Raw genomic sequence first — 72,089 nt, forward strand, 5'->3', positions numbered from 1 at the left:
CTATTCCATAAGTCTTCCTACGAAGAAGTTGTGTGTTCAGATGCCGAACAATCGAAGTGCAGTGTTACAGCGTGCACTGAGCCTTCAGCGCAAACTGAGAAGGAATCCTGTACTCCATGTCGAATACACTGCCTTCATGAGTGACATGTTGAGCAAGGGATATGCCGTTGAGGTTCCAACAACACAGTTAAACCGCAAGGATGGAAAACAGTGGTATATTCCCCACCATGGGGTATACCATCCACAAAAAAAGAAGCTGAGGGTGGTCTTTGACTGCGCTGCCAGCTACCAAGGAATTTCACTGAATAGTGAACTTCTACAAGGGCCAGATTTAACAAACTCGTTGGTCGGAGTGCTGACACGGTTCAGGCAAGAGCCTATTGCCTTTACAGCAGATATCGAAGCAATGTACCATCAGGTGCGCGTGCCGGATGACGATGCTGACCTGCAGCGCTTTCTGTGGTGGCCAGCAGGGGACCTCAATCGAGACACTGCTGAGTACAGGATGATGGTGCATATCTTCGGTGCGACTTCTTCTCCCAGTTGTGCCAACTATGCACTGCGAAGAACAGCAGAGGAGAACCGCAGCAAATCATCACCTGAAGCTGTAAGCACAGTTCTGGAAAATTTTTATGTCGACGACTGCGAAGAGAGCGAAGAGAGCTGTGGCATGGATGATCAAACTCAAAGACTTACTGCTACGACGATGTGAAAAAAGGAAAGAGACATACGTCAAACAGAAAGAACAAGACAACGAATCAATGCAGACAACACTTACCCTGAAGGATCTGGTGCAAGCTGAGACAGAGATCATTAAGTTCTGTCAAACTCAACAATTCCCAGAAGAAATCACCATGTTAAAGAAAGGCAAGTGTGTGACGAAGACTAGTCACTTGAGGAAGCTTGATCCAGTGATGCAGGACGGAGTTTTGAGAGTTGGTGGTCGCCTCGCAGCAGCTGGGATGCCAGAACATGTGAAGCACCCAGTCATTATCCCAAAGGGCTCACATATCACCACACTGATCTTGCAGGACATACATGAGAAGATTGGGCACTGTGGAAGACTGTATATGCTTTCACGGCTGAGACAGAAGTATTGGATTCCATCCGCTAACTCAGAGGTGAGGAAGTTTCTGTCAAGGTGCGTAATCTGCAGGAAAACTAGAGGCAAACCACTGGAACAGAAGATGGCAGATTTGCCAGAGGATAGGCTTCTACCTGATGAACCCCCCTTTTCTAATGTTGGGGTGGATTACTTTGGACCGTTTAATGTGAAGCATGGCCGCAGCACAGTAAAAAGGTATGGTGTGTTGTTTACCTGCCTTACAACAAGAGCAGTGCACATTGAAATTGCGCATACTTTGGACACTGATTCATGTCTGAACGCCATCAGACGCGTTGTGTGCAGAAGAGGTCAGGTATCTGTCATGCGTTCAGATAATGGCACCAACCTAGTCGCTTGAATGGCTTCGCGTAACGGGAGTTACGCGAAGCCATTCAAGAGTGGAATCAGTCAAAGATTCTAGATTGTCTCATGCAAAAGGGAATCCAGTGGGTATTTAACCCACCCGCTGGTTCTCACTTTGGAGGGATATGGGAAAGGCAGATCAGAACCGTGAGGAAGGTCCTGAGGTCTATACTGAAGGAACAGTTGATCACTGATGAAAGTTTACTGACACTAATGTGTGAAGTGGAGTCAGTACTAAATGACAGACCGCTCACTACAGTAACAGATGATCCAACAGACCTGGAACCACTGACTCCTAACCACTTGCTACTGATGAAGAAAAAGCCGGTTTTGCCTCCTGGACTTTTCAGAAAGGAAGACTCATACTCCCGCCGCCGTTGGAAGCAAGTGCAATATCTTGCCGACTTGTTTTGGAAGAGGTGGGTGCGCGAGTACTTGCCTATGCTTCAAGAGCGTCAAAGGTGGACTCAGGTCAGAAAAAACTTAGCTGTGGGGGACGTTGTAATGGTGGTCGATGAGTCAGCGCCAAGAAGCTCGTGGGTGTTGGGGAGAGTTCTTCGTGTCATTCCAGATGCTAGGGGTCTGGTGCGGCGTGACATCATCTGTTTGTATGTACGCGTATTTTTTCAAAGCTTGGGACAGAAATTCGCCACTACATATATATATATATATATATATATATATATATATATATATATATATATATATATATATATATAAATTTTTTTTTTTTTTTTTTTCACCTTAATAAATTTAATTTTACTCAAAAAACAAAGTGGGACATAATTTTATGTCATATGTAATACTGCTAATAATAATATTTCTGCTGTTGTACAAAAATCATGGATACTGGATTACCTCACCAACTAACCACAGTATGTGAGAGCTAAGGGCTGTGTGTCAGACAGGGTTGTATGCAGTACGGGGGCCCCACGGGGAACGGTTCTGACTGTGTTCCTCTTCACCATCTACACTGCAGACTTCTTGCAATATTGCTCCTGAGCACTCATTTCCAGTTTGGGATTACGTTCCCTTAAAAAAAGTAATTGAAAAAAGATTTATATATCCATCAACAGTGTCATCAGTAAATGTATTCCTTAATGTACCATATAACATCTGTAAGCTTGTCATTTGAAATTAAATGTTATGATGGTGCCTATACTACTTGAAATTATAATTTAGTTACTAATAACGCCTTTTTGAAATGTTATTTAAAAAAATTAAAATGCTATGTATTATTTGTGACAGTATTGCATTGTTTTATTTACTCCTTATTAAAATAAATTCATTACCTGTTCTCTGTTACTCTGCAAGATGTTCTGAGAGCCATAGGCCCGCATGATTACCAGTTAACAGTATAAACCTTTGGCACACTGATACAAATCCTTACCCTAATGAGGATGCACAAAAGACACATTAATTATTTCAATTTCAATCTATGTTCAGTTAAAACACAAACATGTTTCAATTGAGGCTATCTCTGAAAAAACAAAATTACAGTAAATAAAATGAAAAGTAACCACAAAAAAGTAACACTTGTCCTATTAGAAGAAATGCAAGGTTATCTGAGATTAAGTGCTTAACCTCCTAGGGCCTGCCGTCCACATATGTGGACATCACATTTTTGGTTATTTTGACCAAAATACTCAATTTTGCTCTACATGGGCTGATATCCACTTACGAGGACATTATACTGCTACTGTTCTATCAAAATTTTAAATGAATATCCTCATTTGTGTCTCATATTTGTCTTAAAAACAAAAATAAGGTAAAAAAAAAAATCTGGAAATTCTTTGTTTTTACATTCATCGGGCCCCAATATGCCCAAATATCAAAGAGAAATTAGAAATGCATGTCGTGGAAGAGTTCGGGCCTTAGGAGGTTAAAGTAAAGTTGTTGAAAAGTTGAAAAACAATTATTCTTCAGCTAATCAAATAGTTTAAGTTCCCTAAACATAACTTGACATTGGCAACAGACTTGTAAGTCCATTGTGATGTCTTGAGAAATGTTTTAAATGTTAGAAATGTTTTAAAATGTATCAATATCATGTTTTGTTGTATGGGTATTACCCTGTTGGGTAATTGGTTTTTATAATAATTATCAAATCAAAAACATTGATTGAGAAAACTGCTAAAACAGTTAGACTTGATGAATAGAAAGAGCACAAGAGTCACCAGAGGCCTAAAGGGCCTTTCATATTGGACGAGGCATGCTAGCTAGAGCGAAGAACCCAAATTTCGTTTTGCGCTGGCTGCTCCACTCTCCTTTATGTCATTGTTTTGAGGCCGCTCTACGTGTACTAGATGTGCCTGCTCTTTGTCTTTTCAAAACATGTATCTCTTAGACTTTATATCCTCTATGAGAGTTTGTGTTGTATTATGTTCAAATGCTTATTAAAAAAATGTACCACTAATTCATAAAGAAGAAAGTTTTGTAACTATCTCGACTAGTGAAGAGTGTGTCTTTTCCACAACACTTCTTCTTTCTAATAACTATAATAATTTATACTTTATTAATCCCATAGGAAATTACTTAGTCTTCTGGGACGATTGTGGCTCAAGAGTTGGCATTTCGTCTTGTAATCGGAAGGTTGCCGGTTCGAGCCCGAGCTTGGATGGTCTCAGTCGTTGTGTCCTTGGGCAAGACACTTCACCCGTTGCCTACTGGTGGTTGTCAGAGGGCCCAGTGACACCAGTGTCCAGCAGCCTCGCCTCTGTCAGTGCGCTCCAGGGCAGCTGTGGCTACAATGTAGCTTGCCATCACCAATGGGTGAATGACTGAATGTAGTGTAAAGCGCTTTGGGGTCCTTAGGGACTAAGTAAAGCGCTATACAAATACAGGCCATTTACCGTTCTGTATTTAACCCATTCACTCGGTACACTGTACCTTATTCAAGGTACCTCAAGGTAACCATTCAGTTGATTTGAACTTCCAATCATGGGGCAGACACTCTACCTACTGAGCTATCCCTGCTCCTACTGAGCTAGCCCTGCCCCTGGTTCTGGTTTTACTCTTATTAATTCTCCCTTTTAGTAAATTTGTTCCTTCAACACCTCAAGATGGCTTAGTTTGGCATTTGCATAGATAAAAAGTAGACACGCACACATATTTATTATATATGTGTGTCTCCTGGGTATCTTCTAGCAGACAGATAAGAGGCGGCTGAAGAAGCCCCAGGTGGGCTCTCGGCTATGTGATTGTCAGCCCCAGTAATTCAAACCAGATTTATGTCAGTGTGCTGTAAACTAGGATGTTGTTTACTTTAATATTTCATTGTGCAATCTGGACTATATTCATCTGAGGAAGGTTACTCTATTGATGCAACTTGGTGACTTTCCTACTTGCAATATATTAATGGACATTAGTATGCAGATGTACTATGTATATGAACTACGCATTAGTATTGCAATACCGAGTCATATTTACAGGTTTAGATTTTTTTTAAAAAGACACCAGCTGTAACTACATAGGTCCAATAAAACAATGGCCATGCATCATACTGATGTCTGTGAAGGTTTATTTTTAGCTCAGTCACTCTACAATATTAAAAGAAAATAAAAGACAAAATCCCTTTATGTTGGTGTAAATGGTAAATGGTCTGGTTCTTATATAGCACTCATCCACTCTTTCGTTTAGACAAGCATCATTTTTCTACAGCTAAACGCTTTCTATCTCATATTCACCTTCTGATGGGAAGAACTTGGGGTTTAGTATCTTGCCCGAAGGACACTTTACATCCTTTGACATGCCAGTCTCCGGTAAGTCAGAGCAGTTTGGGATTAAACCACCAACCTTGAGTTGGTAAAACTATACAAGATTTGTGTGAATTAAATTATACCTGTGAGGAAGTGATATTTTGCTATTTTTGCCTGATTTACTCACTGCTGTATTACCATGCACTATATTATCTACCAAATTGTCTTGTCCTGCCAGTGGCAGGTTGCATCATCATGTGCAGCCTTTTAAGGCAAAAACCAGGTCATGTTAAAAGCTACAGGCTGTTCCTGTCCACTGCAGAGGGGTCAGGAAAAATCAATTTGCATTTTAACACGGGGAACAGTGTGAGTGTGTCACTGGTGCTTGAGCTTTCTGAAGATTAGAGTCTCTTCATAGAGTCATGGCTATGAAGCTTTTGATTTATTACACTTCACTGAATGTTTGCATATTTGTTTGTGTATACACAGAGTGTAGGCAAGGAGGCCAGGGTCTATAGCCAAGGATCTACAGTTTCAGACATTTAAAAAAGTGATTAAACTTTTAGCTTAAATTTAACCAAATCATACAATCTTATACTAGATATTCATCATCTGATCACATTGAGCAGTACAGCTCTCAGTTTGTTCTGTATCAGGCATTTGTCTACATCACAACTGAGATTGCAAATGGAGAACACAAAGGTTTTAATAATACAGTCATCATCAGTGGCGTTTTTTATTCAAAAATAACATTCTCCAAATATTTTTCACTTTTGGTATGTACAATATTTTGTGTAGTTGTTGTTTGATAAACGTACATAAAATAAGATATGGTTTGATGTGTGCCTCTGCATGTAACTATAGCAGCTGTACTCACTATAGTGACTTGTGAATATGGATGATTTACAGGGTTTTCATCTTTCCATTATCTCGTTCTCTTTCTTCTTCAGTGTCTTTTATATCCTATTTAACAAGACTAACTGTAGGCTTGAAATAAGCCAAGAATGACACAGACAGCAAATCATTAACCCAATATTTCCAGTGTTTATCTTACCTTCAATGTCTGTAAATGTATCTAAAAACCATGCTTGAAATTGGAGTTTATTATAAAAAAATAAAAAAATATTTTGTCCTAAATCCTTGTTCAGCAAAACCTCAGCTTGACAGAAAAACCCTTGTTCAGCACAGCCATACATGGCTAGTGAGAGGCTTTGAGATAAGTGTTGCCGTCTTGGTTGCAAAAAAACAGATGTGAAAAGTCTGACTGTGTAACCCCATATTCATTGGCTAATGACTTGTGATTTATTAAACTAATTGAATTCAATTTACTTTTATTTATATAGTGCCACATCACACCAACAGTTGCCTCAAGGTGCCTTAAAGTGTATAGTTATATGAAAGTAAATATATAAGAATATCTAAATAAAAAAAACAACAAAAGAAGACTAGTTGAGTTTTAATAAGGTAGTTAAACAATTTTATTAACATATAGTCTTATGTTAAGCACCTTATAAAAACGTGTAAGAAGCTGACTACCTATTTGCTAAGCCTTACTAAAAGAACCTACTATAACACATTACATTGTCTTATCTATTCAACTAATCTGTTTCTTGTAACATAGTCTCACACATTTTCAAGCATTGCTACATGTTCCCATGTTTTTTGTCCTTTGGTGACTTGTGAAGGACATCATAATGTAACATATTTCCTGAGCAGGTATCCCAAGCAGAAGGCATTTATAAAAATGTTAAATGACACTGCCATCAGAACTAAAGTAGGCACTGGTGATGGATGACTCAGAGCACAGCAGGAGTGCTGGGGATCCTGTACGTGATGATTTGATCAATGTGTCTCTCCACGCAGCCGGTCAGGAGATGTAGTGCCTGCCATGTTCAGACCCCATTGTTTAATCCAAGACATCATTAGCACGCAGGCAAAGGTTAACGAGACAGAGATAACCCATTAAATAATCAATTGATCATTCTTCAATTTACTTAAACTCTTGTCCTTTTCTCACCAACACGGATCACATAAAGCTACTCTAAGAAAAACACAGAGGCACAGTTATTCACAAGACATCTAGAAACACTTAGAAACTTCAGATAAACCCTTCAGGACTTGTTCTGCTTTATTTATTTCTTGTACTTTCCTCTTTGTGGATTTGTCTGCTTTATCTCAGCTCAGGAATTGAGCTGGTTTTTGGGTGCATTTTCAGTTAGCCTGGACATCCATTATCAGTCTGAGGCAAAGCTGATTTAGAACCTCAGAATTATTTGGTGGAGAAGAGGACATAGTCATTCTGTCACCTTCTTCTCTACTCTCAGTCCCATTGCTGCTCTTTAATAAGGCTGCTAATCAATTAAGGCATGTGTGCAAAAGGGTCATCCCAGCCAAGTATCCAAATGAGGCCAACGGTCAGATCAGCGAGACACTGCAGGGTTACTGAACAGAACACATACCTGTCTTTCACATTGTCCAGCTCAACTTAAATTAAGCTGTACACTGACCATGCACATAAAACATTCTTTTCTGAACGTCTGCAGAAAGTTTCTGTTTATCTTGAACTTAGTTAAGGATCTTATGATCACTTGCATGTTTGCCTAACAAACAAAGATGCCTGGTTTGACTCTTGGAGGAGCCACAAATTGCTTGGGGGTTGCGTCAGGAAAGGCATGTAGCATGAAAATGTAGAAAATCAAATATGCAGAGCTGCATGCTGCGGTGACTGCTCAAATTAAAGTAATGCCAACAGTCATTATGGCATTTAAAACTTTATCTGTCAAAAATTAGTTTCTTCAGTAGAAACAGTGTACTCAAACCAAAATTTAAACCAAACAGCAAATCAAGCAATTAAATTAAATGCAGCCTGCATGGCATATGCATGGCTGTTGTGAGTCAGCTGCCGCTTGCAGAGTCAGTTTTTTTATTTGTTCTTAATTTTAGCATCTATGCCCAAAATATTCCCAAAGCTTCTTAGATTGTGTCGCCTCTGCTTTTACTGATGTGCTCATCACTTTTAGATTAATAGGTCAGATGTTGTCTTTGCATTTTAGTCAAATGTTTATATGTTGTTGGGGGGGGGGGGGTTTGTTTTTTATTAACACCAGTGTTTTAAAAGATTGTAACACAACTCTTGGTTGCTTCTAACAGGCTGTGCTCTTACTTTTTTTTCTAAAGGTGTGCTGTTAACATTTGTGAGCAGCACAAAAGCTCAGAATGAGAAGACACAATTTCATAGCTCTCAGTTTGGTGTGGATGCCTCTCTACTCATGGCAGCAAACCTTTTACAGCTGCTTTGTTGCTGCTTGCTCGATCATACAGATCCGGACATTGTGTTTGACTTTCACACTTCAGCTGTAGCAGGACGTTTAAAAGGGTCTGTGATATGTAGAAACTGACAATGTCATGAAGAATAAGCAGCCATTTTCACACTTATTAAGACCATTTAATAAATTAATTCCTGCAAATCAAACAGAGAGACACTGATCTCCTGTGGCTGTACCTGGCAGTGTGCCTGGCTTAGACTCAGTATGTACAGTGGTCCACCTCCTCCTTATTCTACGAAAAGATTAGAGGGTTGCAGGACTTATTGACTCCTCCAGGTATTGGAGTAATTAATGTAATTAGGCACTGTATCTCTGCTTAGGCCTTTTATCAAAGCTGTTTCTTTATCACTTCTGGAAATTTAATTAGAAAAATTGTTCTAATTAGAGATTTTGTAAAAATAAAATTAACTTCAGTCAGATGATTCCCTTGTTAACTGTTGGCCAGAAGTATATAAAACGAATAGTTGGGAGTTTTGTATTAACCACTTAAGTCCCACACTATTTTCTTTAAAATTTCCATCTGAGAAAATGTAATAATATTATTCAAGTGGCAAAAACAAAAAACTGTGGGTTTTTGATTTCAGGGCATTTTGAATTTTTTTAAAAATAAAAAAAATTCCCAGTTCTAACATAATCAAAACTTTCTTTTGGTCTCGGGAAAGAAAAGACAAAAGCAGCCAAGGACAAAATAACTGAGTTTTATGAAAGAAGTAAAACTCAGTTTAATGACACCCAGTAGTGATGTATAAATGTGTATATATATATATATATATAGATAGATAGATAGATAGATATATAGATATATTATACATCACTAAAGTTTTACTGAATTGAATTGAACTGAATCCTGGTTATAACTTTTTCAAAAGGAAACCTTGAAGGCTAATTTTAAAAATGGAGAGAGTGTCGTTTTTTCTGAATTCAAACTGGGAACTGGTTCCATAGGAGAGGAGCCTGATAGCCAAAGGCTGTCCTTCCCATTCTACTTTTAGAAACGCTGCAAACAAGTAAACCTGCAGTCTAAAACGAAATGCTCTGCTGGAATAATTTGATACTACTGTAGTCTCTGTGACGGGGGCTGATTATTTAAGACCTTATATGTGAGGAGAGGGGTTTTAGGTTCAATTTTGGATTTAACAGGGAAAAGCTAATATGGGACAAATCTTTTTCTAGTCTCTGATACTACTCATGTTGCAGAATTTTGGATTAATTAGCAACTTTTCGGGGAGCTTTTAGCTTTTACAGCCTGATGCCATTGAATTAGAATAGTCTAGCCTGGAAGTAACAATTGCACAGGCCAGCTTATAAGCTTCACCTATTTCAAAGAGATTTAAATAAATTATTAAACTAAATGTTAAATTAATAATTTCAGTTTGTGGCCTTCTTTGTCATATTTTGTTTTTGTTTGTTTATTTTGTGCCAGAGTGAGTGTATTTTTAGTGAGCAACACACTTTCACACCTAACCCACTTATAGTGGCCACAGTTTCCAAAGTGAACATTATGTTGTGTTCAAGAACACTTGGAGGATCTTGTCAGAAATGATGACTAGCTGATCACTAGAAGGAGTGTGTCTTTTATGTGCAGTAAATGGATGCAACAGAAATTCAAATGCCAAATTTTTAACTTGGGGTGAGATGAACTACCGGTTGAACTTACCTCCAAGGCTCCAGTGCAGTTTGGAAAAAAATGTGCATAGTGTGTGTATGGCATGTAATCAGGTCGAGCTTCTCCTTAGCCACCGGCTCACTGGATAAAGTTACTCCCTAAATGTCATTGAACTTATATAACACGAGAAATGATCCTCTCTTGCAGTACCTGCTGCAGTTATGTTATACGTGCTTTGTAATTTAGCATATGTTGAATCATATTATCTACATTTGTGCTCTTTGACTGACCTATTTTCAGAATTATCAATAGAAAATAACAAAATAAAACAGTACATAAAACTGAGGAAGAACTGAGCGATGAAGGTGGTACTATTCTCAAAGAAATGGACAAAGTAAAAGATGGACTTTTTAATATCAGTGAAACTCTGAAACTCTACCTGTGTTAATCCAATTCAAAGAAGAGCACAAAATCTGCTCTGTGCAGATGTAGGCACACTTTATTTAAGGTTTCATTTGGTGTGCCACAGAAAGAAAAGATCACATGGGCATCATTTGAGTTTAAGTACAGTTAATAAACTGTCTGAAATGATTTTGTTAGGCAAATGGGGATTATGAAAATTTATTTGTTTACTATGATATTTCAGAAGGTATAGTCAACATCTAACATGCCGAGTAGATGGTGGTGTGCAAATAACATTTTTTTCCATGAAATGTAGTAGAATAAATGCATAAAGTAGTATCATATTTTTGAGAAACTCAAGGACAACATGAGTCTCTTATAACAGTGCTCTCCTCTTTTTTCAGGACTGGGTAAGCTTGATTTCATCTGTCAAAAGTTTCACTAGTTTTTCAAAGACATCCGCTCTCTTATGGTAAGCTCTCAGCAGAAGTACAATTCATATAGTGCTGATGGAGGCCAGGCCACACAGGCAGAAACCAAATGGACTTAGGACTTTATGAGTGAGGGTTTAGCTTTTAAACACAAAGAGAAAAAAGCAATTAAAAGGGAACTATTCATCAAATTAGACAAAATCTGCCAAGAGAATAGGAGCATTTCACTTGCAGAGATTTTTAAAACAAATATCCTGTTTCAAAGCACTCACTGATATCTTAAAGTTTGGCCAGCCTAACAAGACAGTTAAATCAATAACATATATATATATATATATATATATATATATATATATATATATATATATATATGAATATATATATTCTTTGTCCCCTGATCTTTTGTTCAGAGCCTTTGTGCACTTAAAAGCCTGATTTCAATAATTCTGACTTTGAAGTCATCAGTATTATAACTAATTCTACTTTTAAGTACAAAGTTACTCAGAAACACTAATTAGTCCTCACTAACACTAACCTTTCAACCAGCTTTGGCTGTTGCATTATATCTGGCAAAGTTGAGACTTTTTCAGTGTGTAAGTGATTCACTATTATGAGGCTGCTTGGCGGAGGACAGCATGGCTGGTGTTGTTTTCGCATTGAAAATGCTGTGTGTTTTTGTGTTATCAGGGCCAAGTCTGGATCAGGCCACCTGCGAGTACTCACTTAAGACTGCTGGAAGCAGAACTCAGAAATATTCAAGACACAGACAGAAACTTTACACATGTGTAGTTGAGATCTAAATGAAGGCAAAGTGCAAATACAGCATAGTCACAGTTGGTGTGATCCCTTCAAAATGTACTCTTAAATGCTCAGTTTTACTTCAGACCAGCAAATTAAGCTATTTATTCAAGAATTTCTCCAAATTCAGCCACTCAGGAGCCACTTGTAGCTTTAGCCTTTGAATATTTTGTGATTCATCTTAAATAAGTATTCAGTTTAAGGTCACAACAAGTCATATTTAGTTTGTCACATCCCTTTTTTCTGCCCGAGAAAAGAAAGTCTCAGGCAGAAAACCAAGGATCTGAAAACCATTACCTTTACTATCATAAAATTAAATGCATAAAAAGTAAATGTCTTGTATGTCAAAAAGTATGTCTTTCTGCAATCCAGAGGAACAAAAGCCTAGCTAACCAAGGCAGAAATACAACTAATCAAGACCTCTACACTTAAACAGAATTTCTGAATATATTGACTCGTTCAACCATGCTGGTATTTTAGTAATGTGTATGCGCTAAAAGCAGACACAGTGGATACACTGAGGCTTGGCTTCACTAACAGTGACCGTCTCCATGTTTCCAACAGGCTGTGTGTGATGGCGCCCTCTGGTGATCGCTCACTGCATCCAGAACAGTTGAAGTGGATATAACAGAGCAGGTTCGACTGTAAAACACAGAATTTAAATGTTTTATTGTCCTCTGGTGGATGTGGATAAAGTCAAATTCCAAAAGTGCTATTTCATTGTTGCATTGTCTGTGCTCCACACAATGGATTCATACTGCCAAACTGGACTGTTGCTAGATGATTAGATTTAAACTCACTGATTTTTCTTGTCTGAAAGTATCACATTTCAGTCCAGTAAAATTTTCTTCACCGGGTGTGTGGTTGAGTGTGGAAACCCAATTGGAAATGTGAACGTGTTGGTGGTGTACCGGAGCTTCTGTTTTTTTGATACACTCCTGATTTCCCAGGAGCTTAAGACAATCTGCCATGAGAAAGCCTTCTTCTTTTCCTCCAACACTGTTATATGTTGAGAGTCAAGTGTCTGAATATGAGAACTTGCTGCAGTTACCCCCAAACAGCTGATCATGGAGGCAGTTTTCTACCCAGGGATGCTAAACTATCAAGAATTTTTAGTAATGCACAATTTAACAATAAGTTTGTGCTGAAATGTTGTTGCTTTGGTGTGGAATTACACAGATGTAGTCTCCACTGATGGTCACCTTGGTGTTTCTAATGATTAGGAAAGTGTTACCAAACTTCAGCTTTTATGGGAAATATAAGATCCATCATTTGAACAGCTCGTCTTGTCTCATAAGCCTGAAAAGTTATTGTTCAAATTTATTCACTGTTTTTTTTTTTATATACTTTGTCAAATAACCAAGAGACTCAGTATGAACAACTGGTGGTTTCCCTCTTTAAAGTATTATAATAATTAATATTAATACTGTATAAAAGAGCTTTCTATACATTTCTCACTAAACATTAGACGCCAGATAGACGTGCAGATCATGTCTATATTGTGTCCATCGGTCCGTCACCACTTATAGACATACGATGTCCAAACTACGTCCACAATTTGGATGTACAACAATGACCCAACTCGGACACCAATATGATGTTCAACATCACAGAAATTTAGATGATTAATAAATGTAATATTTTTTATTTACAAATATCAACATTGTTGTTATCAACATGATATATATGAATACAGATTATTTATGAACAAATACAATTTGTGTTAGCCTATTGATTTATTCAGTACATGTGGGTTTTTCTTTATTTCAGTTAATCACCTTATTTGTTTGTAACCAAATTAGAACTGTTATTTATTAAAATGTGTTGAAATATTAAAAATGTTGAAATACATGTTAAAATGCAAAATGTTATAAGTATTAAAATATTTAGAAAATGTTTTGAATTCCTTTCTAATGAAGTGCATTGTGTTTAGATTGCTTTGTAAGAGCTTTGCAGCTTTATAAGAGGAAGTGGATGTTGTGGTGAACTGTAGAAGGACTGATAGAAGTTGTGACGGAAAGTACAAGTGTGTATGTATGAATAAAAGTCTTTGTCGATATATGTACATTTTGCTGTCAGTCTGTGAGAAGCTCAGGACATTTCTGCTCCAAATCCACCATGCAGCTGGGGGACTCTGCAAATGTGGCAAAAAAAAAAAAAAAACTTGATTAAAGCCTTGGTAATGCTTGTCGTAGTATTTCTCCGTAATGGAATCGCTTCGGGGAACCGAGTGGACACACACATTATGGTGAACAAAAACTGATTACATGCCCCCATTTTTGGTAAGGGACCAACACAGTCTACCAGGACATGTTCAAATGGTTCTCCAATGGCAGAGATATGACATAGTGGGGCAGGGGGCACCACCTGGTTCGGTTTGCCCACAAGCTGGCAAATGTGACAGTGTTACAAAACCACACCACATCTGCTTTCATTGCTGGTCAAAAGTAATGTTGCAACATGCGATCATATGTCTTGGTGACACCCAAATGACCTAAGCATCAATGTTTGTGTTCGAGCTGTAGCACATGCTGGCGAAAATTGGCCAGAACCACTACTTGGTGGACTGTACTCCATTTCTCTCCTACCCTTGAAGTCCATCTGCGCATCAACAAACCGTCAGCAACGAAAAATGCTTCTTGCTCCCCTTTGTACCATCATCCTCAGCTGCAGCGGTAAAACATTTGGCTAATGATGGGTCCTTTTTTTGAGCGTCCAATAAGTGCATCCCAAGTAACTAAGGGGGAAGTTTCAGACTCAGGAGCTGGCTCAACCATACTTTGAGCCTTCTCTAAGGCACCATTATCCACTTCATTAGCACAGGGTATTGTTAGAGTGGATTCTTAAATGTTTGTCATTTTTATGCTTACCATCCATTTCTACATTGTTTAACTGTGAGGCTGAAGTGTTTTATCACAGGGAACATCCTTGTGGAGGTCTGTTTGATGTTTGGTAGAGCTTCCTGCCCTTTGTATGGTTTCACTGTGTTACCTATGGTAAACCATACATTGGGTGTGGGGGAGACTACCCTCTTTATGACCAAGGATGTTCCCCCTGCTTTTAGGTTTTATGACCCTTTGATCAGCAGGAACACACACACACACACACACACACACACACACACACACACTCTTGTGTATACATTTACATACAGTGCCTTGTCTTTGTAACCAAATGGGGTTGCAAGGGGAGGTGTTTTGTAAACTATTGTTTGAAGTTTGTCAATAAAAGGCAGCGAGAGGAGGCCATCATGGGGTTTTCATTGTCTTGCTGGACACAGATGAGAGGCCTCCCTTGCGCAAGTAATCGATCGAACACTGTTGCCTTGTTTTTCTTTCATGGGAATAAGTCCTGGATACAGCGGGGTCTGAGTTAAGACCCAACAGGTATCACATCCATTTCTTAGAATCAGTGATTGGCTCTGTCAAATTAACCCCCTCCCCTTGTTTATGGATGCGTGATTGAGTCAGAATGCTCACAGGAAGCACATTAAATTGCTGCTGGCCCAGAACATCCAACACAGGCTCTAAAACAGGAGTTTTGGCAGCATCAGCAGTGGGATACACTTTTCCACCTGCTATGTTGTTTCCCATTATAAAGTCCACACCACTGATAGGGAAGCATGGACAGCCACAGGAAAGGCACCACTTACCAGATCACTCTGCACCCAAATGTGATGGAGGGGAGCAGGCACAAAGCTCAACCCAACACCTCTCACAATAGTACTAATGTCACTCTGAGATGCAGTTCTTCAGTGAGCAGACACTGCCTCTAAAGACATGTGCCAACTTGGGAGAGCGTCCCAAATTCACCAGAATTAAACAACCAACCTGAAAACAACACACAGACACCAAACCCTTACACAGCTGTCTCAGTTCCTTTCATTCAAATCCCGGACGAGCCCCCACATTGTTACGTCCCCACAAATAAGGTCTAGGGGTAGGTGTGAGGGAGCAGTAACAAATAGGACCAAGATGCAGAAAAGGAAACCAAACACAGCAGCATGGTAAATAATACGTGTTTATTATAAACAGTTTTAACACAAAAAGACTGCAATGTCTCTCCATCAATGAGTACTAACAAAAGAAACCCAGCCTTATGTATCTGAACAGGTGGAAGGAAGAACAAACGACAAGAAAAGAAAAACACTTCCACAGCCTACAGGCCCACCCTATTCACTAGCAGCAGCACACAGCTCACTGCTGATGAAGCCAACAAGCCCACACTGCTCACTAGTACTACTACATTACTCACTTGAAGCAGCAAACTCAACCTCCTTCCAAAACTCCGAACTGCAGCAAGGAGAGTCACACCACAGGACCTCGCCACTCCCTGGACGGCAGTGCAAAGACAAAGAGAAAATCACACAGTTCTCCCCTAACCTATATAATGTTTGAGGACTAATTGCTGAATGGGTCCAGATGCAGAATGGGGAAAATGAGCAGCAGCTGAGACCTGGAGGGAAGCAAGAGAGAAAGAGAGGAAGAGAGGGGTGGAGCAAGAGAAGAGGAGGCGGGAGAGAGAGAGAAAGCAACACCACACCTACACACTCCCACAGCCTAACAGGATGTAACAGTTTCGTCTCTGGCTGAGCTGGTGAAGCTGGATAATAATCTTAACCCCTACATCTACAGAAAAAACACAGCACTCGTGGCAAATCTCTCAGATGTGTCCAGTTCATAAGGAAACCTGGCTTATGGTTTATTTTTGGGAAGTGTAATTTGGCGGTTATTTTGTTCATTGGTAGTTTCCAGAACATTTGCACCAGATTGGGAATTACAGAGTACAATCACATATTGTTTAATTGCCAAGACCAATGATTATAATGGACGACTGTATAGATAAGTGTTAATAAGGCTGTTAAATGTGAAATGGGGCAAAGATGGACTACTACTGTACGTGTTTTTGGAAATAAATAAAAAGTTTTTTAAAAAGACAAATCATCTTTTTTCTCTCCTAATTCATAGGATCAGTACAATAATGCAATGAAAATAAGTTATAGAAGATTCATGAAACAAAAACTGCATGACAATTAATTATTTTATACCCTCTCATCCTGCTGGCCAAATTGACAAAAGCCTCTTTTGTTTATTTTTGATTTATTTACAAAAATGTTAAAAGTTTTTTAACTTTGAATTTGACCAAAATCCACAGTAGAGAGGTCTTTTTGGGAGCAGGAGGGCTGGTGGCTCTGGCTGCAAACGGCAGGGCTTCAAGGTCATCAAGCAGTAACAGCACATTTTTTTCAAGAGGAGAGCAGATCAGGCTGTGGATTGACAGGGAGGTCTTTTTGGATGTTAGTGAAACAGATGGTCTCTGTTTGGTGTTGAAATACTACAACTGGGTAATGCAACTGCAAATGATGTGGATGGAGCAGAATCTACAAGAAAAGCAGGGCTGGTCTGATTTTGCTGAGGACCAGTGCAGGGGTCTGCACAAGGGGAGGAGGGCTGCTGAAATTGCGCAGTGATGGGGAGGGGTTTTTATTTCCAGAAATCAGATGAACATGGGCAGGTGCATGATGGTCAGCTCTATGTCTAGTAGTTCTGCAAAAATGCACAAATTGTGGTTTATGTTTTGTTGTGTTTTTTCAAGAGAGAAGACAAATATGCTCAAATTTTAAAATTTTCACAAATTTTTTATCAAACAGTATTTCAAATTAGTTTTACATGGTGCCATTGACCTCCTCTTTGGCTCAGAGATGGTGTCTCTGAGCCAGGCAGTAAACACTTTTATTGCATATCACAGAAACATAATGTTAACATGATTGGTCAAAACAGTTGACCAGTCTTCTGCACCGCTCTGGACATGGCAACCACCTCTTGCCCTCTGGTCAGGCCTGCATGAAGAGATAGTGAGGAGGAAAGGATAGGCGGGGAAAAAGCTTCTCTAACCCCAGAAATTTATGGACCTGTTTCCTCCAGCAGAGTCAGGCTTGTCCTCATAGAAGGGGCTTCTGTCTGTGCCTTGTAGTGACAATGTATATCAGTCCAAATCCAAAACTATAACCAATACATGACTATGTGCAGTAAAAGATAAAACAAATGTGTGATGCTAATTATGAGGTATATAGCCTTAAAGATAACAGTGGGCTAACAGTTTCTTTATTATTCTATAGACAAATTAGGGTAGCAAGTACACAATACTCCACACTCTGGTAGTAGTAAAAAGTTATGTGCAATCCAGTGCAGACCAACAATTTGGATGAAAGGCACAATTTCAGCTTTCACACTCTCATTCATATCTACAGGAATTCAGCCCCTCGCAATCCTGAATTGTTTAAGTAGAAGAGTTGATGATGGATGGAAGTATATTTTCCAATGCCAATTCCCAATAAAGTCACCCAACACCCAAGAACACCCCAACAATCAAGTGACCCCCTACAAGCAAGCATTTTGCTACACTAGGAAGGAAAAACTCCCTTTCAACAGGGAGAGGCGGCTGAGGAGGAGGAGGCTGCTGCAACCAGTTGCAGGGGGATAAGGAGAGTATAGGACGTGGACAAAACACAAACTTCTGGAAAGAGAAGACAAAAATTACTGACATGCAGTGGTGGTATCACTGAAGGACAATATACATGTCATCACTGGTAAGACTGAGGAAAACCTACAGAGCAGGGATTGGCAACCCTGGGCACGCGTGCCACCGCTGGCACGCGAAGGGTTAACTGATGGCAGGACCATAGCTGGACTGGTAGTGCCATCGGGCATGGGACCATGGTGATTTTTCATTTTTATGGGCTGATGGTTTTTTTGTTGTTTTGTTGTAATGGCATAAACAATGAAAAGTTGTGGATTGGCCAGATGCTGGCCGATGTGTAAAAATAACTCAGTTGTTTGGTGGTGGCTATGGCGAAGCTTCCACAGACTCAGTAATATTAGCAAGTGGTGGAGGCCAGCAGGTGGATGAAGGAAAGGGGAGGCAGGAGGAGAGACCCGAGGCGGCCGCCGGTCTGAGTGTCAGGTGAACTGAACTTCAGGTAAAAAAGTTATGACCTGCAGTCTATCTGGGTCAGATATAAACCAAGTTTAGGTGTAGTTTATTTTCGTTGTGCTGACTTGTTACAGTCGGTTACATAACTCGTACTGCGTACTAGCTAGCATGACGGAGTTAATACAGCTGGGTGCAGGGCTGGACTGGGACAAAAAAATCGGCCTGGGCTGGTCTCACACTAGAAACCAGCCCACCAGGTATTATGGGAAAAGCCATAAAGCCTTTGAATGAAAACAGACACTGTTGTGACAGTGATGTACACTGTCTTGTTAGTATATGTATGATTTCTATACATTTTACGTCAGATAAAAACTCTTTAAATGAGAATAAGAAAGAAAAGTATTTCTTTGTGCCCCCCTTTCCCTGTTAATGCCCTACCTGGCCCCCCACTGGGAAAACTTTGCTAGACCCACCCTACCAGCTGTCAGCTACTTAGAAAAGGATCTTGGTGTTATTTGTCTCTCTGAAACAGTTCATAACTTCCCTTCAACTCATTCATGTCACCTAAAAGGTAAACCTGTTTCTCCATCACCTGTTCAGCTCTGATGATTCAGTAAGCACATCTCCTGGTTTCATCTTCACGTTTCCCTCTCACCACATATCCAAACCGATATCATGACCAGCAGCTTTTACAGCTGTGGCTCCAGCAAACATCAGCTGATACTAGAAATTAATATGAAATAAATTCTAACAACAGTCGATCAAACTTAAACGTGCTGTTGTTGTTTAACGCAACATCCGCTGGTTTCCTCTTTCTGGCGCAAAGTGGGCGATAACAAGCAAGAGAGAAAAGCCGATCAGCTGATCATTGATCAGTTTCATGATTGAAGTAGCAACAGGAGGGTGCTATGATGTTACTGATAGTAAATTTTATTTTATTCATAAGGTTAGTTAGTAGAGTTGCCAACCGTCCAGTAAAAAACGGAATCGTCCCTCATTCAGAGAAAATATTAAGCGTTTCATATTGAGCTGAAAAGGAACACACTTTGTCCCGTACTTCAGCTAGAATGAAAAAAAGAAAGACAAAAAGACTGGAGTTATTCTGCGTCTTTATGGTGTCAGCTGTCTCTTCTTCTCTCATTCTTTCCCCTCACTCTCCTGCTGCTACTTCAATCGTGAAACTGATCACTGATCAGCTGATCGGGTTTTCTACCGCGGTCAAGCCAGCCGCTTCTTATCCGCCGTATAAATTTTCTTGCGCTTCTACACCAGTCTTTACGGTAGCGCCTTTTCTCGTTATTTCCCGATCGAAAGCCTAGACCCGCGTGCCCACAAATTGCAATGGGACAGCCCAATACAGCCATCAGGACATTCTGGTTGCATATTGAAAAATTCATTAAAAATCATTCTTGATAGTTGATGTCCAGCTTTCAACACATTCCTCCTCTGGGACACCTACTGTACCTCTGGGCCAGGTTTCATCCAGATCTACTGTAATATTCCTCAGAAATTAAAGGAAACTTGTATTCAATGCAATACAGTCAAAACACTTTAATTATGTCAATTTCAAAAATTCATTAAAAATCATCCTTAATAATTGAGGTCCAACTTTCAACAGATTCCTCCTCTGGGACACCTACTGTACCTGTGGGCCAAGTTTCATCCAGATTTACTGTAATATTCCTCAGAAATTAAAGGAAACTTGTATTCAATGCAATACAGTCAATACAATAGAATTATGTCAATTTCAAAAATTCATTAAAAAATCATCCTTAATAGTTGATGTCCAACTTTCAACACATTCCTCCTCTGGGACATCTACTGTACATCTGTACCAAGTTTCATCCAGATTTACTGTAATATTCCTCAGAAATTAAAGGAAACTTGTATTCAATGCAATACAGTCAATACAATAGAATTATGTCATTTTCAAAAATTCATTAAAAATCATCCTTAATAGTTGATGTCCAACTTTCAACACATTCTTCCTCTTGGACACCTACTGTACCTTTGGGCCAGATGTCATCCAGATCTACTGTAATATTCCTCAAAAATTAAATACATTTATATTGAATTCAATACACTTACTTAAATATTGCATCATATTCAAAAATTCATTAAAAATCATCATTAATAGTTGATGTCCAACTTTCAAGACCATCTTACTCTGGGCCACCTACTGTACCTCTGGGCCACGTTACATCTCAATCCGCTGTAATATTTATCAAAAATTGAAAGAACAATTATATGTCAAGACTGGCTGTGTGCCTTTCAAAGTGACACTAAATAACAGAACTCAGGCACATCAGGGAATAATCCAAAAGGCGGTTTTATTAAACATACAAACATACAAAATATCCCTAACCCATACTGCATAACCTAAAAAGAAACATAGTGGAAACAAAAGTACACTTAGAAGCACAAGAAAACAATATTATACTGAAAGGGAAGGAGACACAGCCCAAACATAATCCACAACTAAAACTCCAAAAGAACAAGTCATCCCACATAGCAGACGGGTCTGGCCCGGATCTGGTGTCAAGCCGGCACTGCTGGCTGACTTCTGGCATGGTAAGTGGTATGTCATCCAGATATGGGCCAGGCCTGGCGTAGATGGCACTGTTTATATAATGGCATGCCACATCTGGCCTGATTGTGGTTCGCTGTATGTGGCCCAGGCTCATAGAAAACAGGTCTGGCCCGGTTCTGGCATCAAGCTGGCACCTCTGACTGACTGGTGTCATGGCAGGGTGTATGTCAACCAGATGTGGGCCAGGTCTGGCAATGATGGCACTATTTATGTTCCTATTTTCCTATTTCAGTTAGAAGATCCAAATGCCATGTTGCAATACTATACTGCTATGGTAGCCAACGTTTCAAATGCAGGTTTGACAAGTTTGTGAGTGTACACTTTATCCAAAACCTAGTGAGGGTTTACTCATATTTGCCACTGGGTGGCTGTAGCTCAGGAGGTAGAGCAGGTCACCTACTGATCGGAAGGTTAGTGGTTTTATCCCTGGCTCCTCCAGACTGAGTGTCAAGAGTGTGAATGTAGTTAGGAAACACTCAGTTTAGAGAAAGTGTGTGATTGGGTGAATGTGACATGTTGTATAGAGCACTTGGAGTAATATGGGAGAGTAGAAAAGCGCTACGTAAGAATCAGTCTATTCACTGTCTGAACAGAGTTTCATCATGTTACTTTTGCACTATTATGTTCCAGCACATGTTGTTATTACATGGCTTGATTAAGGTACACATTAGGCTGACATCTGGGGCCAGAGCTGAAACTGTTCTGGGCCAGCACAGGGCCAGCAGTGTGTCTGCAACTGGCCTTGTGCTGGCCCATGTGTGGGTTTACCTCTGGTAAACCAGATCTGGGCCACCAAAGGTACGTCATTCTTTGCGGTATGCGGGCCATGTGTAAGCACATTGTGTGGGACAGATCCGGGCCATACCAATTTTGCTATGTGGGATGAATTATGTAAAAATGGATACATCACAAAACTGAAAATGAACACAAAGTAAAATGTACTGAATAGAACATCAGTATGGCCATCATTATTTGCTTGGAAAGTCTAAAGTTCCATGGCTTTGAACAGCCAGAGAACACAATGCCCAGCTTAGAGCGACTAAAAGTAACTTCTTTTAACATTCTGTCATTCTGCTTCTATATCAAAAATCCACTAAAAATAGTAATTTGAAAAAAAATATTCGCCATTTTTCATCAGTTTGGGTTCCTCGGTTTATAGCAATTAACCCAAGTTTTAGAATAGAATAGAATACCTTTATTGTCACTATACAGTTGTACAGTGAGATACATAGCATCTCCTACTCAGTGCAAACATGCTGGGGGGCTGGCTCTATCCGCCTTAGTGCAGCTTCCGTACCATACCGTGATGCAGGAAGTTAGCAGGCTCTCAATGGGCGAGTGCTGGAAGGTCAGCAGAGGATGTCTGGGATGATTGTATTAAAGACTGAGCTGTAATCCACGAAGAGCATTCGGACGTAGCTCTGCCGCTGTTCTAGGTGACTCAGCACAGAGTGGAGGGTGATGGCGTCTTCTGTGGATCTGTTTGTGTGGTATCCAAACTGGTGGGGGTCGAATTCTGGGGGGAGGTAATCCTTGGTGTGCTGAAGGACTAGTCTCTCAAAGCATTTCATGATTACCGGCGTGAGGGCCACAGGGCGATAATAGTTCAGGCTGGTGATGGGAGACTTCTTTGGCACTGGGACGATTGTGGCCGATTTTAGACAGGATGGGATGGCTGCTTCATCCAGTGAGAGGTTGAATATTCTGGTAAAGATTAGGGTGAGCTGGTGGGCACATGCTCTTAGCACTTTACCAGGTATTCCGTCTGGACCGGCTGCCTTCCTGGGGTTCACTCCTAGGAACACACATCTGACATCGTGCTCCGTTACAGTGAATGGAGCGGTGCAGGAACCAGGTGAGGATGAGGATGGGAGCAGGGCTGAAGCAGATGAGTGTTGCTGTTGTGGTGTTTCAAAGCGGGCGAAGAAGCTGTTTATCCTCTGCTAGCTGCACACTCAGGTTTTCTGTTTTCACAGTTCTGCCTCTGTGGTTTATGATGTCTTTTATTCCCTACCACACCTCCCTTGTGTTGTTGCTGGACAGGTGGGACCCCTTTTCAGGTCAGCTCAAGCAGCCCTGTACAGAGCTCTGTCACCTGACCTAAAGGCGGCATCGTGGGCTTTGAGGAGTGTGCAGACCTCACTGGTCATCCAGGGTTTTTGGTTTAGGAAAACCCGAATGCTTTTGTCCACAGTCACATTTGCAATATATCTATTAATCCCCATATCCAAGTATCAAAAAGTGTAAAAACAAATTACATTCTTTCCTCAGTTTCTATTAATAAGACTTAAATTTACATGAAATTATTCAACATTATATACATTATTCATAAGGAGACAATGAATTCAAAAACAACACGGAGAATGTCTTGATGCATGCTCATTTAATTACCTGGATGATTATCCAGGTAATTAAATCCCCAAAGTTTGTTTCTGTTCATCTGGACATAGCATTTTCAATAGGAGAAAAGTTTTTTCACTCATCCAAGTGACTTCTTCGGTCTCAACTGATTTCCCCAATCTTATAAACAGTACATTGCATTTTCAGTCATTATGCAATGTACTGTTTAATAAAAAAAACTTTTTTTTGCCTTGACAACATACATTCGTCTTCATTTCAAATAAGTAGTTATTTTTCACACAGAGAGCAATACCATTCTCCAGCCTCTGCTGTCCAAAACTGCGCTGTATTCACCTAGAGGCACTGTGTGCAAAACCACTTTAAATTGCTCTCATGCAGGAACAAAGCAATTGTATAAAAGGAAGTGAGGGAATGGAGCTACAAATAGATTAATATAGAGATATGAAAATAAACTTAAATATAGACATAGGAACATAAGTATTAACATTAATGTTTTTGGGATATAATAAACAATATAAGCATACAGGTGTCTAAGCAAACATTGTGGCGTGCAAAGTGAGAGAGTGCAGTGAGTCATGTTTATTCCTGTTCAATATGTGTCTGACACAAGTGGATGAATTAAAAAGTCTGATAGCAGCAGCAACAGCAGACAATGCCTTCCTGATGACTTTCTATCTGTTTACATCTTTTTCTTTGATGCCTGTATCCCAGCTTGAAGATTCCTAGACCCTTTTTATAGTCAGTGGGTGTGTGGGCAGACAACTCTGGCTTGTCACCCAGTTGGATTTCCTGGTATTTGTAAGACGGCACTATCTACAAATCAGGACACATTAACTGTGATATTAAAAAATGACATGATGACATAGTCCTTGGTCAGTTTACCGAGCATTTCTCAGTTTTGTGCTTTATAGTTCTGTTCATCATATCATTATTTGTGAGTCCTGGTTTATTTGATGATATGTTTACATTATGTATTCTTTTGTTTTCAGTTCCATATTGCTTTTTAGTGTAGTTCTTCTTCAGTGTTCCACAAGTGGATGGAACACTTGTGAAAACACTCTAGTGTTAAAGTCAGTCTTGTCTTCATGTCTGTTTACGGTTTTGTCTGTGTCAAGCTCGTGTGTCTTAGTCTGGGTTTTAGTTTGGTGGCCTCTTGTCTCTTTCTTGTGATGAGTCTTACTTCCACTGTCTTCTTATTCCCAATGTATCCCTGCTGTGTTATGCATCTGTCTCCAATTCTCCTAATCGCCATCCTATTTATACATTTTGCCAATCTCCCAGTCTGAAGTACATTATTCTATTCTGTTCTATTCTATTATATTCGATTCTATTCTATTTTATTTATACAGCGCCAAATCACAACAACAGTCACCTCAAGGCACTTTATATTGTAAGGTAGATCTTACAATTATTATCTTACAATTGCCGAGTCATGGAGTTTAACTCCATGACTCGGCATTTCTTCACAGTCCTTACATCCACTGCACACAACTTTCTAACTGAAATTCTAGGGAGCAGTTTTTACATCTTGGTTTTCTATCTGATCTTTTGGGTTCTCCTGTTTTATTATTTTAATGGCTACAGTCTTTTTGTCAGCCATTCTGACACATTTTGCAACTCTGCCATAAGACCCTTCTCCAAGGAGAGTTAAAATGTGGTGTGCACCAAACCATTTTAAATTACAATAAAGAAACACCAGAGCATTAACCACAGCTGAATACTGTGGATTGACACATTGCAATTATAATTTTTGCCTTTTTCTTTGTTTATTTTTTCCATGTTGTATTATAACTTACAAGGATTTGGCTCCCTTCCTATTAGATTATATCGACACAGAACAGAGAAGTGCATCAGGGCTGTGACCACAGAAAGTGGAGAAGAAATCGCTACTCGGAATGTTAATGTTTCAAAAGTGATTCAGAGCAGCGTTCGATCACAAATCAAGTGGGACTTATCACATTAATGCTAGATTAGATCACAGTGCTGCTGTGGTTGGTTGTGCATGCCTTTAGAGGCAGGGTCTGCTCACTGAATCAACTGTAACAGCTGTAAAGTGCTGTTGTGAAATTGTTCTAAAACACTTTGAGGACCTTGTTCCCATTTGTGAAAACAGCACCATTGCTTTCTTCTTGCCATTAGAAAGAATGCACATCTGTACTCGACTACAGAAATCTCTTCAACGGGCATCTTTAATATATGTTGTACACATTACTGCTTCCACTCTCTATAGTATCCCAAGAAACATCAGCGCAGCTGATTAGAAAGATAAAAGAAGTCTCAATCTTAATGTTACAATGTGCACTAGTCCACTAAGCATCTGGGTGCAAACGTTTTGGGGGGCTTTCAGTGGAGCCAGTGTACCTAGATGGAAGGAAATATTCAATTTCAGCAAATCATCTGCTCTCCACATGGACTCAATGCAGTCACAACCTGCTCAAACATCATTGCTTGTAGTCTGAGTTCTAATGACCAAAGCACAAATGCAAACTAGATCATACATAGTATGCTGGAGTATTGGTAAGAGAAATAAACACACAGTACACAGTGAAGCGGTTTGCTTTTTTGTTTATTTTTTTTTTATAGCTTTTTTTTATTATTATTATTTAAGACTTTTCCCCTTTTTTCTTGCTATCAATGCTTTTGGCACTACATACTTAGGGTGACATGTTAGATTGTTTTTAAAACAAACATCTATTCAAAGCCTTCATCTTGTGGCAAGCAAAGTATGAATAAAGCTAATAAAAATAAAGGTTTACATTTGTCCTCCTTACTTTACACATAAAATAAAAACACTTTTTTGGACCCCCTCAAAAACGGGGGTATTAAAATATTTGACATTTGTATCACAAATCAATGTAATGACACAAAAAGTAAAACTTAAAAACTGTACAAAAATGATAAAATTCATTTTAAAAATCGTCTTGTGATCAAATGATGCTTTATGCGTTGTTTTACTGACCATGAGCCTGATTAAAAAAAGATGCCAGTTTACTTCTTCTGTTGGATGAAATTCAGATTCACTGGATGCCGGACATGAGGGACCAGTGGGAAGTTGGGATTCGGATGCATCATAGAACCTAAACAAAGAGAAAAGAAATCCCTTAGAAAAAAAATGTCTCTTTTCCAAAAGTAATAAAAAAGCATTGCTGTTCATCATATCTAACCTTGGGCCACAAAGGGTTTACCATGCTGGTAGCCTCCGTTGCCCTGCTGGATGAAGTTCTGGGGCATTCTGTAGGGCCAGGATGGAGACAGAGTGTACTGAGGGGTTTTATTGTGCTCCCATAACCGAGAGCCTTGGCTCACAGCTACAAATGAAGCCGGGTGGCCAGACTCTGTAGACAAAGGGGAAAAAAATCTTTCTGTAACTCTCAAAAAGAGACAATCGGTACCGGTAAGAATTTTAATCCTAGTGCAGATTTTGCAAATCAAATGGTGTTTTGTGGGTGCAGCACCCATAAGGTAGTAATCAGGATTAGACTAACAAGCTGAAATCAGCATGCCACAGGGAACTGCAGAAGGGTCAACACTGAAAATGCTGACTACTTGCATAAATTTGATTTATTTACAAATAAAATCATTCAAACTTATGAAATGCTTATGACTATTATAATATCATAGAAAAAATAAAAAAAATAAAAACAACTAAATACAAACTAAAACAGCTAAGGCTCTGACAAGCCTCAGAGCTCGGGTAGACTGTCGCTCCTGTGCACCTCGTTCTTTTCACTAACATTTTTAAATTGTCAGGGTCAAGAAACAATCCTCAGTCTCATGCACAATCTTTTTGACAACTGCAAACTCATGAGGGTTTGGTAACTTTTCCTCTACATTTGCACCATTTTCTTTAGCCTCGCCTAGCTGTGATTGAGATCTGCAGTTTCCTAAGACATGCACAACCGAAATCCGAAACGTCATCCTGGAACAAAAACTCCAGATTTACTTCTGATTGAAAGAATTCCTTGATTTTCTCTGTAAAGAAAGTGCAGACTCTAAAGCAGCTATACCTGAGCACTAGAGTCAGGTGATGGTGTAATAAAATAAGAAATAGTTTGATGCTTTTATTTAAAGCTAAAAATAGAGACAGAATCCCACACAGACAGATGGTGTCCCCAAATCACCCAGTGAATACCTGACTTGACTACAGTGCCATTGCCCATGAGTGACCCAGGTTGTGCCAAGTGGTTGTGCCAGTGTCCTTCCCGTCCTGGCCCGCTGATGCCCAGCTGTCTCCCCGCCGGCTGGGCGAAGATTATGCTGGGGTCATTCAGATTCATGGGGCTGGGGTTTCCACCTGAACCTGTGGGACTCCCGTTCCCAGACGCTGAACGCAGGGCGAATTTCATGCCAGGCGGAGAGGGGGCAGTGGGAGAGGACGAGGTGAGGACTGGTCCATGGATAGGCCAGGAGGTGGAGGGAAGGTGGACTGGGTGAGTAGACTGCCCCTGGGACTGGTGTGACTGGTGCTGGTGGGTGGGAAGAAGTCCCAGTGCAGTGAGTGCACCTGGGTGATACTGGCCTGGGTGGGAGGTAGGAAAGCTAAGGAGAGAGAGCGGGACCTGGGGATGTGCAGACTGCTTGTGGGGACCAGCAGAATTGGTCTTAGTGTGGGAAGGCTGAGTAGAACTGGAGGAGTGGGTGGAACTTGGGGGGACAGCAGTGGGCTGTGGTGAGTAGGGTGGAGTCTGACGACTATCAGACTATTAGGAAGAAAGGAAAAAAAAAAAGGAAGAAGTTAAAAATCAGCAATCTGAACAAGTGATGCGCAAATAAGTTCTAATTTTATTTGTTCGTGATTTTTGGATTCAGATATAAAAGTGACGACACTTTAGACCATGTTTTCTTAAATTCATTCATAAATCCCACTAACTACAATCTTTTTTATTTTTATGGCAAAATATAATTATTGGGATTATTGTAGGTTCTTTACCTACAATATAAACTGCCTTGATTCAACTGTTATTGTGATTTGGCGCTGTATAAATGAAACTGAACTGAATATGCTCAGTAAACTTATTTTCTGTTAATTATTTGCATCTCTTTCCAGAAGCATGCACTTAATTTTCAGTTGTTTAAGTGAGAGAAGATCCTATGACCTACAGTACTTTAAGAGACATTGCAAAGTTTAATAACTTCCTTCATTATGAAAAATAAAACTACACTGAAGAAAAGCTGATCACATGTTGTTACATGCTGCCACTTATAGTTCTCAGAACTGGAATTGGTACCAAAAAAAAAAAAAGAAAAGAAAAGAAAAGAAAATCACATCTCAGTGTTGAATATGCATCACTTATGAAGTTCTGTCACATCTGTGGTAACCAGTGTCAGTGGTTATTTTGAAAGCGTAGTGTGGAAGGTTAACTGTTGTACTTACACATTCTGAGGCCTGTCTGGTCCTTCCAGGACAGTCTGCAGCTGTCTGGGGAATAGGGATGGACTGAGAGCTCACTATAGTTCGCACCATGTGAGAAGCTGTAAAAGAATAAAAAGCCATATAAGCTATCTTTTGAGTTCCCACTGCAGAGAATATCTGATGTGTCCCACATCTGATAATTATAACTCAAAATCAACAATTGTTAGGGCACTTACATACATTGATATTTAAGATTTTAAAGAGACTCATAATAAGGTTGGGTGATATGTAAAAATCTCCCAACTGACAATTGCCACTCCAATAACCAATGATATTCGCGCAGGTGACTTTTTGATGGGCAGAGCAATCACGCACACACTGATTAGCACGTTTGGAATTTATACATTTTGTTTGGAGGGAATAATTTACCTTCTTTATATGTTTGTTTCAATATTAACCCTTAAGACCTACCATAGAACCAAGTCCGCCAGAGCTTATCGTTATATTTTTACATGCTGTAGTCCCATTTTGGGGAGTATTTCAAGTTGCTATACATCAATACAACTGTTATATCCCAAAATGTTATAAATGTATGCATTAAGTCCATAGTAGCTGCATAAATTGCAAAAAAGTGCAATAAACTACAAAAAAATGGAAAATTGTTTTTGTTTTGTTTTTTTAACACATATTTCTAGTTACAGAAATTTCAGAGGTATATACCTCAAAACTGTAAATACAAAAAAGTTGCACAAAATAGTTTCCAACCAAAGAAAATTTATTTTGAGTGTCTTCATAGTGTTATTTTTGCCATACACCAATTTTTATATACAGCATGAAAAACGAAAATAAATATTATTATGCAAATTTGCAAAAAAAACCAAAACAGCATGTGCAGCAAAATAAACTTTTTCCAACAGTGCAATTTGAGTTCTAAGCATCTCAGAAACTATACAGAAAAGAATAAAGTCAAACATGACTTTTAAAAACACCATTATAGGCTTTTAAAGGCCCTGAAGGTAAAAACTACGTTTCCCACGAAATCACATGACATCACTTCCGGTTTTGGCAGGCAATGGCAGACATGCGATAGTTCGCGCTGATGTCTATTCCAAAGTAGAAAGTGCTATGAACAGCTGATCGGCAAAGCGTGTTTCTGGAATATTATGTTTTTGTTGCTGCAAGTGCTTTTTATGTTATTTTTGCAAAGCTATATGTGGAAGGAAACCGTGACTTAGGACAAGCTGAATGCGTAAGAAGTACGTACAACTCCTCTGGTTTCCTATGCAAAAAAAATTATTGCGCTAGCTTATGTGGTAGCAATTCTACGGGGACTTAAAAATAGTTACGCAAAACGGAAACACCATCCTGACAAATATTCATTTTCATACACAACTTCAAAGGGAAAAAAAGAAGCGTTTTTTTGTGCTGACCTGGTGCTCCGGCAGCTCTCTGTTTGAGGTGACGATATTCAGGGCAGTCTCGCCGTACATGCCCCATGTCCCCACACTGGAAGCAACGCCGATCCTTTGGCTCTCGTTCCTCCTCTTTGATGTCCTCATCTTTCTCATTTTCCTTCTTTTTTATTCTGACAAAAAATTAAAAAAAAAAATCATGTCACCACAAGAAGGTATGGAAAACGTGCCAGATTTAGTACAAGTCAAATAAAAACAACTTTGACTGAAAATATATATCTGAAGTTTGATAGTTGAAATTAATTTACGTCCAGTGCACTGACTTCGTACTTTAACATCCATGGCTGGTTGATTGGGGCCTAACATTTTTCTATTCAAAGTTATGATATTATATTCTGTACTGTACAGTGCTGTGCAAAAGCCTTGAGCCACCGCTCTCTTCTTTACATTTTGTTGTCAGTGAGCCTGCCTTTCTTGTAAGGTATCCTGAACAATGGTCTCCACGCTTCCTGAAGGTCTTTCAAAGGTTTTAGGACAATGGCTGCTTTGTGACTCATCTTTGGTCCTGTCCTTGTACCTGACCATTTTCAGAGAAATGTTTTTTAGTATGTTAAGCCCCTTTCTCAGTCAACAGTTAAAAAGAAGCTTAAAGCAAGGGATGAACCAGTGTGATGTCTACACATAACAGATAACAGACAAGAACCAATTTTAAATTGTACCTTTGGGTACTTTGGTAATACTGGCCTGTCCCAAAACACAGCATTAGTTCCCATTTGTTTACTTTAACCTACAAAAATATACCAAAGTTAGCACAGTTTGACAACCACAAATACAATGTTTGCACCAACAAGGTGATTCCCAGCATGCTGTTAGCCAAAACTTGGCATATGCTTGGGTGTGCAATGTACCCATTAGAAAAAACTTGAGGAAACTGGACAAGTAGAGAACAAAAGAAGTTGCTTACCACTTTTTTGTTAAAAAAAACCAAACTGCCATTTTCCTGAGAGATACAACTGGCCATTCTCTTGATTATTCTATTGCTCATGGAAATCTCATGAGAAATGGTCTCAGTGGATGGGTGGCTGTCAAGATCACATTCTTTTGGACAGTTCCCTCCACAGCTTTAGTTGTATTTTTTAAGATGTGAGACAAAACAACTGAGAGAAGTTCTTCGTATTTGAGCATATTTATTTTTTTCTCGGAAATCTAGCCAACTGAGAGATAAATCTCTGTGAATTAAGAGGGGACCACCTGCGTCTCTTTGGACAGTCCTTCATGTAGTGTCCAATCTTTCCGCAGATCCTGCAGCACCGGTCATTAGGAGCCAATTCACCATCTGTCAGCACCTTAGAGTCAAAAAAGTATTCCTGCAACAGAACAGAACACATTCAAAACACCATTAGGCTGGGATACACAGCAGACAGCAGTCAAAGTCTGAACATTCAACTGTGTTACATGAATGACCTACCACTTCAGTGCCCGGGACGGGATAAAAGGGAGTTCCAAACAGCTTTCTCCCATTTATAAATGCCTTCATGATGAAGTTTGTCACTGGTGGAGGAATGAGAGGCAGCATAAGTAACAGGGCATTTTCACAGTTTCAAAGCAAGCTTCTGCAGACGTACCCAGGCCCAGAGCAGTTCTGAATCGATTTACATAGAATCCTGACATTTGTCTACATATTTCCCCTTCATAACAACTGTACGGTGGGTTATTTGTTTATTTTTAATATTTGTTTGGATGGAGTGTGGCCACTTTGACAAGTGTCCTGACACTGTAGGTGGCACTGTTTGCTACGGCTCATTTTCACTAAACGCACAGTGGATTCACAAGTAACAACTTTATATAAGCACTAATATGTTGAGACTTCAGGACCAGAAAGCAATGGCTGACATCACAATGACAAAATTTATGTTTCACATATAGTCTATGGTTTTGGTGTCCATTAAATTTGTTTTCAACAATGGACGGGAATCAGAATAGCATTCTGCCTGATCTGCTGATATGCAACCACACATGCTGCTACACTGTGACTGTGTGTGTGTTTACATTACTATCATAACCTGACAGGACATGCTGTTTTGATCTAGTCTCTAAACCATCAAAATTTGTCCTTTTTCAGAGTTGCTCAGGTTCTTCTTCTGTTCATTTTCAAGCATCAAAGTACAATGACTTCAACAGGTGAACAACTGTAAGTGTGGGTGCAGGTGTACAAATATTCAACCAGCCTCATCCTCTGGGCTAATCTACAATGGAAATGAAAAGCTGCAAGCAACGTATACACGGTGTACACATTAGAGCATTGGTGTCCAAAGACTGTTGCTGACTGTTGCCTGCTTTTACAGGCAACAGCTGCAGAAGGGGAGACTAACTGGAAAAAAAAATGCTACTAAGATCCACATAAAAGATAATAAGAGGATGAGAATGATGTAGAGGGTGAGCCTTTATAGCACAAGGTAAGACTGGCTACTCAATTATTTCAAAGTTGCTTGAACCCAGTAGGAGGCTAAACTGACACGAAAAAAGGAAATAAAACCCAAGAATTGTCCAAGATTGTTCAACCACCAAAATTACGCCATAATTTGACAGAGGTTTTAGGAAACTTTATCATAACCAAAGACAAGTTTTCAAACTCTACAGAATGCATCAATAAGGTATTTTTTGTATCGAGTATGGCAGGCACTTACTTTTACGAGAAACTCCAGCACCGAGGTTATGATTCAAATCAAAGGGATCTAAGAAGAAGAGCATATCAGTGAGATGAAAACAACTGTGAGTCTGGAAGCAAATCAAGTTCACGGAGATGCAAAGCCATGTGAGCACCTTCAATAGCGATGCATTTGCTGGTCCACTGTTTTTCAAACGTGGTGAGGCGTTTCCTTTGGCGAATGCTGATCACGTGCTCTTTGAAGTCAAACTCTTCAGTGTAAAAGCGTAGAAGTCCCAGCCACAGCTCTCCCACAGACTCTGTGTTCTGCTGATTCTCTGAGTGATGACGACGCTGTGAGAACAGAGGAAACTAATTCCAGAGTCATTACAAGACAAACTGTACTTGCCGCTTTTGTGTGTGTGTGTGTTGTTTAATTAGATTTGACTGATTATTCGATATATGTGGTTTTTTACACCCCAGGGAACGCTGAGACTAAAGTTAACTTAGGTATTGCTTTTAAATGATTTTCCTAAATAATTGCCATAAGACATTTTAACGTGGTTGCTAAGCTGCGAAACTCTTTTGTTTTTTGTTTTTGCAACTCACCAGATCCTCAAGGTCATCAAAAAAGAAAGCGTTCCAGCCATCTACCAACCGCTGAGGAACAGTATTCCCATCAAAGATCTAAAAAGACATCACACATCATTTAGAGCTATTTACTTCATGAAATTCAACGCAAAAATAATTTTTAAAAAAGCCTCTTTAAGTTTCAGGCACAGCACTTGACTGAGTTAATCAGTGGTAAATACCTCCTGCAGGACAGGAATGACAGGTGGCTGCCTCTGCTGCAGAAAGTAAAGCACCATCAGGATGTAAGCATAAGAAGAGAGGCTCCCTCTGGAAGCGTCACCGATGTCACAGCGCTGTGAGGACAAAAAGTGGGTTAGTTACAGGAAGAGACGACACTCGTGGTGAAGGCTTTTTGTAAGAGGGCACACTAAATCATGTTATAGATCTTATATTTTCTGTTGCATTTTCTTCCTTGTAAAAGAGATTTGATTTCAATGTTAAATAAAGGTAAATAAAAACACACTAACATACACGTGTTATGCTTTCAGTGAGATTTCCAATTTTTAATTGGGAAGAAAACCCTGCTAACATTTGTTGTAAAACCCGTTCCCAAATTCAAGTGCAGACATCAGAAGAATAAGCTCATGTACAGGTCCTTCTCAAAAAATTAGCATATTGTGATAAAGTTCATTATTTCCTGTAATGTACTGATAAACATTAGACTTTCATATATTTTAAGATTCATTACACACAACTGAAGTAGTTCAAGCCTTTCATTGTTTTAATATTGATGATTTTGGCATACATAACTCATGAAAACCCAAAATTCCTGTCTCAAAAAATTAGCATATTTCATCCGACCAATAAAAGAAAAGTGTTTTTAATACAAAAAAAGTCAACCTTCAAATAATTATGTTCAGTTATGCACTCAATACTTGGTCGGGAATCCTTTTGCAGAAATGACTGCTTCAATGCGGCGTGGCATGGAGGCAATCAGCCTGTGGCACTGCTGAGGTGTTATGGAGGCCCAGGATGCTTCGATAGCGGCCTTAAGCTCATCCAGAGTGTTGGGTCTTGCGTCTCTCAACTTTCTCTTTACAATATCCCACAGATTCTCTATGGGGTTCAGGTCAGGAGAGTTGGCAGGCCAATTGAGCACAGTAATACCATGGTCAGTAAACCATTTACCAGTGGTTTTGGCACTGTGAGCAGGTGCCAGGTCATGCTGAAAAATGAAATCTTCATCTCCATAAAGCTTTTCAGCAGATGGAAGCATGAAGAGCTCCAAAATCTCCTGATAGCTAGCTGCATTGACCCTGCCCTTGATAAAACACAGTGGACCAACACCAGCAGCTGACATGGCACCCCAGACCATCACTGACTGTGGGTACTTGACACTGAACTTCAGGCATTTTGGCATTTCCCTCTCCCCAGTCTTCCTCCAGACTCTGGCACCTTGATTTCCGAATGACATGCAAAAGTTGCTTTCATCCGAAAAAAGTACTTTGGACCACTGAGCAACAGTCCAGTGCTGCTTCTCTGTAGCCCAGGTCAGGCGCTTCTGCCGCTGTTTCTGGTTCAAAAGTGGCTTGACCTGGGGAATGCGGCACCTGTAGCCCATTTCCTGCACACGCCTGTACACGGTGGCTCTGGATGTTTCTACTCCAGACTCAGTCCACTTCTTCCGCAGGTCCCCCAAGGTCTGGAATCGGTTCTTCTCCACAATCTTCCTCAGGGTCCGGTCACCTCTTCTCGTTTTGCAGCGTTTTCTGCCACACTTTTTCCTTCCCACAGACTTCCCGCTGAGGTGCCTTGATACAGCACTCTGGGAACAGCCTGTTCGTTCAGAAATTTCTTTCTGTGTCTTACCCTCTTGCTTGAGGGTGTCAATGATGGCCTTCTGGACAGCAGTCAGGTCGGCAATTGTGTGGTTTTTCCCATATTTCTAACGTGCCAATTTATTTGTTGTGATTTATTATTAGCCAGACCCAAATTTGCTTTAAATGACAAATTTATTTAAGACGGAGTGATTTATGTAAGTCTGGGATAGTATGTGTTAACATCTGCTCAAAGATCCTACCTGCCGGATCTTCTTTTCATTGATATTGCTGTTATGACTGATGAAGCCGAGCTGGTGAGTTTCTGTGTTGATTAAATAATGTGTTAAAGCCATAAATATGACTATTACCAAACTGTACTGTCATTAATAGGGTTGTTTTGTTAATGTTGTGTGGTTGTTTATTTTGTGTCTTTCAGTTGATTACCTGGCTTCTGTAAAGGCACGGTTACTGTACTGGTGTTAGCTTGTGCTTGTGCAATAAAGCTTATAAAAGGCAGCAATCAGACGTCCGAGCCTGAGTACGACACAGTTTCATCAGTTAAAACACACCCTTACGGTGGGAGTTTGCTAAATTAAAGGTAGTTAGCTTAGTAAAAACCGTACAGCAGTCTTACCCATGATTGCGGTTTTGAGTAATGAACCAGGCTGGGAGTTTTTAAAAGCCTCAGGAATCTTTTGCAGGTGTTTAGAGTTAATTCGTTGATTCAGATGGTTAGGTTAATAGCTCGTTTAGAGAACCTTTTCATGATATGCTAATTTTTTGAGACAGGAATTTTGAGTTTTCATGAGTTATGTATGCCAAAATCATCAATATTAAAACAATGAAAGGCTTGAACTACTTCAGTTGTGTGTAATGAATCTAAAATATATGAAATTCTAATGTTTATCAGTACATTACAGGAAATAATGAACTTTATCACAATATGCTAATTTTTTGAGAAGGACCTGTATGTTTGAAAACATGCAGGTGGATATGCGTTTATTTGTATATTGAGCAACATTGTATACATACCATCTTTTATATAACTGCACTTTAATATTCCTTTTTTTTTTTGGTTTTGTTTGTGCACTGGTCTCAATGCTGATGAGTCTTTATACAGCTTCCATTTACTTGCTGTGTTGGTTCTCTTACTCCCACTGGTATGGGGTGGGAGTAACAGAACTCACAGTAACAGAACTAAACTCAACAATTTGCTGTCACTGACACTCATTCCACCTTTTAGAGTCAGAATGGGCGGATATCACTTGCAAATACTGAATTTGTGCTTCTTTGAAAACACCCAAGAAGGATCGTAGATCACTGAATACTCAGCCTGAGTACTCTGGTTACAAACCCAGATTGTCAATTTTCACATACCTTTGCAAAGACCTTCATTGTGTATCCCAGAAACTGCACACGTGGATCCAGAGCCGCATATGTAGCTAGCATCCTGGTGTTGTGTTGAGCCTAGAAAGAAGAATCCTCCAAATTAATTTATAATGCAACATATTTGACAATATAAAACATCTCTTATAACATTACATGACAACAGTGATAATGAGGGCATCTTCCACTCACCAGTGTGTTATAAAGGCTGATATCCCCCTCCAAACCACTCTGTTTGTGTTCAAACTTCACTATAGGCACTTTAGCTGTGGTGATAGGTAAGATGTTCCTCAAACCTGAGATGATGGAAATTATGAGATTAAAGTCAGTTTTTCCACACAGACAGGAGTCTCCTACCAAATTATTCAGGGGGAAATAATAGGAACACTTTAACTGACCTGTATGCTTCTTGAGCACTTTTGCAAGGCCTTCAATGATTTCTTTGCAGTTCAGCTTCTGTTCAGACAGATCCAAAAAAATAAATTAAACACTGATCATGTGTTTATTCAGGTGAGTGCATCTGGATGTTTTGTCTGCTAACCTCTGCAGTTTCGTGGCCCTCCAGAGTCATGCAGATGTCAAGGTCACTGTCACGGAATCCAAAGCCATTTTTGGAAGATCCAAATAAGCAAAGCTGGGCTTTTTCTGTGGAAACATGGACGTTTTAAAAAGAAAACCAAAACAAGGCACATCAGTCTTTTAAGGTGTTCTCACAGTGATGTTGTACTCTCTAAACTTATTTCTATCAATTCTACCAAATCTGCTAATACTCATTAAGTTCATGGAACTCAACAGTCGCTTCACATTGAATGTATTCCTCAGTATATTGTGTCTTGTCAACTGCTCGACAGCTTTTAACTTAAATTGTGCAAAACACACAGTAACACTACACAGCAAATTTACCAAGGAAATGGAGAGAAATATTTGAGACTTTTGTTTGGAGTAGATTGTTTCAGGCTCACCATTGTATTCCTTCCTTATAAACCTCTCCAGGCTAGCAAGGATCTGCTCCCTCCTCTGCTGTTCAGCATGTGTAGGTGACAATTCATCTACCACAGCAGATCACACACACACACACACACACACACACACACACACACACACACACACACACACACACACACACACACACACACACACACACACACACACACACACACACACACACACACACACACACACACACACACACACACACAAAGAAAGAAACAATGATGCCTTAATTATTGAAGTTTTTTTCTTTTTTAACAACTGCTGAAATACTGGTTTCAGACTGCACAATATGAGAATTATCTGCTTTTGATGCTATTTGTTTTCTCGTGTATTAAAGGAATTTTTGATATTTTTCTTAAGCTTTGTAAAGTCTTTACATTTTGATCACATATAATCATAAGGTATTTGCCAGCTGCCTACTGAAGGGAAGATGGGTTTTTATTTTACTCAAAGATAATGGCTATACAAGCAAAATGATTCCTTGCAGGAAAATGCTAAAGTGAAACAAGTTAGAAGTGCAATGTTCGCTACATACAGTAACATAGTTTGCAGAGGCCATCGAGGATCTCTCTGAAGCGGTCATTCATAGGGGGCAGAGGCTTCAGCTCGATTTTCTTAAAGTCTTCAGGGCACTCGTCCTTCAGGTGACCATCTCGTTTGCAAATGCTGCATACGACAGTTGGAGGCTGGAACAGGAAAATTAATGATGTCCAGGAACAGCTTCAATGTTATGTAACAGTTCCGAATGTCACATATCGCAAAGCTTGAAAATATTTCCTTATGTTTGCTTTAATGTGTCTAAATACTGAAGCTAGTCATACTGTCGCAATCTTAAAAACACTGGAAACTGCCAGTGCTACCCCTCAGCCTCTAAGTAGACACACCTACGTTATCAACTTCAAAATCCTACATTGCCTTGTTCTCAAGTTATTACATTCACATGATTTTCAAATAAATAAACCAATTCAAAACTACTGACCCACCAACTCATCCATCCACCCATCCATTCATTCACTTTCTTATCCTATTCTGAAGCTTTCCCAGCTGTCAAAGGGAAAGAGGTGGGGTACAACCTGGACAGGTCTCAGGTCTACCACAAGGCTAACACTGAGACAGACAGCCGCTCACACTCTTATTCACAATCACTAATTAACTTAGCATGCATGCGTTTGAGGAAGCCGGAGTAAGTGGAAAATAACCCACCAAGCTACAGGGAGAACACGCAAACCACACAGTTATGTAGCATGAGCAGCTAAGATGATGCTTCTTCTATACTACAGCAACAAGCTTAATGGATCTCTATTACAAACAGGTCAGAAGCCTTATCTCAAACTACATTACATACAAAATGTTGTGCCTTGCTAAGGCATTTACAAATATTTATCCAATGGATGGATGACATTAATTACTATTTACCTTTCCACAAGTGAAAATCATCTTGTCAAACACATAGTGCAGATCATCTGGTGCAACAGGCCCGTCATCCTCTGAAACTCCATTATCCTCCTCTTCCTCTTCTTCTTCCTTGTCACTGTCCAGCAGGCCATTGGGGGAGAAGGAAGGTGTGTTTCCCTCACTGAGAAGCATGTCCATGAGGCGGGTGTCTAAAGTGCTCTCATTTCTTTCTTTGGATGGATCTGAACCATCTTCATCATCACTGTCAGGCTCTTCGTCCTCCTTTGATCCCTGGTGCCCTCTTTGAACACTCTGGCTTTTTTCTGCTTTGATGTTATTCTCATCCTTGTTCGTAGATGAAGGCTCTTTCTTCTCAGCTTCTTCCAATTTTACACCCTGTGCCCTTGCTTTCTTCTTTGTTTGGTGTCCTCCGGTGCCCTTTTTCTGAGGGCAAGCAAAGTATTTGTAAGCTGTTCTGAAACGCTCCTGGATGTACTCAAAGACCATCTGGCTGTTCAAGCTTCGAGCAACGTTCCTCTTCAAGGCAAACGGATCTAGGAACATAAGAATGAATGAATTTCTCCATTTCTCTATGCTTGGAAAGTGAGTTTTGCAATAGAACTATCTCTTACCTTCGATAGCAAGCCTGCGGCGAGGCCAGTTCTTCACTTCCCTAGAGAGGAGGTCCTTTAAGCGGATGCTGATGATATATTCTTCAAGTGCAAATTCCAGTGTGTAGAAACGTAAAAGCTCCAACCACAACTGGCCCAGCGCAACATCTTTACCCACGTTGAAGGTTAGGCGGATCTTTAGGTGAAAGCAGCTATGGTTAGTGCAAAACCCAGGGACAAAAGCGAGAGTATCAACACTGTCACTGAATTAGGTAAAATAAATCTTACCAAGCCCTCTGAGTTAGGGACATCATTGCGGTGTTGAGGTTTGGTCCTGCCTTCTCCCTTGGCCTCGTTTCTGTTCTCTCCCCGTCCTTCCGTAGAGGTTGGAGGTCTATGCTCCCACTGGACATACATGTCCATTGTAATTCCAGTCAAATGATATTCATCCACATGTTTGACATCAAAGCCTTCAACCTGCAGGAGAAAAGCAAAGCCAAACATAACAGAGTAGAAGCAAAGTAAAACAGTTAGCAAAGAGGTCGCTAGCTTGTTTTTAAGAGCCAGTTTAACCCGTAGAATCTGATATCACAGCTATATTTTCTACTACTGTCATACTTTTGATATATTGCAAAGAAGGTCAAAAGGCAGAAGCCTGATTGAAAATCAGTGGTCTTATGGAGTGATGAATCTGATTTTTAAACTTGTGATTCAAATCATTGTCAATGCGGGAGTGTCTACAGTAAAACACAGCAGAGGCCCCGTCATGATTTGTGGCTGCATTCCAGCTAGTGGTGTTTGAATTTTGTCAAAACTAATGGAATTATGAACACTAAAAATACTGTCAGATTTCAGTACCATCTGGAAATGTTTGGCAACAATTTCATTTTCAGCATGATAATGACACCAAAAACCAATTCAGTCAATTCATACAGATAGAAAAATACATAATGGAACACTGCCAATCATGGAATGTCCCCTACAGAGCCAGATCCCAACATTATTGAGGTGCTGTGGGATCATAACAGGTAACAAAACAAAGCAAGCTTCTCTTAGAATGTTTTCACACCAGTTTGGTCAGTTTAAGGCTACGTCCACACTAGCCCGGATAGATTTGAAAACGGCGTTTTCGTTTGAAAACGCTCCGCGTCCACACTAGCGTTTTCAGTCGTTTTCACAGAGTTGTGCATCCACATTGAAACGGTCCAAAATGCTTACGTTCCAGTACTGCGCATGCGCAAAAGCGAGTGAGTATTAAAGAATTTGGAGAAAAGCTATCTGGAGCATGTACAAACTGATATTAATCTTTTTTGGGGCTGTCAAAATTGAGAGCAATGAAAACAACTGCTGTATAACGCACTCCGCTATCTTTGTTTAATTGGTCATCGTTTTAGAAAGTCTGCGTTTTCGAGTCTCCACACTGCGGCGGGACAGCTCCGTTTTGAAATGTATGCGTTTTCGAGAGCGTTTTCCCTTGAGGAAAACGCCATCTCAGTGTGGAATGGAGGCCAAAACGGAGAGGAAACGATGTGTTTTCAAACAAAAAAGCATTAGTGTGGTCGTAGCCTAAATCAAACCCTGTTCATTTTCCCCTTGGTGTGGTTTATTTGTTTAGGTGTAAACACAATAATCACACTTGGGTGTCGACCAAAGCAACCGCACAGAGACACTTTGGAGGAGGTGATCTCACTACGGTTCCAAATGAACTAGAGTGGTTTGTTTGTGGCGTGAAAGTGACCCCAGCCCGAGCTAAGAAAGCGTCCTGTAGCAAAATATGCTGTTTATTCTCAATGTGGGAAAGTGCTCTGCACTATAAATGTAAAAGCTCTGTAAGGGCTTGCAACTAGCTGTGAAATGAATGTAAATTCTCACTTTTCTCACACAGCTCTTTCTTCCTGTATTACTTTTGTTGCTCCCACCCCAGATACATCTGCCTAATAAGCAGACTGACACATTTTGATTGGCTCGGAGTTCACTTGAATGTTTCTCTATGTGAAAACAAACCAAACCATTGTAAACCTGTAGTTTTTCCCCCCAAACTCATCACCTAATTCAGACAGAGGAACTATAGGTTTCTTTTAATGTTGTATGTTTGCACATTTGAATAAATCACTATACCTTTTTACCATTTCCTAGCAAAATATAAAGAAATAAAAGGTGGCCCAAAACCTTTGCACAGTACTGTATGTCTAAATCCCCCCAAAACACTTTAAGGCTGCAAAGCTGCCATATTTCTGCTTTGCAGCCTTAAAAGATCACCTAACTGCAGATTAAATGTACATATTTTTCTAGCCTGCCATGCCATTTCTCACTCTAGATTGTTAGTTGCCGAGTTTTGGAAACATGAGCTATAGAGATGATGTGCTTAAAGCATCAAAAATACTTTTAAAATATTCATAAGCAACATCCTTTCCAAGAAATGTTTTTCCGTTTACACAAAACGATCCACAAACAGTTTGGTTTGATGGGTATATAAGAACTACTCTTCTGCCTAAGGAGCTTGAAAAGTAAAATGTCTGGACTTCAAGTTTCCTTGAAGATGTTTCACCTCTCATTCGAGAAGCTTCTTTACTTTTAGAACTGAAGAAGCTTCTCGGATGATTCAGTCATGTTGACTTGAACTGAAATATACAGCGAGTGAATGTGAGCTTTAAGAGAGGCCCATAATGCACTACAGCAAAGGAAAGGACCAATATACTCTGATTATGTTGTTTTTCCTAATGACTGGATGCCGGATCAAATTAAAATTTGACAGATTACAACTTAAGTGTGAAAAAGCTATAAAATCTCTTTATGTTACTCAATGTCATTATAGCAGGTGTGCATCATTATTGTGGCATTACTTGTTTAACCAGTACAACAAGTAGCTCCGTCACTCACATAGAGAAGCTACTGCCACTAGACTTGACACCTTCTCATATCCTGTTCTGCAGGGGATGCTTTTAGACCTTACACTATTAAAAAGCAATGAATCTCAGTGAGCAACATTAGATCAAGTTTGTAATGAAATCATTTCTGTTCTTCACCCTGTGTCATCCACATTTGTAACCATCTGGTAAAATTGCAGCAAGTCTCATAAAACCTATTTTATTTGTTTTATTTATCTTTTTAAAAACTAACAGGAAAAAAGATCTGCTAAACATTTCATAAACAGTGAGTTTATCATTACCTTCTGATAAATGCATAGGTATAATATAGGTAGGCATCTTTAAAGAAAACTAATGATTTACAGCAGGAGCATCAGAAGAGTTTTCCTTATTACACATGCAGAGCATACAGCATAGTGCTCAAAAAGTCTGATGAGATAATCTAAGCAACAACACAGGATATTTTTAGTGTTGCACTTTTTTGCGTTAATGTGTCCATTCGTGACAAGAATGATACAATTTTCCATCAACGTCTTGTGTTTACACCTAGTTTCCAAATAGAGACTCGAGCCATGTGGGATTGTTTTTTTTTTACCAAACTATCCTGAAGACACACAGACAGAAAATGTGGGTCATTTTGTCCATTAAATGCTCAGACACTGTCAACATTACACTGTCTGGGCCCTGCTACCACTGGTAAAAACTTTGACATGATATGAAAGTGTCATATGATGTCAAAATTTGTTGTTGCTCTAGTAACACTATGCATTTGTGTTCTCTAATGTGTAACCTTACTTGCAAGTTGCACTTGCAGAGTGCAAACAGTGGATGGAAATTGTTGATGTGGTTACATGGTGGGTTTACCGCTTACCACAGCGGGTTAAAAAACTGAACCCAAGATGCAACATTTTTCAGTTTTAATATATTACACTACTGTACAGGCTCCTGAAGCATTACACAGTTAAGTTACTTTAGTTATTCTTAAACTAAAAGGTTAAGCAGTTATATGTTTACTTAAGATTTCCACTGAAAATCTATTACTTCTAGGCTGAACTACTGTAATTCATTATTATCAGGAAGTCCTAAAAACTCCCTGAAAAGCCTTCAGTTAATCCAAAATGCTGCAGCAAGAGTACTGACAGGGACTAGAAAGAGAGAGCAGATTTCTCCTGTATTGGCTTCCCTTCATTGGCTCCCTGTTAAATCCAGAATTGAATTCAAAATCTTGCTCCTCACATACAAGGTCGTAAATAATCAGGCCCCATCTTATCTTAACGACCTTATAGTACCATACCACCCCATTAGAGCACTTCGCTCTCACACTGCAGGCTTACTTGTTGTTCTAGAGTATTTAAAAGTAGAATGGGAGGGAGAGCCTTCAGTTTTCAGGCCCCTCTTCTGTGGAACCAGCTTCCAGTTTGGATTCGGGAGAGTTTTAAGATTAGGCTTAAAACTTTCCTTTTTGCTAAAGTATATAGTTAGGGCTGGATCAGGTGACCCTGAATCCTCCCTTAGTTATGCAGCAACAGGCATAGGCTGCTGGGAAATTCCCATGATGCATTGAGTTTCTCCTTTTCAGTCACCTTTTTCACTCACTATGTGTCAATAGACCTCTCTGCATTGAATCGTACTTGTTATTAATCTTTGTCTCTCTTCCACAGCATGTCTTCTATCCTGTCTTCCTTCTCTCACCCCAACCGGTCGCAGCAGATGGCCCCGCCCCTCCCTGAGCCTGGTTCTGCGGGAGGTTTCTTCCTGTTAAAAGGGAGTTTTTCCTTCCCACTGTCGCCAAAGTGCTTGCTCATAGGGGGTCATTTGATTGTTGGGTTTTTCTCTGTATGTATTATTGTAGGGTCTACCTTACAATGTAAAGCGCCTTGAGGCAACTGTTGTTGTGATTTGGCGCTATATAAATAAAATTGAATTGAACTGAATTGAAAAACGCTACGGTGGTTACCTTTGTGTTTATATTTGAGGTATGCTGTGTCACTTGGTATAATATTGCATCACTACTACTGCACTTTAATGCTGATGCTGCTGCGTCAATACATTTCACACTTTGAAATAGGTAAAGTGTCACTAATGACAGTAACTCACTGAAGATGAAGGTGGTAAATGCCTTTCATTCACTTGTACTTATAACTGCTGCTGCTTGGAAGCTTTATGCTCCAATCATTGTTCTGTATTTTTTTTCCTATACTCTCAAAAATCTCATTGTCGCAAACTTTATGGAAATAGTCTCAAAATTGTATGTGAGATTTCTGAGAGTATCTCCCCCAACCCTATTCCAGGTTCTAAAATATAAAGAAAAGGATTTAAAAATAATTTTGTTTAAGGTTGGTTATTTGCCAAGGAGCACAGATACAGAGTGGCCCTTTCTCAGTAACTTACCCAGGGGCCCAGGTAGACAGGGAGGATAGGGTCTTTTCTCTGCTGCAGGAAGAAGATGACCATGAGGGCAAAGGAGTATGAAGGGATGCCACCTTCAGCCTGGCAGTCAATGTGACACAACTGTGTGGATAAATACATAAAGAAGAAAAAAAAATCAATTTTAGCTTTCAGCGAAACATCAAAGCAAAATTTTTAATTTTGGTCCAAACAATACATCATACAGACCAACAGATCATCTGTGTTTGCCATTTGGGCATATAAGTTTTATCTTTGTACACAAATATGGTTGAAAATAACTCTTTTAACAAGAGATTTAAAAAACCCCCCAAAAAAACCCACTTCCTTTAGAGCTGGGCGATAGAACAATAACGATATGTATTGCGAAATAACTTTTTCTCGATAGAAAAATTTAACTATTGCGATAGGACTCATCTCTCTTGTCCTCTTAAAAAAAAAAGAAAAAAAAGAACAGCCAATCCAAATTAAGTAGCGCAGAGCCTAATCAATCACAGCCGCAGCGTCACGTCACGTGACTTGTTACGTACAGCACAAGTGCCAAGGCGCACATGTGTATTTGTTTTTGCAGCCGGGCCGCCCAGGTAATGAAGGAAATGAGTTTGCCGACTAGAGAAAAATCAACCGAGAGCGTGAGCGAAGGTTACCGAAGAAAAAAACAATGATGGTTCCAATTCCGGAGAGATTGTCGAACGGAAGGGCCATAGAAGTTCCGTAGTGTGAAGGTATTTCGGCTATTTCAAGTCTGACAAAAAACAGAGTAGCGCACTGTAAATTGTGCCGAAAGCAAGTCTGGAAATACAATAAACCGGTGCATGCTCAGTCTCTGACTGAAAGCGCTAATTCGTCATTCGGCTTTTGTCAGACTAAAGTCACTGTTAAAACTGTTTGAAAAGCTAAGCTATACAACAAGGAGAGATTGAGAATTTCCTTTTAGTTCTCAGTTTATTTGATATTGACAAAAGTTAGTCAATTTTGTCTGTTCTTCTGTAAAACGAACTAAGAAACAAAATTTTAATTCTAAAAATAAATCTAAGTGGAATTGACAATTTAGTAGTCTGTTTTGTTTGTTCTATTTTGAAACTTAAACGCTTTAGCAGCTGCGTTTTGTGTAGTTTGCAATATTTGCCTTTATTTATCTGAAACTGAAGTTTCATGTTCCTTAAGTACATCTACCCTGTTAAACTTATTATGGGAAATAAATATTTAAATTAAAACAAGCTGCTAATTATTTCACATTTTACTTGTGAGCAACGGCACATTTAAATCTTACAAATATAGTTATTTGGCTTATATCGTGATATAAGGGGCGATCGTGGCTCAAGAGTTGGGAGTTCGCCTTGTAATCGGAAGGTTACCGGTTCGAGCCCCGGCTCGGACAGTCAAGGTCGTTGTGTCCTTGGGCAAGACACTTCACCCGTTGCCTACTGGTGGTGGTCAGAGGGCCCAGTGACACCAGTGTCCAGCAGCCTCGCCTCTGTCAGTGCGCTCCAGGGCAGCTGTGGCTACAATGTAGCTTGCCATCACCAATGGGTGAATGACTGAATGTAGTGTAAAGCGCTTTGGGGTCCTTAGGGACTAAGTAAAGCGCTATACAAATACAGGCCATTTACCGTTCAGTATTTAACCCATTCACTCGGTACACTGTACCTTATTCAAGGTACCTCAAGGTAACCATTCAGTTGATTTGAACTTCCAATCGTGGGGCAGACACTCTACCTACTGAGCTATCCCTGCTCCTACTGAGCTAGCCCTGGTTCTGGTTTTACTCTTATTAATTCTCCCTTTTAGTAATTTTTTTCCTTCAACACCTCAAGATGGCTTAGTTTGGCATTTGCGCCAGTGTCCGGCAGCCTCCCCTCTGTCAGTGCGCCCAAGGGTGGCTGTGGCTACAATGTAGCTTGCCATCACCAGTGTGTGAATGTGTGTGTGAATGGGTGAATGACTGGATATGTAAAGCGCTTTGGGGTCCTTAGGGACTAGTAAAGCGCTATATAAATACAGGCCATTTACCATTTTTATATATATCGTTATCGCCAGAAATGAAAAAAAAAAACATATCGTGATATGAAAAAATCTTATATCGCCCAGCTCTACTTCCATTACATCATCATTATTTCTGGTCCGTCACTTTTCATATCCAAAACATCCACTATATCCTTTGTGTCATTTCATAAACACATTAATTATCAAGTATCACAACACAAAGAGACTTTTGCAACATGCTGAGAACTACCTTTGCACTAAACAAATGACACATGTATTAGGTGTATGCATTCTGAGTGTCAGAAACAGGCTTACCCTCGCCCAGTAGCGGAAGGCCAACACCAATGAAATCAGTCTGGGCTCCAGTTTAGCCAGGGCTGCCAGATGATTGGTCGTAAGACAAGCAACATCATTTCCTGCACTCACTTTACACATCAGACCGCTGTGAAGAAACAGAGGTGGGGGAAGATGACAATTAGCTGGACCAAATTCTAACTGTCATAATGTCTCACTGGCTCATGATCTGAAAGAGGTCACATTAAAAACCAAAAAACAATACCAGACTGCAGGCCTCAGTGATTTCCCACACACAGACTTTATATAGGCAGGGCACTTGATACATTTTGATAATTCACAACTCACTTTAGAATTTTCATATTTATTTTTGTAATATATACAGTGGACATAAACAGTGTATACACTTTTCCTATTTTTAATGTGACCTAGAGCCTTTACAATTCAACTGAAAAACAAAGTTGTTAGGAAAAAATATATTCAAAAAATGAAGCTAGTTGCATAAGTGTCCACATCCTTAAACTAATACTGTGATAAATCAAAAGGCGTTACAACAGTCTTCCTGGGAACATGCCTGCCATCAATTAAGAGACTCTGATTAACCCCAAATAGAGTTCAGCTGCTGTCCTGATCTTCACTGTTTTCTGCTACAGCAGAAGTCATGGTTTGCTAAGAGCCTAAAAAGCATCAAAGTCTCGCGGTCGAAAGGTATTAGTCAGTTTTTTGTTTTTAAAAAACCACTTACAAAGCATTAGATATATCATATATATCAAAGTGGATAAAAACAAACAAAAAACTGGTTACAGCTTACAAAGAAATGCATCAACTCTCCAAAAGGCATGAGAGAAAATGTGTTCCGATCTGATAAAAACAAAAAGCTGAACTTTCTGACCACAATTCTGAAAGGTAAGTGTGGGTGGGAGGAATGGAAAAACTTCTATCAAAAGTGCACCACAGGCACGGTGAAGCATTGCTTATGATTTGGGATTGCTTTTATTTACCTACAGCTGTGCTTTTAGTCAAGGGGGGGAGGAGGAGGATTGTGAACAGTCCATTTTAGCCCAAAACCTACAAACATGTAGGTACTAGAAAGCTGAGGATTAATGTCACCTTTTCACCAACGACAATGACCCAAGTATGCATCCAAATCAATAAAATGTCTCCACCAGAAAACAGTTTTGGAACAGCTCTACCAGAGCCCAGACCTAAATCAAATGGAAAATCTGTGAGGTGACCTGAACAGGGCTTTGCAGAAGACATGCCCTTACAATATGACTGATTTGCTTTTGCAAGGAAGGGTGGGCAAATACTGGGTAGGACTTATTGTACCTTTCCCTTGACCTTTTAACAGTGAGATGCTTTGTCAGCTTTCTTAACCATGGCTGTTGCTGCAACAGAAAATGTTAAATGTCAGGAAAATCCTAGCAGGCATGCTGAACTCTATTTGGGGTTAATCAGCCTCCCTTAATTGATGGCAGGTGTGTAGCTGAGAAGACTGAACACGGTATTCTACACTTATTTTTACCCCAAACCGATTTGTTTTGAATTGTACAGTTTATGGGTTACATTAAAGGTGGGAGATATTTTGAAATCTTTTGTGGTCTCATTTTTAACATCACAACAAGCTGGCATATACACATATACATACATACATACACACACACACACACACACACACACACACACACACACACACACACACACACACACACACACACACACACACACACACACACACACACACACACACTCTTCTTGTCCTTGGAGCCTCAGCCCTTCTTATGCTGTCTTTCCCTGACAGATGCCTAGCCAGGTCGTTGCCGTAGCAGTTCATGTTACTCAGCTGTGCTGCAGTGTCTTACTCAAACTCCACTGCTTTAGACTACAAATTGCCAGAGAAGTCCTTGTTTTAGAGGTAATGATAAAGATTTGAGGGTGACTATGAAATTTAAGAACATCATGGCTGTCTCGCTTGAGACTTTGAAACCTAAGAACAATGTACTAACTGTCAACCATTGTGCAGGAAGCACCATGCTCTCGGAGTGTTTTGCTGTCCGTGGTACTTGTAGACTGTACAAAGTGGAGGGAATGATAAAGGAGGATGATCTTCAAATTCTTCAATTTCACCTCATCAACAGACTGCTAAAAACTTGGACATAATTGGGTGCTCCAACAGAACAATGAATCCCAGATGGTTTTGGAATGGATAAAGCAAGCTAGCATAAGCTTCTGAAAGGGTCTTTCCAAAGCCCCGACCGAAACTATTAGAAATTTGTGCACTATGCTTAAAAGCCAGGTACCAATTCTTCCAAGGAGAACAGTCAAATATAGAGTCAAAATTATCTCAGATGCTTGTTGATGGCTACAAAACCATCTGGTCAAGGTGCAACTTGTTAAAGCGACATTCATCTAAATGTTACTGGAGTTGTATGTATATACAGTGCTGATCCAAAGTTTAAGACCACTTGAAAAATAGCAAGCAAAAAAAAAGTCATTTACTGCATGGTTGGATCTTAACAAGGTTCCAAGTAGACCCTTAACATTCAACAAGAAGAAATGGGAGTGAGCAAAACATTTTTTAAGCCTCCTAGGACCTGGCATCCACATATGTGGACATCACATTTTGGGTTGTCTAGACCAAAATATTTAATTTTTTTCTACAAGGGCCTGATATCCACTTACGAGGACATTATACTGCCACTGTTCTATCAAAATTTAAAATGAATGTGGATCTCATTTTTCTCAGAAATATAAAATTAGGTAAAAAAAAAAAAAAAATCTCGTAATTCTTTGGGACCTGATGAATGTAAAAACAATCAGCCCAAATATCAAAGAAAAATTAAAAATGCAAGCCATGAAAGAGTTCGGGTCTTAGGAGGTTAAAACAATGCTTAAACTGAAACAGGATGTTTTACAGCTGTTCAAGTTTAGGACCACACCTCCAAAAAACCTGTGATTCTCCTGGAAGAAGTCCCTTGTCCTGCAGGCATTGTGTACTGTAGCATTGTCCTGTTGAAAAACCCAGTCGTAACCACACAGAGGAGGGCCCTCAGTCATGAAAGATGCTCTCTGAAACATCTGGACATAGCCAACAGCCATTTGACGTTCCTGCACCTCCAGAACCCTCAATTGCTCCACTGAAGGAAAAGGCATCCCATTCCATTATGGCCCCCCCTCCACTGTGGTGCGTAGAAAACATTGCAAGTGGGATCCATCAGACCATGAAGGTTAAATTTTTTTTTCTCATCAGAGACTGAAACTTTCTTCCACCTTTAAACATTCTATGTTTGGTGCTCTCTTGGAAAGTCCAAATGGCCAGTTCTGTGGCGTTCAAGGAGACGAGGCCTCTGAAGACATTTTTTGTTTTTGAAGCCCTTCAGTCTCAGATGCCGTCTGATAGTTATGGGGCTGCAGTCAGCACCAGTAACGCCGGTGCCGACTGCAGCCCCAGTAACGCCGATCGAGGATCGTCCAGTTTCTTCAAGGACAGCCAACAGGATCGTCAGGCTCACTGCTGGTGAAATTTTTTTTGGGGGGGGGGTCTTCCACCTGACGTTTTTGTTCCATAATCCTCAGGATCATTTAAGAAATTCCAAATGACTGTCTTATTGAGCCCCACCTCAGCAGCGATGGCGTGCTGTGAAAGACCCTGCTTATGCAGTTCAACAACCCGACCACATTTGAAAAGGGAACATTTTTTTTGTCTTTGCCATCATTGACTACCTGACAGAAAATGACAATGACTCCATATTTTTGCACAGATTTGGCCATTTAAAGGCATGTGGTCCTAAACTTTTGATCAGGTGTAAAACGGCCTTTTTTAGTTTAAGCGTTTTCAATAAATTGCATGCTCTAAAAATTGTTTTTTATCTCTGTCCCATTTCTTCTTGTTGCATGTTGGAGCTCTACTTGGAACCTTGTTAAGATCCAACCATGCAAAATATGATTTGCCATTTTTCAGGTAGTCTTAAACTTTTGATTGGGACTGTATTTAAGCCTGTGTGTATAATTTTGATCTTACTGTGGATTGTAGAAAATTCAAAATCAATTTAAACTTTTGCACCCAATTCTTGAACTAGATTGTTTAAGTTATTTCAAACCTTTACTTAAAATTTCCCAGTCTACTAGGCTACTCTACTACCTAGCCTTACATTTAACTTATTCTGTCACTGAAGATAATGCTGTGTCATAGACATACAACATGGAGGGACAAAAAGAGATCCTGCTAATGCTCACCTGCTAACATCCCGACAGAACACGATAGGTACTTTGGCATGGAAGTCTGACTCCACCTCAGAAAACTCGGCTAGGGAGAAAACAATCAATTACTGTTTGTTTTGTTTTTTAAATGATGGGTTTCAGCCAAATTGAAAACAAAAAATGCAGATGGGGGGGGGACCCGAAACAGCGTTCAGCTAATCTGGAGTTATATACAGCCTAATAACAAGCACATCAACTTAATATAAAATGCAACTGAGAAAACTTACGACTGTTTTTGAGGATTTCCAGCACCTGAATTAAGACTTCAGGTTGTGTCATCTGAACGGACATAAGAAAAGGTCACTGCTGTCATTGTGCTTTTGTGTTAAGAGTAAATGGATTGCAAACTATTAGCAGCAGACTTACTGAGGGAGGGTAGGTGACATCAATGTTGATATCACTTGTCTTGAAGGCAAAACGGGTAAGACACGAACCATAGAGACGGAGCGAACAAGCTGGAAACCAAAGAATCAACGTCAGACAGATCTATAGTCTACGCAGAATAACTCTCACAGAAAGACCGCCAACTGTCAAAGATAAAATCAAGGAATTGACTGGATGCGATCACATCATACAACCTGTGAGGTGTTTCTGTATAATGATCTCCATCCTGCTGACCACTGTCTTTCGAATCTCAAAGTCTTCATCTGATATCCCTTGCTGCCTGGCAGTTTCTAGGACAGCGGCATTGACAGCCCACAGCTGAGCAGCAGAAGGAGGTGGCAGGGCACGCAGCTCGTTTTCCTCTTGTTTCTCCTAACATGTCACAAGCGGAATGTGTAGAACTATTTTAAAATCTTCCTATCAGTCCACTCAGATAAACACTAGCATATCACAAGTACTTACCATTATGTTTTTTTTGTGTCTCTTTTCCTTGATGTGTTTGTGTGCTCCTTGAATGTTCTCAATGTGCACAGAGCACAGCTTGCATATGTACTGGTAGTTTGGGTACTCAGGGGACTGCTGTAAAAACAAAGACATAGGCAATCAATTTATGTTCTCTACATGTGGGGGATTTGTTATTTGGATCCTCCAGCTTATAATTAAACAATGGATCTCACCTTGCCATGCTGGGTGGAGATTTAAAAAAAAAAATAAGTGCCCAGTAGTGCTGGGCGATATGACGATATATATCGTGTGGACGATAGAAAAGTGTCTATCGTGCCATTTGTCTTCTATCGTTTCTATCTCGAATTTTACAAATTATTACATAAAATATATCATTAACCCTTTACAACCGGTCAGAGCAGGCACACTCCGTTTTCCCTAACTATTTTTAAATCCCTGTAGAACTGTAACCACGTAAGGTAGCGCAATAATGTTTTTTTTTTTTGCATATGAAACCGTAGGGGTTGTACTTACATCTTATTCCATTAGCTTGTCCTAAGTCACGGTTTTCTTCCACATATAGCTTTGCAAAAATTGCATAAAAAGCACTTCCATCAACAAAAACATAATATTCCAGACTTGCAGCAACAAAAACATAATATTCCAGAAACACGCTTTGCCGATCCGATCAGCTGTTCATAACACTTCCTAGTTGGAATATAAGTCAGCGCAACTATCGCATGTCCACCATTACCTGTCCGAAACCGGAAGTGACGTCACTTTCGCGGAAAATGTAGTTTTTTAAGCTTCAAAGTCTGTTGGTGTTTTTAAAAGTCATGTTTGACTTTATGCTCTTCTGTATCGTTTCTGGGATGCTTAGAAGTCAAATTACACTGTTGGAAATAGTTTATTTTGATGCACATGCTGTTTTTTTGCAAATTTGCATTTATTTATTTTCATTTATATATAAAAATTTGTGTATCTCAAAAATAAAACTATGAAGACACTCAAAATAAATAAATGTAAAGATAAGCTCTGGCGGACTTGGTTCTATGGTAGGTCTTAAAGGGTTAAATAGCCTGTGCAAATATATTAGTGTTGTCTTCTCACTATACATACTCTGAACTTTATGCAAGAGAAAATAAAGTATAAAAAAATGATATTTTTCGCAAAGAAACTGTCTTGTGGTTTTGCAACATGGTACTGCTTTACATGCACCCGGATTTGCGACATACTTTACAGTAACTCAAAACAAAGACTGCACCCTCTCCACTCGCTGTTTACAGACTGCATACTTTCCAGATGACCACAGGTCAGGTGGTATATCGTGATATATATCGTTATCGTGATATAAAATAATTCATATCGTGATAAATATTTTTTCCATATCGCCCAGCACTAGTGCCCAGTACAAAAAAAACAAAAACACACATTCTGAAAATGACTCAAAGTAACAGAAGAATGAAATAGCGAAAATTAGGAAGAACAGATCCTCTGTTATACATCCTGTTTAAAAACTGAATGTTCATATCAAACATTATCAGGGCTTCATAAAAATAAGTTCAGCTTATGTACAGGAAATTCCCATCAGCCAAAACCTTCACACTACTCTAGAATCTGTTTCAGGCAGTCTTTGCTAAGTGTGATCTTAGAGACACTGAACAGTTTGGGTTTGGTTTGTTTTTTGTTTTTTAAAGAGGAGCAGCCAATTAGATGAACTGAGGGGCTTCACCATGGTCCAAATGGTAGAAAAATACAATAATGCGTCCAGTTTAAACTGAGCTCAATCTTCAGAGTTTACTCAGACTTTTCTCTTAGAACAAGCCTTTTAGTCTTTTTTCCCCATTTATATGAGACAGAAATGATTAGCCATTAATGATCAGTGCATCATTGTTTAATTAGAATGATCACATTTAGGTTAGCACCAAAAATGAAAATGAGATTTAACACATGATCTGCCTGTGTGCCACTATTTTTTCCCACATTTAATTTAACTAGACAATTAGATAATTATTATAGTACAGTAGCAATCTGCTTTATAGCTAAATTGTAAGCTGATTTATTCCAATGTAAAGGCAAGACCTTACTGCCAAAATGTCCTCAAGCTTTAGTTAACCCTTTATTATTTACAGAAGAGCCATTCCATTTGGATATTTTCATTTGTGCTGCTGTTTATGAAAATAAGTATCATAAAAATACATGTATCTCAAAAATAAAGTTATGAACACATTCAAATTAAGATGTGGCTTTTTTAAATTTTTATACATGTGGAAAACTGCAAATTAAAAAAAATCATTGCACTGTCTAGTAATTTAGCTACTCTGGACCTATACATATTATTAAAATTTGGTATACAAAGGTGATACTGAGTGGTTTTCTCACTTTCAGCAGTCGGTAGATGTAGTCTCTGCGGAGACGCTCCTCTGCCTGTCGGAGGCCCAGCTGTTGCTCTGTGAGAGGTCCTTCCTCCACAGTGGGCCTCACCTCTGGGCCCTCTTGCACAGACTGATGCATCAGTGTTGCAGCTTTCAACACTAAAAAACAGCAAACACAAAGCACTTTACTGGAGCTCTATTTGATGAAGAAGACTTCTTCATTTCAGGAAAAATACTTTACAACCCACCTTGGGATTTTTCTTTTGCCAGGGCTCTAGTAGAGCTCCTAGCCTGCTCTGTAAGCCCTTTGTCAGGGGTAACAGGCACTACAGAAGAGCTGCTCTCTTTGTTTGCTGAGGGGCTGCTGTCTGCAGAAAGAGATGTTCTGGACTCAGAAGCCTGTGGCACCAGGTGCTGCTGTAAGCTTGCCCCTTTTCCTTTTCCTCTCTCCCCAGAACCCGTTCTTCCAGTCAGCCTACTCAATCTGGATGGCCGACCTCTTCTCTTGTCCTGGGGAGTATCTGTAGAAGTTTTGCCTTGCCCACGACTAACCTGGCTGCCTATATTATGTTCATCCTTGGCAGTCGTGCTGTTTTCTTTGCTGCGGCTTGCAGACTTATGACCCTCTCTCTGCACAAGAGTCTCTTTATTTGATTTCTCAGTGGATAAAGCTTTAGCTCCTCTGAGCTGAGACTGTTTGACTGGCTTTACTGGACTTAAGGACTCATCCATCCCTTTTTTCTTCTGCTCTTATTCCTGGTGGAGTCAACACCACACTGAAGATGGCCAGGGAGGCAGGCCACCCAAAGTCTAGGAAAAGAAGAAGAAATAAATTTTATCTGCAGTGAAATAATGTGTTGTGCATTGTTTTAACAATTCAGGTGAAGCTGACTAGCCGAATGCATATGTAAACTCTGAATGAGTAACTCAGAGAAAAATCTTTAGTTCATAATTGTTAGTTTATTGTTTATTTAAAAAAAACTTTTTTTTACAATAACAGATTTTTTCCCCTTTATTTTTTAAAAGAGTTGACTTTGACTCATTAAAAAGGTGAATAACCAAGTTATAAATAAATAAGGAAGTGTTGAGTTAATTTTGGGTCAGATCTTTATCTTTTACTCTTTTGTTTAAAGGACTTATCATTGTTTAAAAGTAATAAAGATGAGTGTGTGTGTGTGGGGGGGGGCGTTACAGAGCAACTTTAACTTTGTCTTTAGAGTTCAAACAGATCATTTTTATTATGCATTGTCCACGCTGAACACAGAAAATCCCAGAGCCAAGTTACCAAGTGAGCACATCAACAAGTTTTTATGAAATCAAACTAAAATATCTTGGTGTGAGCACACTAAACAAAAACTATGATAGATATGCACATACAGTACAATTTATAAAGCTCGTTAATCTGTTTGTAATATTCTCAGTTAAAACATAAATCGTTTAGCACAGAGATCCACACTGCTGCTAATGATCATTTTCAAATGCCGAAATTAATCAAACAAAATTTAGCATCGTAGTTCCAACGTAATCAAACTAGCGTTTTAAGATCAAACACAAATGCCAAGTAGACAGTTTACCACCCTGATTGCTTTTTCCCCCAGGTCTGTTCCTGGAAATCCACCTCCACTATCGCAGTTGGAGATTAATTTCGTTTTACAGTAAACCACAGGTTAGGGGTTGCAGACATTACTACTCATTGGGGCTTCCGTGTGTTTCAGTTTAGAGAAAAACAAACTTAAACACAACACCGAAAGCTAACACACACAGTTAGCTAAACTTCCGAGCAACAAATAAGGGAGGGGGATGCCATCACGCAGAGAAAAATTATGCGTTAAAACAGAATTAACTTAAAAAGCTTACCATTAAAGCTTAAATGTACCGTCTTACGTTATGGGAATGCTTCACGCTTACTTCCTGGGGTTGCTTTGCTCTGCAGAGTACGTTGTTAGCCCTCTCCGTAATGTTACTGAGGTTAGCTGCGATGCCCGGTCGTCCGCCTGAGCTAGCTACGGGAAATAAATAATACTGGTACTCACTTACTACACAGCAGCAAGTCAGAAAAAACACAAAGGAGACGCTTAAACCGTTGCAACACAACAGAGCACGCACTGACTTACTTTCGAACTCTTAAGTTGATTCGAAATTATTGTTTAGCTATCTCCATGGTTCTGGTCTACATAATGTTTTCAAATCCCACGGCCCTGGTCAAAACAGCAAGCATTGACGCCATGTTAATACATTACCCCGCTGCATTGTGGGAGTGCCAGTGATGATGAAGAGGGGCGTGTTTCGTGCCGCGTTCAAGTACTACTAGGAAGGTCCTTGCTTTGTATACAACATCCTTTCTCTCTCTCCCCCTCTCTCTCTCTCGCTATATATATACTTTATGTCTGAGCACTTTATGTCTGAGCACAGACTGAGCACAGACATAAAGTGTCTGGAGAAGCTGTGAAGAGTGTTATGTTGCTTGTAGCATCATTCAGCATGATCAGTTTGGTGGTGGGTCAGGGACACATAGAACTCTACATTCCAGATACCAAATGACTGCCATTTGGTATCTGGATGAAATCCTTGGACCCAGTGTCAAACCCTACACTGGTGCACTGAATCCTAGTTTCTCTTGGTGCTTGACATCACGTGGCAAGAGTATGCAAATAGTTTCTGGTGGATCAAGGAATTGATTCCATTTACAGGCACCAAAGCTTGCCTGACCTAATAGACCACCGATAGAACAACTCTGGCACACTGTGTTTAGGTCCATCTCACTCCACCTGGTTACACGTCAGACTGTCCAGGACCTGGTCTAGCTGATGCCCTTGTCCAGACCTGGAAGGAGATCCCAGATCTGGATCCCAGATCTATAAGGAAAAGAAGTGCAATTTCAGTTTCATTATATCTCAGTTTTTCTAAATAATAAAGAAAAGCTGCTGTAGTAAATGAACAAAATCCGTCAGCATGACTCTTTGGGTTTAAATTGTAAGAAGTGAATATGTGAAATAATACCAAAAATGATGATAGTCAAAGTCCAGATCTAAATCCAATCGAGAATCTGTGGCAAGATCTGAAAACTGCTGTTCACAAACGCTGTCCATCTACTCTGACTGAGCTGGAGCTGTTTTGCAAAGAAGAATGGGCAAGAATTTCAGTCTCTAGATGTGCAAAGCTGGTAGAGACATACCCTAAAAGACTGGCAGCTGTAATTGCAGCAAAAGGTGGTTCTACAAAGTATTGACTCAGGGGGCTGAATAATTACGCACACCCCACTTTTCAGTTATTTATTTGTAAAAAATGTTTGGAATCATGTATGATTTTCATTCCACTTCTCACGTGTACACCACTTTGTATTGGTCTTTCACGTGGAATTCCAATAAAATTGATTCATGTTTGTGGCTGTAATGTGACAAAATGTGGAAAAGTTCAAGGGGGCCGGATACTTTTGCAAGCCACTGTATATATATATATATATATATATATATATATATATATATATATATATATATATATATATATATAGATATATATATATATGACAAACCTTACTAACTGAATCGTACAGAGCTTTTAATACACTTATCAGTTCATGCAGTTCATGATCTACACTGAGAGTTCATGGAAATCTGTGTTTTTCATGCAAGGTAACAACTGGGCAAGAGTCAGCATGAATTGTAAAATACAGTTATAAATGATAATGATCTGTGTCGCTTTGTCAACTTTGTTGGAGGAATGTATGGTCCATTGCTATGAATTATGGCATTTTTTCCTCTCTTTTCATTAAGGATGATCCCAGTTTATACTAAAAGTGGTGATAAAGCAACTATTTCCTTAGTATTTGGTAGTATTTGGACAATTAGAACTGCTCTAAGGCGCCTCACAGATACTTCTGGGTCACTGCTCTCACGTAGGAACCTTCCTGAATAAAACTGGAATGCACCCTAAACTGGGCCTCAGGTCCGTTATTTTGAGACATCAAGACACACTTTCCTCACGAGTTTACAGGCTAAATTGCTAGTTTCTGCTCATACCGAATACAACCTAAGACCAATAAGACTTTTATTTTTGTTAAGCGCTTCCTGCCCAGGAAACGCTGATCGCTGTGTGTAACTTGAGTGCAGAGGAGGTGCGCAGACTGCTGGTGACTGCGGGGCGGACGGAGAAAGACTGCAGGACTTTATCTTGGTTCCGCTGGTGCTGTGTTGGTTGTTTGACTGCAAAGATGTTCCCTGCAGTGCTCACAGTGTTACTGACTTTCTTCAGCCTCGCTGAAAGCAAACAGAAAGACTTTTATACTTTTAAAGTTGTGAATAGCAGGGGTAAGCTGGTATCTCTGGAGAAATATCGGGGTTCGGTAAGTACGACTCACAACAGCTTAAACTACAGATGTTAGAGCGCAGTTTCTCGGCATGCCAGCCCTTTGCTTGAATGAATGTTGCATGGGAATGTTGGCTTCTTTCTTTCTTTTACTTCTCCCCATGAAATGTTGTTTGTAGATGTAACTAACACAGCAGTGATGAGAATCAGTTTGACTGTGGGCTGCTGGTGGGGATGTCCCGTCATGTAGCCCGGATAGCCTACGTGGCAGGCCTGCAGCCCCTGAAGCTGCAGAAAGTGCTGAGATTTCATTCAAACAAGTTACGGATCACCAGACCGGGTTAGCACTAATCTGTCTGAAGACTTCACTCTACCTTCACTCTATCCGTCATCAAAGGTAACGGAACATACATGAGTTTGGTTTTTACCCCAGTTATTGTAATAAAGTTGAAAAATAAATAAAAGTAATAATGCAACAATGATGTATATTATATATGACAGCTTTTATATAAAATGATAATAATAAGACAAACTGCATCTTTTTTGACTTAGCTGTTTTTGACTTTATTTGCTTCCAAATTCTTAATCACAGAGCTTTAAATGATTATTATAGACGGTATCTTTTAAAAAGATATCCTTTATGTAACAAGGTGAAAGACTCTCTGGATTTTGTTTTAACCATAAACACAAACAGACAAATTAAACTATAAATCTTTTGCACACTACAAGTGAATGAACACAGTTTGTACACCACAGAGCTGTAGCGGTGCACTTTTTAAGGAAGAGCTAGTGTAGTTCCAATTTACATTTCATGTCAGCAAGGACATGAAATTACATTTCATGTCCTTGCTGGAATAATTAAATGTAAAAACAAGACTGAAAACTGGTGTTCCATTACACATGAGAACCTTGTTGGACCTGCTGTGCTGCCTTGTAGATTGGACAAACAACCATTAAGATAAGACACTTGCTCACACACTGACATTCAAAGATGTTCAGTAATACGTACTGGATACCAAAGACAAGCAAAGCTTCCTAGTCTAAAAGGTGAAGCCAGTGGGAAATGCTTTTAAACCTGCATTCTTTTTCAGCGAGTCCAAAAAATGGATGATATTTGAACCAGTTGAAGACAACAGTAGCACAGCATGATAGTTATTCAATGCATCTCACTTCAAAATGTTATATTCAGTTTCAGTTCAGTTGTATTTATAGTGTTAAATCACAACGAAAGCCACCTCAAGGCGCTTTATATTACAAGGTAAAGACCATCCAATATTAGAAAAATAACCCTAACAATTAGGGTAAGCACTTCTACATAACATCTGCAGCAGTATAATGTCAAGGATTTGTTTGAACCATTTTCCCTTGATGTCCTTATGCACATCCCATAGTTGAAAACAGTCGACCAGAGTCACTCTCATTTAATGGGTTATTGTGTTTTCCGGCTCCCCTCCTCCATCCTACCTCACCTCACCTCACTCTTTTCACACCCTCTTCTCATTCTATATGCATGTGTGTCACACATTATTATTAAGTTATAAAAATAAGATATCGGCACTTTGTGACTTTGTACTTTGTGACTAATAAATCAACATCAGCTGCTTCTTCAGTGAGATCCACATTCTGTGGATGAACTCCCATTCCACTGTCGCAGATTCCAGCAAGCTGATTATAGTCCTTGATCATACTGTAGTGTAACTGTGGTTTCTTGTATTTTGTTTGAGTTTTTTGTTTGTTTTGTTTTATTTTAACTAGAGTTGTGCTTTGTGTGATTTTGGGGTGCATTTCTATGGGGTGCTGGTGTTTTCTTGACCTCTCAGGGCCACTGTATAAAAGGCATCAAGGACTGCCAAAACAGCAGCCCTACCAGTGACAGCGTACCAGTAAAGAAAACATAAGGCAATGGGTTGGCTTGTCCACTAGTAAACTGAGTGCAGATAAGGCTTTATTAGATGGCTAGATTGTAGAAGTAGAAGGTACAGGACAGACTGGGGCTGCTGTTGATATACACCTAGGTATCCTAGGAAAAAATGCTTTGTGTGTGTGAAACTTTAATGCCAGAAAATTTTTTCTCACAAAGGCAAGTGTGGCTTTGTGTGTGTTAAATGACCATCCACGAGAAATCACGGGTGGCAGACAATAACTTTAATTCAAAAAATGGGAGTCATCCAATGACCCCGTACACTACCTTCTCAGCATTACACCCACTAAGTTTGAAGTTAATCATATTAACTGTCTTTGAGATATGGTACCAGACACATACAGAGCTTAATTTATTAGAGATGTGGATATTTTCAGTATCCCATGTCATATATGTCACACTTGCAATTGTATTATCTTGACACCAGATGTCACTAGATGATAAGATTACACACTGGTTTCTGAGGAAGCCATACTTCTGCAGTGATGATCTTCTCTAGTTTAACTGTGAGTTAAAGTATGAAGCTGTGACATGTATTAATGTGTATTAGGATACTTATTAGTCTCTGTATCTGTGAATGGCGTGTGTAACGTGTAATGGCCTAAATCACAGTTATCTGTGGTCCAAATAATTAGTCAATCAGTGGGACGGCCACACTTCACTTTTGCTCTTTTTGAAGAAGGAGCCTGTCTGTCTGTCTGTCTGTACACAGTGGGGCAATATACACACTTAAAAAGATGACAGAGGCCTGTAATTTTCATCATAGATATACCTCAACTATGACAGACAAAATGAGAAAAAAATCCAGAAAATCACATTGTCTGATTTTTAAAGAATTTCTTTGCAAATTGTGGTGGAAAATAAGTATTTGGTCAATAATAAAAGTTCATCTCAATACTTTGTTACATACCCTTTGTTTGCAATGACAGAGGCCAAATGTTTTCTGCAAGTCTTCAAGGTTTTCACACACTGTTGCTGGTATTGTGGCCTATTCCTCCGTGCAGACCTCCTCTAGAGCAGCAGTCCCCAACCTTTTTTGCGCGATGGTTTATGTCCGACAATATTTTCACGGACTGGCCTTTAAGGTGTCGTGGATAAATACAACAAAACAAAACCAGTAGCAGTACCAAAAAAAAGAAAATTTATTCATAACACACGGGAAAACACCCAGGGAAACCGAGTTAACAATAAAAACAATAAAAATAATGATAAAAACCATAAAAAAAATTTCACGCCCAAGCCTCAACTCCGGAACCAAACGACTCATGGTCCGGTACTGGTCCGTGGCCCGGGGGTTGGGGACCACTGCTCTAGATCAGTCATGTTTTGGGGCTGTCGCTGGGGAGTCTTTGTCTGGCCTGTGTGCCTTCTCCACTTTGCTGTCCATCTTCACTGTCACAGTGCAATAAAGACAAAAATAGTCTAAAAAGAGACAGCTAAACAAACAATTTTACATCAGATATGGTCTCAGTGAAAGTAACCGTTATTTAACATAAATTAATGAAAAAATATCCATATCTGTTTCAGTTATAGCAGGTGGCCTCTTCACTGAATGTGTCATCCTCAGCAGCCTTGTAAAAGTGGTCAATGGCAACCTTTAACTAACACATATAGCTTTATAGATCCAACATATACTGTACAGTGGGGTGATTCAATCCAGTGGTTGCCAACTTTATGTGAACTACATGCAAATAAAACTGCAAGTAGTTCATTTAATTATGCATGTTTAAAGAAAACATATATACTGACACATATTAAGCTAGGAAAGCTTTTGTGGTGTTTTTACAGTGTTTTCTGGTGGCTTTAGGTTTCCCTGGTGGTAAACGTAGCTAGTGAATGTGGCTTCACTGAGGAACACTACAATCAACTGCAGCAGCTCCAGCGGGACTTTGGTCCATATCACTTCAATGTGCTAGCCTTCCCCTGTAACCAATTTGGACAGCAGGAGCCCGGCAGTGACAAGGAGATTGACAGCTTTGTGCGCAGAGTCTACGGAGTCTCCTTTCCTCTGTTCAGCAAAATTGCTGTTGTTGGCACTGGAGCCAACAATGTCTACAAGTACCTTGTTGGTGAGTAACACCCTCTCTCGGGGAGGGGGGGGGGGGGCACGAGAGAGCAGTCGTGTGCAGTGTAGAAAAAAGAGAGGGGAAAAATAGAAACCTTTGAAGCAAAACTTAAAACAAAAAATGTTTTTTTAAAAGGTTACAAGCTTACACTAACCATTTATTCTGACATTTATGTCATTTAATCTTTTACAGAGGCATCTGGAAAGGAGCCTGACTGGAATTTCTGGAAGTATCTAATTGACATTAACGGCAAAGTGGTGGATGCATGGGGACCAAAAGTCTCTGTCAAAGAAATTCGCCCTAAAATTGCTGAAATGGTGCGGCAAATAATCTTGAAGAAGAAAGAAGAGCTTTAACACATTTCGCTTCAAGACTCTACTTAATGTTAATACCACAGGGAAACTGTGGCAGGTTTGAGCAGAAAATGAGTCACTGCTTTGGTAACATTACACTAAAGCCATGGCTTATTCATTTGTGTTAAGGAAGTAAAAAGATTTGTGGTAGGTCTTGTTTGTAGCTATAAATAATTTTTTAAAAAGGTGGCGCTACAGGAAATAGAAGATCAAATACACTGGGGATTAAGGCAATATGAGGTGTGATCAAGCAAAGAAAGGTTCCAAACATTCCTTAAATAGCTACACAAAGCTGGCTCCAAAATGCGTCAGTACTTTTGGCACGCATGTCTAAAAATCCTTGCAGGATTAAAAAGCACACACTGGAACAAAAATTGTATTTGGCCTCTAATGATACCTAGGCGTGTGGCTGCTTTAATCGACAGGTATGCTAATTTAAGTCTCACAACCTTCTCTCAGTGTTTGTGGTGTTGGAGTTTATCCAAATTGATCAGCTACAACTTCTTTACTTGATCGACTTAGTAAGATTCAAAGCTCCCAAATGTGTTATGGAAATTTTCATCCTTCTGACACCTAAGTTTAAGTGTACTGTAACAGAAAACTTCATTTTTTCTTGAATCTGTACTAAATTTTCCACAATTTCATTGTAATTTCTTTCCTCTACTTACATTTTATTGTTCTTATTGTCATTCTTCCCATGCCCATATTTAGAGTTCCTTCAGTTGTCCAAGCCAGTAGTGTTAAATAGTACATGGTCTCTTCTTTTCCGTTCAGCAAAGGATTTAATGGGCATATGAATAATTGATCAGTAGTTACAAGACAAATGTCTATATTATTAATTAAATGTTAAGCAAAAATGAACGAAAATATTTTTGTCGGTTCATTTAAAATGTTTGGACCCCAGATTGATTGGATGGCGGAAGTAGTGGACCTCCAGCTATTTTAATAGGGGACCCCTGAGATAGTCTATATAATTATTAAATTGAAACAATTATTTGGGTTTAACATAAGGTAATGTTAGTTAGTGACCGATTAGCCTGGTGACCTTTCCGTGTTTCTCATAATAAACCATTTCAGTGCCTCATCTTCAGCTGCAGGTCTAAACATCCTTCAGTTCAGTTCAATGCAGTTAGAGCAGTAGAGCTAATGTCTGAACTACAGAACTGACTTTAATCAGCATTCAAGCTCATAGTGAGTTCTGTAGTCAAAAATCATTTATTTGTACCGATTAGCTAATGAACATGGCTTACAAACACACATTTAAGTTACCAAAAAAGTGGAGTGAAGCTTCAGGTCCTTCTGTCGATTAGTCCAGTCTACTGAAGATAACACATGCTGTCGTTTTGAAACAGTGAGTCGTGTGGTTGGAAAGTAAATGCTTTTATTTTTATTTTAGTAGACACTCAAAACTTACAATAGGCAGTTGGTGTCATGGTCCGGAGTCTAGTTTATGTTTGTGATTATTAATATTCTTTGTTTTAGTTAGGTCCTGGTTATTGGTTCATGATTTCTAGCGTTTAGGTGTTGCTGTGCCTCCCTTGTGTCACCTCTTGTCATCCTTGTCCCTATGTTTTTGTATTTCCTGTTTTACTTTGATAGTCTTGTGTTCTGTGTTCAGTTTTTTGAGTTTTGACAAAAATGTCAATATTTTGTGCGGCCACCATTATTTTCCAACCCTACCTTAACTCTGTTGGGCATGGAGTTCACTAGAGTTTCACAGGTTGCCGCTGGAATCCTCTTCCACTCCTCCATGATCACATCATGGAGGAGTGGAAGAGGATATTAGAGACCTTGCGCTCCCCCACCTTCGATTTGTGGATGCCCCACAGATGCTCAATAGGGTTTAAGTCTGGAGACGTGCTTGGCTAGTCATGTACCTTTACCCTCAGTTTATTTAGCAAGGCTTTTGGGGGTGTATTTGGGGTTGTTATCATTTCCTGTGGCCCAATTTCTGAAGGGTGGGGCTCATGCGCTGCTTCAGTATCTTACTGTACATGTTGGCTCAATTAACTGTAGCTCTCCAGTTCCAGCAGCACTCATGCAGCCCCAAACAATGACATTCCACCACCATGCTTGACTGTAGGCAAGACACACTTGCCTTTGTACTCCTCACCTGTACTCCTCGCCACACACCCTTGACACCATCTGAACCAAATAAGTTTATCTTGGTCTCATCAGACCACAGGTAATACATGTCCTTAGTCTGCTTGTCTTCAGCAAAATGTTTGCAGGCTTTCTTGTGCATTATCTTTAGAAGAGGCTTCCTTCTGGGACGACAGCCGTTTGATGCATTGTGCGGAGCATATGGTCTGAGCACTGACAGGCTGACCCTTCACACCTCCAACCTCTGCAGCAATGCTGGCAGCAATCATACATCTATTTTCAAAAGACAACCTCTATGATGCGGAGCATGTGCACTCAACTTCTTTGGTCAACCATGGCGAGGTTATGTTAGATTCTGACTGGAACCTGTGCTGTTAAACTGCTGTATGGTCTTGACCACCATGCTGCAGCTCATTTTCATGGTGTTGGCAATTTTCTTATAGCTTAGGCTATCTTTATGTATAATAACAATTCTTTTTATCAGATCCTCAGAGAATACTTTCCTATGATGTGGCATGATAAACTTCCAGTGACCAGTATGAGAGAGTGTGAGAGCAATAACATCAAATTCAACACACCTGTTCTTTATTTGTACCTGAGACCTTGTAAAACTAACGTGTCACATGACACCTGGAAGGGAAATGACAAACTGGGCACAATTTGGACATTTTAATTTAGGGGTATACTCACTTTGCTTGTATATATATTGAAGCAGATTTTAATCAGGTTGGTACAGTTATGTTGAGTCAGTTCTTAATTGCACTGGAACACGTGACAATGATTAAAAGCTTTAGCTATTAGCAGTGGCTCAAGGTCAAAGTAGCCATTAATTTTACCTGAATTCTCGAATCTCTCTCTTCCTAATTATGTCCCTATTTCAGTCATTTTACTTTACTTGTTGGCATAGGTATTATGGGCACCTGAGATGAAATTCCCCCTGTTTGAAAAACTGAAATATATGCAAGTATTTGATGTTTAAATTTATAGGTGCCAATTTTCTGTATCTGAAGCGACACAAGTATTACCTGTTTTATATAAACATGTAAAGAATAATCATATTTTTTTTAATACTATACCATTAGGCTGAATGTATGTTTGTTTGTTAAGAAATAAATATGCTAAATGATGTCCCTGTGTGGTGAGAATGAAATGGCTTTAAGACTAAAGCATAGTTTTTGATGTTACAGACCTGATCTGATATTTCCCCATTAAAATGTAGTTATCAATCTCCACTTCGCTTTTAGTGTCACTGTGAAGGCTCTGCAGTATTGGTGAGTGTTCAAACTGTATGTACTTTAGTTAAATGGTAAATTAGTTAAACTACTACTAAAGTACATTTGCTTGACTTGATGTACTTGCCTATGTTAACTGTAATGACTATTAACAGGATACATTGTTTTAACAAAGTAAATGATGAGACTATTTCGGATTTTTCAAGTGCTTATCTGAGTCAACACAGTGAGGAGTGCCAGAGGAAACAGAATACCCAACCACAACCAAGAGGATATATTCCCAACCCACGGAGCTAGATACTACAGATTACACCCATAATTTAGGAGTGGAGTGGATGGAATGGCACACATGCAGTTCTGACTAAAACCTCATTGTGCACTTGTGGAATCAGTGTGAGTGTTGTTTGTGTCACAGTGACCAGCACAATCACTTTCAATGACTTGTGACAAATGCTGGTTGAAAAATGGGATGCCAACCCACACCAGTGTGTGACCAAGCTGGTAACCAGCATGAGGAGACTCACATTCCAGTCTCACTGTGTATCAGTCACAACAGCCTGTCAGGAAAGGTAACTCCAGTATCAACTTCGGTCTATTAAACATCCGCGTTCTCACTGGTAAGGGACATCTCATCCAGGATTTCCGATCGTAAGTTATACTTTCTTTGTCTGACTGAAACGTGGCAACAGCCCAATGATTTTTGTTTCTCTCAATGACTCCACTCCATCTGAGTTTGTTTATACCTGTCAACCTCGCAACTCGGGGAGGGGCGGGGGTCTCGTGATAATTCACCGGAAGCACTGGAAAGTTCTCCCTGTCTCTGCCCCTCCCTCCCATTCATTTGAAAACATTGCATTACAGCTCCCTGGATCTATCCCCACCAGCATATGTATATTGGCCACCTAAGCCAAATAAGGAGTTTTTAAATGAATTTTCTGCTCTTCTCACTCATTTCTCTATACTTTCTCCAAATCTGATAATTGTTGGTGACTTCAATATTCATATGGACAATGACAAAATCCCTCTTTCCAGAGATTTTACCTCCTGCCTGGAAAGTTTTGGGCTTCTACAGTACATAAAGTTTTCTACTCATTCTAAAGGACATATCTTGGATTTGGTCTGTTGTTGTGGCATTACCCCTACACATTGTAAAGCCACATTGTTTCCCCAGTCTGATCATATGTTTATTTCTTTTAATGCAAACATAACCGCTTTCAAAACCTGTACTCCTCGTAATATCACTTTTAGGAAAATTAGTAATATTAACCCAGCTGTTTTTTCATCTGCCATCCATGACCTCCCATCTATTCACAGTTCCTCAACCCCTCATGAACTTGTTTCTCATTATAATGTCAACCTCCATAACCTTCTTAACATATTTGCTCCCCTTAAACATCGAACTGTCTCATTTTCCCGTTCAGCACCATGGTTTACCCCCAACCTGCGTCATCTTAAAGCTAAAGGACACCAACTCGAACATCTATTCATGAAAACTGGACTTACTATACATAAAGAAATGTATAATGATCATGTTTTGTTCTATAAGGACTGCATTGTTTCAGCCAAATATTCATACTACTCTGGTTTAATCAGTTCTAATGAAGGTAACTACAGGTCTCTCTTTTCATTGTTCAGTAAAATTACAAAAACCTCCAGTCATATTCCCCTTCCATATGTATTCTGCCAACTTTTGTAATTCTCTTATCTCTTTTTTCACCTGTAAAATCTCAGATATCCACCGTCAACTTAACTCTGCAGGAGCTTCCGACTCTGAACTTCCTGTTTCCCCCACTGTCTTCCTGTCAGTTATTTTCAAGCTTTACTCTTCCCTCCATAACTGAGGTATCTAATCTTATTATAAAATCTAAATCATCCACCTGTCACCTTGACCCTCTTCCCACTGTGTTAGTTAAAGCCTGTATTCCCTTGTTAGCGCCTCTCATAACCAGTATTATCCATTCCTCCCTCAACACTGGAATCGTTCCTTCATCTCTGAAAAAGGCTTCTGTTATTCCAACTCTCAAAAAGCCTGGTGCAGACCCCAATAACTTTGATAATCTTCACCCTATATAAAATCTCCCCTTTATTTCGCAAAATTCTTGAAAAAGTTGTCGCCTCCCAGCTTCACTTACACCTCAATAACCATAATCTCTATAAACAATTTCAATCTGGTTTCCGCCCCAATCATAGCACAGAAACTGCTTTGTTGAGGATTACCAATGACCTTCTGATGGCAGCTGATTCTGGTCTCCTATCCATCCTCATCCTTCTTGATCTTAGTGCAGCGTTTGATACCATTTCTCACAATATCCTCCTGAACCGGTTAGCATCCATTGGCATTAGTCACACCCCCCTTGCCTGGTTCACCTCATATCTCTCAGACCGCATTCAGTTTATCCAATTTAAATCCCACTCTTCACGTCTCCATCCTGTTTCTGCTGGTGTGCCCCAGGGTTCAGTATTAGGGCCTCTTTTATTCATTATTTACATGCTAACTATTGGTCATATATTCTGAAAATATAATACACATTTTCACTGTTATGCTGATGACACCCAGCTCTACATTTCTTCTAAACCCAATTCATCCCTCCCACCTACCTCCCTCTCAAACTGTCTTATCGAGATTAGATCATGGCTCTCCTCCAATTTCCTTAAACTTAATAGTAATAAAACAGAAGTTTTACTTGTTGGTACAGCCTCTATCTTATCCGAATCCCACAGTTTTTCCATTAACATTGAAAGTTCTCCCACCCTTCCCTCCCCTCAGGTTAAGAGTTTGGGTGTCATACTTGATAATACTCTTTCATTCCAGTCTCACATTAATTATATAACCCGGTCTGCATACTTCCACTTACGTAATATTAACCGACTCCGTCCCTTCCTTACTCCCCATGCTGCTGCCATCCTTGTCCATAGCCTTATTACGTCCCGTATTGATTACTGCAATTCCCTCTTATTTGGTCTCTCTAAAAGGTCCCTTCATAAACTCCAACTTCTTCAAAATTCTGCAGCTTGGGTCATAACTTGCACTCCGTCAAGAGCTCATATTACCCCAGTTCTTCAGCAGCTTCACTGGTTGCCTGTAGAAGCCAGGATAAACTTTAAAATCTTACTTCTCACGTACAAGTGTATCCATAAATCTGCTCCTTCCTTTTTGTGTGACCTGCTCCATATCACCACTGTTTCCCACCCTCTCAGATCCTCATCTGCTAGTCATCTTACTGTTCCGTATGTACGTCTTACAACTATGGGGAACAGAGTCTTCAGTTGCTCTGCTCCTCGGCTCTGGAACTCTCTTCCTCCAACCATAAGAAATATAGTCTCTCTTCCCGCATTTAAGTCACAGCTCAAAACACATCTGTTCAAACTGGCTTATTCGCTTTAGTGCTGATTTTATCTGTTGTCAAGTTCTGTTTTTGCAATTTTAACTTATTTTATGTATTTTATGACTATTGCTTCTTTTATTAATTTTGTTCTTTTGTAAGGTGACCTTAGGTTTTTGAAAGGCGCCCTCAAATAAAATGTATTATTATTATTATTATTATTATTATTATATTATTATTATTATTATCATCACTTTTCCACATGTAATTAATTAACAAAGTAATTAGTTCAAAATCCCATTTATGCTTTTTTTCAGAGGACATGATTCCCAGGTGGAGGAGTTCAAGTACCTCGGGACACACAGAGAAGTAGATTGAGAAATAAATCAGAAGATTCAGTGTCCACATCACTGTAGATGTTCCACAATCCATCTACGTTCCACTCAGTGACATACAAATCAGTTTATAACTTTTATGTAATGTGTTTTGTCTGGATTTTTGGTTCATATTCTCTCCCCTTTAAAATGAAACATATATAAAAATGAGAGACTGTTCATTTCATTTCTTTGGAAGTGAGCAAACAAAAATAATTATTTCCCCACTGTATATTCCTCAACTTATTTGACAATACCTTGGTAGCAATGTTCCCTCTAATTTTTCATGTGTCTGAGCGAACACACAAACTCCCTGAGCGATCCCTTGGACCACTGTGAGCGACATCAGACGTGTGCACTGTGGTCACGCCAGCATCTAATTCATCCAAGTTACATGGTTTATTAAAATAATCAAATTACAGCGTTTACATTTATGTTAGACTACTTTTAATTAACTGCTTTAGCCCACTTACAATGAAAATTAAAAAAATCTAGTCATTGACCTGTGTAGTATGTTAACACTATTGGACACAACTTTCTTTTTTTAATTTTTTTTTTATAAAGCTCTGACTTGTATTATGAGTCTGTGGTCTGGGAGAGAGTCCTGTAACTCTCTGTCTGCAAAATACAGTATATAATGACCAATGTTGGGCAATTAATTATATAGTTACTTCTTCAAAAAAGTTACTGAGTTTGGCAAACAAGAAAGTTTTTTGCAGCTATTTTTTTTTAAATGCAGCCAAGGCATTTTTAAATAAACATTTCAAACTATTTACAGAACAATCAGCTGTTCTGCATCAAATTTGATGCCACACAAATTATTTGTGTCACTCCAAAAAATAATTTCTGTCCACTATGAGATAAAGGAGAACAACAGCCTGATACCTGCAGGCCTGACAACAGGAGATGTATCACTCCTGTAACACCTGTAACATTCAGCAGTCGCCTCATTGTTCTGACACACACAACAGAACTATTGACTACACTACACACTAACTACACAAGATTTGCGCTAAACGTCTCAAATCTCTCACATCTCAAAACACCTCCGTTACTCCTAAAACTTCCCCCCGTTTCTTAACAACTAGATGCCACGTTGCCATATCATTTTTTGATTGGTTGACATGGTACTTTTTTCGACCAATAGGAAAGGGAGAGGGAGGTGGGGTTTGTTTTTGCTCACAGGCGGAGAGTGCTTTCGAGCGTTTTCCTTATAAAACGCCGTTTTTACCGTTTCTTCCCACAGTAAATATAAACAACGATAGTATTCAGGAAGAAAACCAAACATTGCATATTTTTTTATCATAACTCTGGTTTTACGTGGCCTATCAACACAATTTAAAAACTGGTATAAAGTCCACACTTTTTCCGTCAATTGTTCCGTCTGTCTTGCTCACATCTCCAATGGTTGTACACGTTGTCATTAACGTGGCTTCACTCCACATCAGCCACGCCGCTTTGCTAGCTAAAACACCGGTGTCGGCACATAAGGACACTGTCATAGCCTGTCAACAACGTTGATTGGCTGCGTATATACGCATTATTGGCTGAACTATGGTATAAGGTGGCATCATTCTAATCCCATACGGGAGCACC

General features: G+C 39.5%; 2 protein-coding genes across 4 annotated transcripts; one reads left to right on the forward strand and one right to left on the reverse strand.

Moving 5' to 3' along the window:
- Positions 1–26,165: 26,165 nt before the first annotated feature.
- Positions 26,166–57,058, reverse strand: tut4 (terminal uridylyl transferase 4). Of its 3 annotated transcripts, none has more exons than XM_063500798.1 (31): positions 56,931–57,058; positions 56,674–56,819; positions 55,065–55,626; positions 54,824–54,975; positions 52,460–52,576; positions 52,192–52,369; positions 51,980–52,068; positions 51,841–51,892; positions 51,590–51,659; positions 47,375–47,501; positions 45,059–45,178; positions 40,089–40,277; positions 39,822–39,996; positions 39,211–39,743; positions 38,330–38,480; positions 37,764–37,850; positions 37,343–37,446; positions 37,200–37,257; positions 36,994–37,097; positions 36,793–36,882; positions 33,835–33,948; positions 33,632–33,709; positions 33,199–33,376; positions 33,063–33,110; positions 31,844–31,926; positions 31,627–31,742; positions 30,394–30,548; positions 28,985–29,082; positions 27,743–28,310; positions 26,796–26,945; positions 26,166–26,687 (listed from the first exon to the last, which is right to left on the reverse strand). In XM_063500798.1, exons 3-31 carry the CDS (start codon positions 55,546–55,548, stop codon positions 26,599–26,601), a joined length of 4,557 nt encoding a protein of 1,518 aa, XP_063356868.1. In that variant the 5' UTR covers positions 55,549–55,626; positions 56,674–56,819; positions 56,931–57,058; the 3' UTR covers positions 26,166–26,598. The 3 variants fall into 3 exon arrangements, with proteins under 3 accessions (XP_063356868.1, XP_063356866.1, XP_063356867.1); XM_063500796.1 differs by having other exon boundaries at positions 26,775–26,945; XM_063500797.1 differs by lacking the exon at positions 56,674–56,819 and having other exon boundaries at positions 26,775–26,945; positions 56,931–57,050.
- A 1,909-nt stretch (positions 57,059–58,967) lies between these two features.
- On the forward strand, positions 58,968–66,764 carry gpx7 (glutathione peroxidase 7). Its single transcript, XM_063500901.1, has 3 exons — positions 58,968–59,158; positions 62,850–63,111; positions 63,301–66,764. The coding sequence occupies exons 1-3, from the start codon at positions 59,027–59,029 to the stop codon at positions 63,462–63,464; spliced, it is 558 nt and encodes a 185-aa protein (XP_063356971.1). The 5' UTR covers positions 58,968–59,026; the 3' UTR covers positions 63,465–66,764.
- The last annotated feature ends 5,325 nt before the right edge of the window (positions 66,765–72,089 follow it).

This window comes from Pelmatolapia mariae, linkage group LG17, assembly GCF_036321145.2.
Source record: "Pelmatolapia mariae isolate MD_Pm_ZW linkage group LG17, Pm_UMD_F_2, whole genome shotgun sequence".
Lineage (NCBI taxonomy): Eukaryota > Metazoa > Chordata > Actinopteri > Cichliformes > Cichlidae > Pelmatolapia > Pelmatolapia mariae.

Bases quoted from the DNA above. Each gene is read 5' to 3' on its own strand.
- tut4 (XM_063500796.1), bottom strand. From the start codon at position 55,548: ATGGATGAGTCCTTAAGTCCAGTAAAGCCAGTCAAACAGTCTCAGCTC. The intron at 38,481-39,210 runs GTAAATAGTAAT...TTCCTGTTCCAG, and splicing joins TGATTTTCACTTGTGGAAAG to CCTCCAACTGTCGTATGCAG. The intron at 31,743-31,843 runs GTAGGTCATTCA...GTTCTGTTGCAG, and splicing joins CCGTCCCGGGCACTGAAGTG to GAATACTTTTTTGACTCTAA.
- gpx7 (XM_063500901.1), top strand. From the start codon at position 59,027: ATGTTCCCTGCAGTGCTCACAGTGTTACTGACTTTCTTCAGCCTCGCT. The intron at 59,159-62,849 runs GTAAGTACGACT...TGGTGGCTTTAG, and splicing joins TGGAGAAATATCGGGGTTCG to GTTTCCCTGGTGGTAAACGT. The intron at 63,112-63,300 runs GTGAGTAACACC...AATCTTTTACAG, and splicing joins TGTCTACAAGTACCTTGTTG to AGGCATCTGGAAAGGAGCCT.